Raw genomic sequence first — 62,006 nt, 5'->3', positions numbered from 1 at the left:
TTTCTTGGATGATTTTTCCCAAATTATCATATTATAAAAAAATATTAAGATTTCAATAACAACGTTTTATTAATATTAATGTTTTTGTTTATCTAATTATTAAGAAAATATAGAATAGTAGAAACATTTATATGAGTTTGGTTATTTATCATATCATAAAAACTCATTTTTTAGATTATCTTTTTCTTCTCTCTGGGACGGAAAATGAGTTTTGTTGATGCAGAGATTTACATCAATCAGAGGTACGTGATTGATAACATTAAAACCACTTAGAATGTGTGCATGATCCCAATGGATCAGCGATATATTGATATGATGACGAATATGCAAGAATTAATATAAAACACAAAAAACCAAAGGACTTTTTAAAGTTGTTCAGTTGCTTGTAATATAAGGCTTACGTTCACAGTTATATTATTGAATGTATTTGAAAGAGCAATTCGATTTATAAAGAGTTTGCAGTTTGTTTTCTGCGCGTGACTTATTTACTTATTTCTCATCCCTAAAAATAGATTACAACTAAGTTTATATAGTGTCAATTACACGATTGAGTTGGAGATAAACTCAATTTGACTAGGTGGAGAGTTACATGATCTTCGGCTTTGAATGATGATTTTATCTGCTCCATATTTCCTACACAACAAGTTTCAACAATGAGAGTAAAACCTTACAATGTATTTTATTATCTTTTTCAAAAACAACAATTAAGGTGGTATAGTAGCTCAACCATTTGAGCACATTTTATGGGGACATGATGAGCATAGGATACCAACAAATCTAAATGTTTAGTTTCTTCACTCTTTGTTTCAATATCATTTTGTAGAACAATTTGTTGTTGACCAATACACCAAAAATTAATTAAAAAAAAAAAAAAAAGAAAGAAGAAGAAAGAAGAAAATGGTTGACCAACCAGCTATAATAGGTTAGAGAGAGGACTATTTTTTTTTCCAACAATAAAAATAAATAAAATAAAAATTGTATAGTGTGTCTTTGAAAGTGCTTTTGTGAAAAGCATTTTCAATTAAGAAAACTTTTTTTAAACACTGAGAATTACTCTTTCTAAAAACAAATTGCGTAATGCTTCTCTAAGACATACTTCAAATGGTTTTTTTTTTTTTTTTTTTTTCTTAATATCATGTGTTTCTTAAAAAAATATTAAAATAAATATTCATTGTATTTGTAGTAAAAAATAACTTCTATTAGTTGCATCTCAACCCACAAATTAAATTTTTTTAATGATTTTTTAGTAACATTTATTGACTAATTGTTATTATTTTTTAGAGATTAAGATAACCCTTTTGACAAAAAAGATGCACTCTAAACTATGAGACTAAAACCCTCTAATTATAATCTTAAAAGAGCATTAATTATTAATTAAGCTTTTAATTCATATATTCAAATTTCTCTTTATGAAAGCAACTTTATACCTTTACCTAAAGAAATGTGCCACATTTTTTCAAATTACAAATTTTCTTTTTGATGTAAAAGGAATCTATCATCGTCTAGTAGAAGTTAGTGGAGATTCCAAAAATTTTAATTTAATTTATAAAAAAAAATGAAATACACTTTATACTATTCATGATTTAATTTGTTGCACCGAATTAGCTCCTTGATGTGAGTAAAATTAAAGTCTTCTATGACATTTTGGCATATAATACTATATTATAATATAATATAAGGTTTTTAAAAAGGAAAAGGAGGTGACAATTACATAAAGAATTATCATATCTTTATGCTTCATCAACCTCTAATCTCAAACGCTATTTTCTACACTTTTTCATAAATCCAATCTTTCTTTGCTGCTATTTTACCGTTGGTATTAGTCCCAACTACTAAATCATCCTTTGACGATCTCTTCTGTACCAACTACTAAATCATCTTTTGACGATCTCTTTTGTGCCGATGCTATTGTGGGGCATGTTGATGGCAATATCATCGACACTATTTTCCAATAAAACACTACCATTTTTTAAAATTTATTTTACTCTATAATAAGGCTAGGGTTTTCTGTCGTTTATTTTGTTTTCATTAAAATTTATAATTAACCATTGATTTTTTTTTTTGGGGGTTTTTAGTATATTGTACAACTTTTGTATATTTTTTTAGTTTCTAAAAAAAGTGACTCTTAATGAGATAGGTATGGATAAATTATTATTTGGTAATAGGAATAATTCTGGTGAAGAAAATTAATGAATATTTTCTCTTATCCATAAGGTACGGGCCCATAGTTTTAGGCCACCCCTCTCGCCCTACCCTAATAATATATAGATAGACTAATTTTTTTTTTTTTTTTTTTTTTCATCCAAACATAAATTGTTGATCTTAGGTTTGACTTATATGTGTGTAACTTCTAAAATAATAAGTCATGATTCGCATTGTTTTTGGATTCCACTTTTCAGAAGTGAATTATCGTAAACGGTAAATTTTTGTTAAAATTTAAACTATCAATTCACTTTCATCTATTGAAACGATCTAACTCAACTCGAGAGGAAGAATAGTTATTTTAATCATTTATATTTGAAAAATGTTATACTTACGATATCTTTTTAAAATTTCTCTCACAATCTTGATATATAGTTTATAATTGGTCCCTTGAAAAACCTCATCTAATAAATGCGACTGATCAATTGTGAGTTACACGTCGAGATTATAAGAAAAAATTTGTAAAAAGAGATTGTGGGTATATCATCGCTCACAAGTTTACTACAAATGAAATCCCATCAAAAATACAATTTTATTTGAAATAAATAAAAAAATTATTTAAATTTTATTAGATAAATATATATAATACGACAATAAAGATGATGTAATATACTCGACCAGCGACGTTCGAGGAATTTTCTACCATAGGACACGTAAGGGTGTTTCCTGACGAATTGAGGCAATAAGGCATTCTTGTTTCCTTAAAATATCTTGTCTCAAGTCCCACGTGCTCAGACAGGGTGTTAAATTTGTACAGCAATGAGTACAAATTTATTCCACAAAACAACAATCATGATTCATGTATCACATGAGATCTGCAAACTTTTCAGACCAATTAGGAGATCCAAGGCTCAGATCACATGGATACACTTGATGGTGGAGGCCCCTTATCGCTTCTATGAGGTCCACCACATTAGTATGTCTCATTGTTTAATGGTATATGGTTGGTAAGGGCTATTAAGTGCCTAGGCCCACCGCTATAATGGCAAGTGTTTACAACGCTCCGGAGTTGAAAAACAAGATATGGTCCTCATGAATTAGAGATTTATATGGTTCCGCGGAGGCGCGGGAGAGGGGGGATATATTCAGGAGTCTTAATTGACTGTAGGTTAGATTGATTCGATAATATTACAAAAACGATTTTATTGTTTGGGTTAATTTTGGATCGTCAAAATAGTTTAACAATCTATTTTACATATAAATTTAAATATTATTTTAAAGAAAAAAAGTAACAAAAATTTTTACAAACACGTCAAAATAAAAGAAACATAGTCAATCTTCCACCCAAAATTTATGTACAAAATGGACAAGATTAGAGTATTTAGACTGACCCAAACTGAAAATTTGGTTTAAAGAACTTGTATTTAGGTTCAAGAACACTATAATATGAACTCAATTTCCTTATGATACAATTTGACCAAGTCTAAGTCCTCGTACAGGGTCAAGAGGAAGAACAAAATTTTGTTTGTTGGTCAACTTACAATTCATGACCAGAAAGAAAAAAAATGATTCACATCTAATCGAGAACATTTGGTCATATGTTGGCCAACCATATAATACCAACAGTGTCGTGTTACAAAAGTATGAGTCAATAACTATCACGATCCATATTATTATTTTATATGAATTGGGATTTATTTTGATATATATTTTAGTTTAAAAAATATTATAATTTTATTTAGGTAAAAATCAAATGAGGGAATGACCTAATCACTTAGATCATAACAAAATTGTAAAATTTAAAAACCATGCATTAATTGAATACCAAAAATCATGTAAACAAGAGTGGGATTTATAGAATGACTTAATAATATTTTGGTAAATGATAAAACCATGAGTAATGGTACCTACTAATCACACATTTTGGGATATGAATTTTTTTAAATTCACGTTGTAAATCTAAATTTAGTTAGTGTTTTTTGTGGGCATTTATTAAAATAAAAAACACAAATTTCATTTATCGACATCTGACTATAGATAATCGACCTGAACTGATGATGTTAAACAAAAAATTTCAATCATAGTTTCTCAACTCATAATATTTTCAAGTTTTTTTATTTTTTCACAATTAGATAAAAAAAATGAAATAATAATTATTAACAATATTATGATTAACATCCAACTGTTAGCTTATCAGCCAACCAATAAACCTATAAACAATTCCTTAGAAACTCCTATTCATGAAACCATTGACTATCCCATTTGAGGGTGTCTTACACGCGCCAAAGAAAGAGAGTGGGAATGGAATGAAATCCAAAGCTAGGTTGTAAAATACAAAAAGAAAATAATAAAATAAAATCACTATCTATCTATAACGGTATAAAAATAATAATATAATTATAATAATAAAATATAGAATATAATTACCAACCTAACCGTTAATCTCATAGTTGCTGTCCGAATAGTTCCCATTGAAGTAAAGTTAGTTGAAGTGGCCAGCTTGAGTGAGAAAGTGGGCAACTCTGTCCAATTAGAGTATGACCATTGTTTACCCAAAAGTTTGGATTTTTATCATTCACTCCCTAAAAGATTTACTTGTTTCGTTGGAGCCCTCCCCCGCCCCAACACAAAGTTTCACAAAATATATAAACCCTTATAAACATTTGATTATTATTAGAATCTTTATAAAGTGAGATTTTAATTGATATGATGTGAGGTAGATGATATGAGTAAAAACATTACGAGGTGGCACCTATGGTACCATTTATATGGCGAAAAGCTATGTAATTCTATGACACTAGTGTGATTCAGATTTTTCTGATTCGACTAGTGTTTTAGTGCAGACCTTTCTGTGAGAATAAGATCGAGGAATAAAATTTCAGAGTATAAATCAAACCAATTGTAATTGTATTGTTTAAAAAATAAATGTACTTACACAACAGAGTCTAACTATAATTCCAAAGAGCCAAAGCTAAACCATTTCATTATGATGATGATCTTAATGATACCATCTTTTGCGGTGTTAACAATAAGTTAGGAATGCGCGTGGAAATAATCATAAAACTCTTATAGGGGGATCATATTACTTTTAAAAATTAGGGTTCTGGAATACGGTGATTTTTAGGGGGGTGGAAAGAATTCTCCCAAAAGACATTATATAAATCCAACAAAAGTTAAAAGGACACAAAGAGAGAGAAGAAAAAAAAAAAGAAAAGAAAAGAGGAAGTAAATTGATACAAGTAGAAGCAAAATCAGAGTCAGCCAATTCAAAGTAAAAACAAAAGAAACTAAACATAACATAAACTATTTATGTAAAAGCTTTAGCAACAAAACCATGATTATCAAACCATGTTGTTTTGTAAAGGAGAGGGAGGAGGCTAAAGCAAAGAAACAAAGGAAGAAACAAAGAAGCACAGAGAAAAAGAAGAAAGAGTCTTTTGGGTTGGCTGCAGCCAGGCTGTTCAAGGCTTTCCTTTTTGTGGAATTTCAGCTTTTGAAGGCTCTTGTTTAGCAGAATTGGAAAATTTTGAGACCATGAGGTAAATGATGAGTTTAATTTTTTATTTTTCTTATGAAGTTTCAATTTTTGTTGGTTATTTGTTTATGATGATGTTAGTTTTGTGGGGTGTTATTTTTGTGTTGTGGGTTTGGAGGAGATAACGTTTTTGTTCGGTTTTTTAGCAGATGAAAAGGTTGGTTTTTTAACAAGTTTTTGATATCTTGGGTCCTTTTTGTCTTCAAATTGTCAGAATTTAAATCCTTTAAAATTTGATTCTCAGAATAATTTATGTTTTCCTCCAAAATTAGAATTCTGGAACCGTACCACTTGTTTGGGTGATTTTGTTTTCTGATAGAACCTTGTTCTCAAAGTACAATTTCCCCGTACAGTTTAAGTGTATCAAGCTTGTCAAAGGACTTGTTTTCTATGTTTTTCTAGTAAACAAATGGGATTTCACTTCATGGGATTGTTAACTTGACTCTTGTGATTTGGAAGCTTCTGTTCTGTTTGTGTAGGTTGTTGATAAATTATTTTTTTGACCTCCAATTGTAAACCATATATAAACAACCAAGCTTGAGTTTGGCCTATGCTTTTGATTGTGTCATTTCAAGACATGGCGGATACGGTGTTCCATTTCGAAACGTTGAGTACGATTAGAAGATTCCTCTGTTTCTTATTACTTGTTTCCATGGAAGAGGGTTCTTTTGTTTTGTTCCTTGGTGGGGGGGTGGTGAGGATTAGCTTAGATCTGGGATTCGGCTTCCTTTATTGTTCAATCTTGTAGTTGAATTTCGATGAGTTACATGTGGGAAGCGGTTGTTGGTGTTTTTGTACTTGTTATAGCTTTGTATGCCTGCTTGCCGAGTAGACTTCTGGACATAAGAGCTCAGAAACAATGAGAAGCATGTGTTGTTTTGGTACTTTTTCATCTCTCTGGCAATAGCTATAGCATGTTAAGTTTTGGGGTTCTTAGGACATTAAACTGTTCCGATTATTTTGTTCTTTATGACATCTGTTAAGGTTAATGATTTTCATGGGTGCTTTGCTTGTGTGTGATTTACCAGATGATAGCAGATTGTGATTCCAACATTCACTGCGCATATATTCTTTTAGCTGCATACACTAACTGTTTTGTTTATTTTCATACCGGTCGAAAGAGTAATGCTGGAAATATGGGAAAGAAGGGAGGTTGGTTCGCAAAAAGAGGGTCTTTGTACCCCACCCAGGAGAAACTAGCCAAAGTAAGTGATCCTAATCTGGTGTGTGGTACGAAGCGGTTGAAAGGAAGAGTGAATCTTTTTTGCTAAATCTTCTCTAATTCTTGATCTACTGCAGGAATCAGATAAGAAAAGTACAAAAGAAAAGAAAAAGAAGGGCTAGGAAAACTAAGGCATGGAGAAACCAATTCTTTCATTCCCCTACAGAGAACCGAGTAGTATTGAGAAAATTTTGGGAGATGCTGAAGAGAGCATAGATTAGTATTTAGGCCTCCCCCCCCACCTGAGCAACCTAGAACACCACCTTTGTGCCTGCAAGAGTTGCTTCTCCGAGGGTTCCTTCCAAAGGATTTTCTCCAAGGGTTGCTTTCAAGGGCTGCCTCCCAAGGGCTCCTTCTCCAAGGGCTGCTTCGCCAAGAGCTGCTTCGCCTAGAATATTCAGCAGCGTAGGGAAAGACCAGAACCAACTCTAAGATACCGTCATGCTTGCGCTACTAAGATTCAAGCAGCCTATAGAGGTTATACGGTAGCTTTTACTTTCCCTTGTCACTGGATCATATCAAGTGCAATAATTTCTGGGCTGGTTAGATTTATGATAAATGTAACATATATGTGTGCTACTTCCTGAATATTCACGTACATACTTGTTGCTTGAGGAATCTGTTAATGAATCTCGATCAGATTGTTAATAAGTTTAGATCTTCAGGACAGCAGCATGCTCTGAATCGTTGGATAATGCCATCAATGCAATAACGTTGAACTTTTTTATACAGGCTAGGAGAAGCTTTAGAGCTCTGAAGGGTCTAGTGAGGCTGCAGGGAGTAGTGAGAGGACAGAATGTGAAGCGTCAAACAGCGAGTGCCATGAAATATATGCAGCTTTTGGTGAGGGGTTCAATCTCAGATTCAGTGAGGAGGATCCAAATGTTAGAAAAACAGCACTACGTCAAGCTCAATACAGGAATGATAAGGAAACAGAAAGTACCTTGGGCAAATGGACTCCAGCCAGGCAGTAAGTTCTCGATTCTGAGTTGGATTGCTTCCCTGATTTTCTACCTTTTAGCATACAATTTTTATTTTTTTTGAAAACATAGCATTGCCTCATTTGGCACCATTGTTTTCTAATTATGGGAAATTTATAGTGTTTTATGAATCCTAATTCGGTCAAGTATCAAAATCAATGGTGTACCAGCTAAGCAAACAAACACAGATAAGGTCAATGAGTTTTCCAAAAATTGTGTAGGAGAGGACTTGCACTCTATCCAATTGGTTTTTGTTAAGAAAATCTGCCTTATTGTTCAAGGATGATAATCTAATTTTCAATATTCTTGTGTTACATTAAGCTTAATAAATGAAGTAGAATGCTCAAAGCACAGCCAAGTATCAGATCTGTCACATCTATATCCCAGTTAATGCCGTTTGGCTTTCTGAGGCAGGATATTGTCAATGTCTTGAGGATTTGAGGGATGAATCAATTAGAGCTTAATAATCTTGGTTGGCTGTGTTGTTTGAAAATTCTTTTTGATGTTTATGTGATATATAAATCATAATTGTTGGAAATATTGAATAGTCTGAGGCAGGAAATGAAGACTGGGATGTAGTGTGCTAACCAAAGAAGAAATGGAGGTAGGATGCAGAGGAAGGTAGAGGCAGTCATCAAAAGAGAAAGAGCCATGGCCTATGCAAATTCCGCCAGGTACTTTTCATTGAACTTAGCCCAAACCAGCTTCAATTTTGTAAATTATGTTTGTCTCGTAGTCAATCAGCCTTTAGATCCATGCTGTCGTGGACTGTGCACTGTTTCATCTGATGGGCCTGTCCTTCATGTGGATGCCTCTTTGACTTGCTAAATCAATGATTTGTTTCATGGACTTCTCTGTTGATTCTCAATCTAGGTCTCAGATTCTAGCAACACCTTAGTAGCTAGTTTATTGTCATGCTGAGCTTAACGCTTCATTTATCCTTGTTTGTGGTTGTCTTTTTGCCACAGTTGTGGAAAACCCCTCCTAAATCAGCTCAAACATCTTGCCGGGGCATTCCCATGGTGGTGGAACTGGTTTAGAACGTCAACTTCCTCGGGCTAATCCATCCGAAAATCAAACCATGAAGAGTTTTCAACTACAACCACCAAGGCCAATGACTGATCAGCACCTAAAACCAAGCCCTCAGCCGCAATCAAGCAGTCACAATCGATATAGTTTCGGGTTTGACATGGATACTCCCACACCAAAATCACAAAATCAACCATACTCCCGGCTACAAGATATGCTCGAAGTCCTGCTTAGGTAAAGCCCCTCAAGGCAGCCCCGCTTGCAAAATATTCAAGAGCAAGAGGTAGTGGTGCTGCTTCTCCTTTCTATTGCCGTTAAAAGATGACGATAGTCTCACAAGCTGCCCCCTTTTCGGTTCCAAACTACAGACACCTACGGTTCAGCAAAAGCAAAAGCGAGAGCTAACAGCAATCCGAAGGAGAGGCTCCGGGACTCCAAGCAGTGAACAAAAAGAGGCTTTCATTTCCTTTGACACAAACGTTGGATCATTCAAGTGGAAGAAAGGTTCCTCTTCTCTAATGGCAAGGATTCTGCTCCCAAAAGGCCTAGATAAGAATCAGTCAATGCAATCTAAGGGGATTTGAGTGTGGATTCAACCGTTTCGATGCCTGCAACGGTTGGAAGGAAGCCGTTTAACCGATTTGTGTGATGATTTGTTTGTCATTTTTTCCCTTTTAACTTCGGTGTCATTTGATTGAGTGTATGTGATATGTTGAGTTACAAAAATTACTAATGTAAGATAATAAAGAACATAGGAGATGATATGCTTGTATGTAACAAGGATTTGGGCTTTCTTAAAATATATAACGTTATTTTTTCTGGATTTCTTTAATAATCTCAAGGGTCAGACTACATACTAGGATGTAAAGACCCCCGAGGGATTAGCCAAAAGCAAGACTGGATATGCTTCGAAAGCAAGGCCCTGCTACAAACTGGGATGTAAAGACCCTATGAATGGTTCAATGGGGATTAACAGTTTCGTTACAAAGGAGACTAGATGAGACCAATTTGGGTTTACTTTGAGACTAGATGTGACCAATTCGGGTTGATAAAGGATTAGGCTAGTTTAGTTACTTTATAAGTGAAAATATGCTTCTTAGTATATAACTAGTGTAAGCCATCCGTCCAATATAGTGTCACACTAAAGACACAACATTACTCAAAGTTTTGTGTTCAAGTCTCACAAAATAGTCAATTATCACATTTATGACTTACCTAGTCGTGATTATAGAGTATTTAATAGACCCTGAAGATTGTTGAGGTGTGTGAATTGACTTGAACATTATTTCACCAATATAAAAAATTCTTCAAAGAATTAGAATAATTGTAGAGCTGGGCAAAAAAGCCTAGGCCCAAAAATCAGTCCCAGGACCCATCCCCAGCTAGGCTTGGTTAATTTAAAAAACCCTTGACAAATAATCAAAAACCTCAAATTATGAAATATATAATAAAATTTGGGGTTAAAAAAATTATACAATCAGGGAATAAACTAAAAATTTTTAAGCCCATAGGACCGGTCCTAAATAGGCCAGGCCTAGGATTGGGCCCAAAGTGGGAGGGTCCTAATGGGTCCAGATGGGACAGGTCCTAGTTGGGCCCAGGATTCGGACCTTCGGGCCCAAATTTTGGCCACCTCTAGATGAAAGGTAAGACAGCCAGAATACTAATTTTTCTTTAATGCTTGCCTAAGACATTCTAGTTGGTCTCTAAAACAAAAAACTGCATGTACATTGCATTAGCCAAAATTTTAATTCACAGGGCATATTTTCTTGTATTTTTATAATATTATATACTATTATGATAATTTTATGCATGTTAGTATCATTTGTGTATTTTTGTATTGTTATATATAATAATCTATTCGTGCATGCCAGCTGATTCAGGGACGACTTAGGATTTAATGTTAGAGTGGACAAATTTAGATTAAATAATATAAAATCTTAATCAAATAATGTTTGAGGGCTAAGAAATATCTATTTACCCTTTTAGTTTTAATTCTTACTTGACTTATAAAAAAGATAATATAAAAAATATTTGATTATATAAATACTTTCTTTTTAAACAATATAACCTATTTGTTTAATAATCAATAGAAAAAATTAGTTGTTTTTAGATCAGTGGGTTCAATTTGTAAAAATAAATAGAAAACTAAAAAAAAGAGAGAGAGAAAAAAAAAAAAAAATAATAATATATAAATTTTTTTCAGCGGGGTCAACAACCCACATCGCCATAACATGAGTTCTTGCATTAATTGATTTACAAATTTTTGGAGATCAAGAGTTGGTAAAAGATCATTGATGTAACGAGAAATATAATTGAACCTAACCAATTATTTAAAAACATAAACAATTCAATCTAAATTAATCTTCATCATTATTCCATAGAAATTCAATTATTAAAGTATTAAAAACACTCTAATATAATTCATACAATGAATTTGAATAATATAACTTATATCTCAATATAAGAAAACCAAGCATATCTTATCCAAAAAAAAAAAAAAAAAAAAAAAAAAAAAAAAAAAAAAAAAATCAATCAATCAACAAAACTAATTATATAAGAAACTTAAAACAATTCAATCAAAACTATTTTCACACCTTATTCACAATATATAATTACCCCAAGTATTTAAACAGATCTCACTATAATTATCATCAATGAAAATAATCTATAAACTTCGTATCTGAATATAAGAAAATAAAGTGACTTCATATCTCAAAAAAGAAAAGAAAAAAACCAAACCAATATTAAGAAACTTAAATCTTAATCAAAATATTTTTTTTTTCGGTGGAAAGCCTCGAGATGGCCCCACACTCGAAGGTATGTGATAATTCTAATTCGGGCTTGGGTAAATACCCTGGCCACAAGTCTGTCCAATGAAATTCAAAACCCTAACATTGTAGGTAAAGTTTGCCAAAGGTATCCAGTTGTCCTAAGCATCCAAGCTAGTTTGGTCTTGTCGAAAGAAAATAAGTAATACCCCCATATCAAAATTGACTTTCATGTGAAATATTTTGTTTTAGAGTTAGAAATAGTGAATAACAAGAAAGAAATTTTTTTTTTTTTTTTTTCCAAAAAATGAAAGAAAAAGTAGTTAAGGATTCATTGTAACTTCAAAAGTATTTCGGTATATGATAATAGTAATTCAAGGGGCATTTTTTATTCGGAAAGGATACAGCCACCGAAGGTAGTGCACCGAATTCATACACCGAATGACGTGGTAAAATTCTGATGTTGATTAATTTTAACTTAATTTAATCAACGGTCAGGATTTTATCACGTCATTCGGTATATGAATCGGTGCACTACTTGGTAATGTAGCATTACACTTTTTATTTGCAAAAGGTTTTCAAAACCTAAAGCACGGCCTAGCCCACTCAGGGCCACCCCTGAATTCTAGAGAAATATTTATTTGTTTTTTCATAAATGATTGATTGTTGTCTAACATTAATTATCTTGTGATATAAAGATAGGGATATTATCATAAGGTACCTTAAGGTTTGTGTTTATATCATGTGAAGAATAGCTTTGGCAATTTTTATCAAAGATATCCCTTAGGGGGCTTTTGGTTCAGAGAATGTTGGATTACTAGAAAGTTAGATTACCTTGAAGATTATTAGGAATCTTTAGGAAAATGTGTTTGGTTAATTGGTGGGTATGATATATTAATATGTTTGGTCGGGAGGAATAAATTGCTGGGTATGTTATTTAAATTACTGAATTGTCCTCTAATTAAATATTATTATTATATTATTTTTTAATATTGATTATTATTTGGATTATTATAATCATTTAAAAACTTAGCAAAAACAACCCCATAATAAAAGTTTGAAAAATCAACAAAGCACCCCCACCAACCCAGCCACTGCCAGTTGCTGGTAACCACCGTAGGCTGTCGGCAGCCGGCAACCTAATTGCGCACGGAAGGCAGGAAATAGATATCTAGCTGAAAATGGCTAGACGTGATAGATTTGGCTGTTAACGGCCATAGACGTTGCCGTTAATGGCCATCGATTTGGTCATTGACAGCCAAATTAGATTTGGCCATCAGCGGCAAGATCTGGCTGGAAATTTCCATATTGGAGCACGGTGGTCATTTTCGACCTTCCGTGTGTTGTTCCAACGGCGGTTGGCCGCGGCGGTGGTTACCGGCAGCATGCGGCAGTAGGTGGGTGAGGGTGGCGGCGGTAGTGGACTGTAATTTGTTTTGAATTCAAGGGTAATTTTTTTTTCAAAAAGTTAATTAATTGGGGTGAAATAGTAAAAGCCATATTCATGTAAGTAAATTTAAAAATAAGAGCATTATTATCTTAAAATTTTATTAATAAGAGATAAAATTATAAAAAAAAAAAAAAAAAGATTACATTAATAATCTTAGAATACCTAAGAAAATAAAGGTAATCAAATTATCTCCAATATTACCGACAGTAATTACTATTGGTATTTAAAGATTATCGAAATTTTATATTACTTGACAACCAGACGTAATAATAAAAAAATATAATCTCACATTACTGCCAACTAAATGCCCCTTTAAAGGTTAAAGCTAGCAATGTGATCTTACATAGATCTTAAATGTCATGGTTAGATTAGGGTTTTTGCTAATTAATTTGCATGAAGTTATATATTTTTATGTAATAATGATACCACTTAAAAAAAATTCTCTTTTCTTTAATAGTAATTATCCACGTGTTATAGATATCCTACATAATTAAAAATAATGATACGCGGAGTGAATCAGACATGATTCGAATTCTTAATTAGAGTATATTAATTATTTAAGAGAGTAACGTTATTTTCAGTAATATAACAAAGNATGATTCACATCTAATCGAGAACATTATGGTCATATGTTGGCCAAACCAATATAATACCAACAAGTGTCGTGTTACAAAAGTATCGAGTCAATAACATTATCACGATGACCAATATTATTATTTCTATAATGAATTGGGATTTATTTTTTGATATATATATTTTTAGTTTAAAAAATATTATAATATTTTATTTAGGTAAAAATCAAATGAGGAAATGATCCTAATCACTTAGATCATAATACAAAATTGTAAAAATTTAAAAACCATGCATTAATTGAATTACTAAAAATCATGTAAACAAGAGTTGGCATTTATAGAATGACTTAATAATATTTTTGGCCTAAATAATAAAACCATGAGTAATCGTACCTACTAATCACACATTTTGTGATATGAATTTTTTTAAATTCACGTTGTAAATCTAATATTTAATTAGTGTCTTTTGTGGGCTTTTATTAAAATTAAAAACACAAATTTCATTCACCTACATTTGACTATTAGATAATCAACCTGAACTGATGATGTTAAAACAAAAAATTTCAATCATACTTTCTCTTAACTCATAATCTTTTAAAGATGTTTTTTATTTTTTCACAATTAGATAAAAAAAATTGAAATAATTAATTATTACAATATTATGATATAACATCCAACTGTTAGCTTATCAGCCAACCAATAAACCTATAAACAATTTCTTAGAAACTCCTATTCATGAAACACATTGACTATTCCCATTTGAGGGTGTCTTACACGCGCCAAAGAAAGAGAGTGGGAATGGAATGAAATCCAAAGCTTAGGTTGTAAAATACAAAAGAAATAATAATAAAATAAAATCACTATCTATATTCTATAACGGATATAAAAATAATAATATTAATTATAATAATAAAATATAGAATATAATTACCCAACCTAACCGCTTAATCTCATAGTTGCTGTCCGAATAGTCTTCCCATTGAAGTAAAGTTAGTTGAAGTTGGCCAGCTTGAGTGAGAAAGTAGGCAACTCTGTCTTAATTATGAGTATGACCATTGTCTACCCAAAAGTTTGGATTTTTATAATTCACCTCCCTAAAAGATTTACTTCGTTTCGTTGGAGCCCTCCCCCGCCCCAACACAAAGTTTCACAAAATATTATAAACCCTTATAAACATTTGATTTAATTATTAGAAATCTTTATAAAGTTGAGATTTTAATTGATATGATTGTTGAGGTAGATGATGTAGTAAATAACATTACGAGGTGGCACCTATGGTACCTATTTATATGGCGAAAAGCTATGTAATTCTATGACACTAGTGTTGATTCAGATTTTTCTGATTCGACTAGTGTTTTAGTGCATGACCTTTCTGTGAGAATTAAGATCGAGGAAATAAAATTTTCAGAGTATTAACTCAAACCAATTGTTAAATTGTATTGTTTAAAAAATAAATGTACTTTTACATAACAACGAGTCTACCCTATAATTCCAAAGAGCCAAAGCTAACCCATTTCATTATGAATTGATGATCTTTAATGATACCATCTTTTCTGCGGTGTTAACATATAAGTTAGGATATGCGCGTGGAAATAATCATAAACCTCTTATTAGGGGGATCATATTACTTTTTAAAAATTATGGGTTCTGGAATACGGTGATTTTTTAGGGGGGTGGAAAGAATTCTCCCAAAAGACATTATTATAAATCCAACAAAAGTTAAAAGGACACAAAGAGAGAGAAGAAAAAAAAAAGAAAAGAAAAGATGGAAGTAAATTGATACAAGTAAGAAGCAAAATCAGAGTCAGAAGCCAATTCAAAGTAAAACAAAAACAAAGAAACCATTAACATAACATAAACTATTTGTTATGTAAAAGCTTTAGCATACAAAACCATAGAATTATCAAACCATGTTGTTTTGTAAAGGAGAGGGAGGAGGCTAAAGCAAAGAAACAAAGGAAGAAACAAAGAAGCACAGAGAAAAAGAAGGAAAGAGTCTTCTTTTGTTGGCTGGCTGCAGCCAGGCTGTTCAAGGCTTTCCTTTTTGTGGGAATTTCAGCTTTTTGAAGGCTCTTGTTTAGCAGAATTGGAAAATTTTGAGACTCATGAGGTAAATGATGAGTTTAATTTTTTATTTTTTCTTTATGAAGTTTCAATTTTTTGTTGGTTATTTTGTTTATGATGATGTTAGCTTTTGTGGGGTGTTTTGATTTTTGTGTTGTGGGTTTGGAGGAGATAACGTTTTTGTTCTGGTTTTTTAGCAGATGAAAAGGTTGGTTTTTTAACAAGTTTTTGATATCTTGGGTCCTTTTTGTCTTCAAATTGTCAGAATTTAAATCCTTTAAAATTTGATTCTCAGAACAATTTACTGTTTTCCTCCAAAATTAGAATTCTGGAACAGTACCACTTGTTTTGGGTGATTTTGTTTTCTGATAGAACCTTTTGTTCTCAAAGTACAATTTCCCTGTACAGTTTAAGTGTATCAAGCTTGTCAAAGGACTTGTTTTTCTATGTTTTCTTCCAGTAAACAAATGGGAATTTCACTTTCATGGGATTGTTTAACTTGACTCTTGTGATTTGGAAGCTTCTGTTCTGTTTGTGTAGTTTTGTTGATAAATTATTTTTTTGACCTCCAATTGTAAACCATATATAAACAACCAAGCTTGAGTTTGGCCTTATGCTTTTGATTGTGTCATTTCAAGACATGGCGGATACGGTTGTTCCATTTCGCAAACGTTGAGTACGATTAGAAGATTCCTCTGTTCTCTTCTTATCCTTTGTTTCCATGGAAGAGGGTTTTCTTTTGTTTTGTTCTCTGTGGTGGTGAGGGTGGTTGAGGATTAGCTTAGATCTGGGATTCGGCTTCCTTTTATTGTTCAATCTTGTAGTTGAATTTCGATGAGTTACATGTGGGAAGCGGTTGTTGGTGTTTTTGTATCTTGTTCATAGCTTTGTATGCCTGCTTGCCGAGTAAGACTTCTTGGACATAAGAGCTTCAGAAACAATGAGAAGCATGTGGTGTTTTGGTACTTTTTCATCTCTCTGGCTAATTAGCTATAGCATGTTAAGTTTTGGGGTTCTTAGGACATTAAACTTGTTCCGATTATTTTGTTCTTTATGACATCTGTTAAGGTTAATATGATTTTCATGGGTGCTTCTGCTTGTATGTGATTTACCAGATGATAGCAGATTGTGATTCCAAACATTCACATGCTGCATATTATTCTTTTAGCTGCATACACTTAACTGTTTTGTTTATTTTCATATGCAGGTCGAAAGAGTAATGCTGGAAATATGGGAAAGAAAGGGAGTTGGTTTTCCGCAATCAAGAGGGTCTTTGTACCCCACTCCAAGGAGAAACTAGCCAATGTAAGTGATCCTAATTCTGGTGTGTGTTACGAAGCGGTGAAAGGAAGAGTGAATCTTTTTTGCTAAATCTTCTCTATCTTGATCTTACTGCAGGAATCGATAAGAAAAGACACAAAGAAAAGAAAAAAAGAGGGCTAGGAAAACTAAGGCATGGAGAAACCCATTCTTTCATTCCCCTTTCAGAGAACCGAGTAGGATTGAGAAAATTTTGGGAGATGCTGAAAGAGAGCATAGATTAGTATTTAGGCCTCCCCACCCCACCTGAGCAACCTAGAACACCACCTTTTGTGCGCAAGAGTTGCTTCTCCGAGGGTTCCTTCTCAAAGGATTTCTTCTCCAGGGTTGCTTCTCCAAGGGCTGCCTCCCCAAGGGCTCCTTCTCCAAGGGCTGCTTCGCAAGAGCTGCTTCGCTAGAATTATTCAGCAGCGTAGGGAAAGACCAGAACCAACTCTAAGATACCGTCATGCTTGCGCTACTAAGATTCAAGAGCTATAGAGGTTATACGGTAAGCTTCTACTTTCCCTTGTCCATGGATCATATCAAGTGCAATAATTTCTGGGCTGGTTAGATTTATGATAAATGAACTATATGTGTGCTACATTTCTGAATATTCCCAGTACATACTTGTGCTTGAGGAATCTGTTAATGAATCTCGATCAGATTGTTAATAAGTTTAGATCTAGGACAGCAGCATGCTCTGAATCTGTTGGACTAATGCATCAAATGCAATAACGTTGAACTTTTTTATACAGGCTAGGAGAAGCTTTAGAGCTCTGAAGGGTTAGTGAGGCTGCAGGGAGTAGTGAGAGGACAGAATGTGAAGCGTCAAACAGCGAGTGTGCCATGAAATATATGCAGCTTTTGGTGAGGTTCAATTCAGATTCAGTCGAGGAGGATCCAAATGTTAGAAAACCAAGCACTACGTCAAGCTCAATACAGGAAGATAAGGAAACAGAAAGTACCTTGGGCAAATGGACCTTCAGCCAGGCAGTAAGTTTCGATTCTGAGTGGATTGCTTCCCTGATTTACCTTTTAAGCAGCTACAATTTTTTATTTTTTTTGAAAAACATAGCATTGCCTCATTTGGCACCATTGTTTCTAATTATGGGAAATTTTATAGTGTTTTATGAATCCTCAATTCGGTCAAGGTATCAAAATCAATGGTGTACCAGCTAAGCAAACAAACACAGATAAGGTCAATGAGTTTTCCAAAAATTGTTGGAGAGGACTTGCACTATCCAATTGGTTTTGTTTAAGAAAATCTGCCTTATTGTTCAAGGATGATAATCTAATTTTCAATATTTGGTTACATTAAGCTTAATAAATGAAGTAGAATGCTCAAAGACAGCCAAGTATCATGATCTGTCACATCTATATCCCAGTTAATCGGTGTGCTTTCTGAGGCACGGATATTGTCAATGTCTTGAGGATTTGAGGGATGAATCAATTAGAGCTTAATAATCTTGGTGGCTTGTTGTTTGAAAATCTTTTTGATGTTTATGCGATATTAAGTATCATTAATTGTTGGAAATATTTGATAGTCTGAGGCAGGAAATGAAGCTGGGATGCTAGTGTGCTAACCAAAGAAGAAATGGAGGTAAGGATGCAGAGGAAGGTAGAGGCAGTCATCAAAAGAGAAAGAGCCATGGCCTATGCAAATTCCCGCCAGGTACTTTTCATTGAACTTTAGCCCAAACCAGCTTCAATTTGTAAATTAGTTTTGTCTCGTAGTCAATCAGCCTTTAGATCCATGCTGTCGTGGACTGTGCACTGTTTCATCTGATTGGGCCTGTCCTTCAGTGGATGCCTCTTTGACTTGCTAAATCAATGATTTGTCTCATGGACTTCTCATTTGTATTCTCAATTAGGTCTCAGATTCTAGGCCTAACACCTTAGTAGCTAGTTTATTGTCATGCTGAGCTTAACGCTTCATTTATCTTGTTTTGTGGTTGTCTTTTTGCCAACGTTGTGGAAAACCCTCCTAAATCAGCTCAAACATCTGCCGGGGCATTCCCATGGTGGTGGAAACTGGTTAGAACGTCAATTCCTCGGGCTAATCCATCCGAAAATCAAACCATGAGAGTTTTCAACTTACACCACCAAGGCAATGACTGATCAGCACCTAAACCAAGCCCTCAGCCGCAATCAAGCAGTCACAATCATATAGTTTGGGTGACATGGATACTCCCACACCAAAATCTACAAAATCAACCATACTCCCGGCTACAAGATATGCTCGAAGTCCTGCTTTAGGTAAAGCCCCTCAAGGCAGCCAGCTTGTCAAAATATTCAAGAGCAAGAGGTAGTGGTGCTGCTTCTCTTTCTACTTGCCGTTAAAAGTGACGATAGTCTCACAGCTGCCACCCTTTTCGGTTCCAAACTACATGACACCTACGGTTCAGCAAAAGCAAAAGCGAGGCTAACAGCAATCCGAAGGAGAGGCTTCCGGGGAACTCCAAGCAGTGAATCACAAAGAAGGCTTCATTTCCTTGACACCAAACGTTGGATCATTCAAGTGGAAGAAAGGTTCCTTCTTCTCTAATGGCAAGGATTCTAGCTCCAAAGGCCTTAGATAAGAATCAGTCATGCAATCTATAGGGATTTGAGTGTGGATTCAACCGTTTCGAGCCTGCAACGGTTGGAAGGAAGCCGTTTAAACCGATTTGTGTGATGATTTGTTTGTCATTTTTTTTTCCTTTAACTTCATGGTGTTCATTTGATTGAGTGTATGTGATATGTTGAGTTACAAAAATTACTAATGTAAGATAATAAAGAAACATAGGAGATGATATGCTTTGTATGTAACAGGTTGGGCTTTCTTAAAAATATCATAACAGTATTTTTTTCTGGATTTCTTTAATAATCTCAAGGGTCGATACAATTACTAGGATGTAAAGACCCCGAGGGATTAGCCAAAAGCAAGATGGATATGCTTCGAAAGCAGGCCATGCTCAATACTGGGATGTAAAGACCCTATGAATGGTTCAAGGGATTAACAGTTTCGTTACAAAGGAGACTAGATGAGACCAATTTGGGTTTACTTTGAGACTAGATGTGACCATATGGGTTTGATAAGGATTAGGCTAGTTTAGTTACTTTATAAGTGAAAATAGCTTCTGATTAATACTAGTTGTAATGCATCCGTCCAATATAGTGTCACACACTAAAGACAAAACATTACTCAAAATTTTGTGTTCAAGTCTCACAAAATAGTCAATTACACATTTATGACTTACCTAGTCGTTAGATTATAGAGTATAATAGACCCTGAAGATTAGTTGAGGTATGTGTAAATGATTGAACATTATTTTCACCAATATAAACAATTCTTCAAAGAATTAGAATAATTGTAGGTGGGCAAAAAAGCCTAGGCCCAAAATCAGTCCCAGGACCCATCCCGCCTAGGCTTGGTTAATTTAAAAAACCCTGACAAATAATAAAAACCCCCTATAATATAATAAATAATAAATTTAGGGTTAAAAAAAATCAGGGAATAAACTAAAAATTTTTAAGCCCTAGGACCGGTCCTAAATAGGCCAGGCCTAGGTGGGGCCCAAGTGGGACGGGTCCTAATTGGGTCCAGATTGGGACAGGTCCTAGTTGGGCCCAGGCTTCGGACCTTCGGGCCCAACTTTGGCCACCTCTAGATGAAAGCTAAGACGCCAGAATACTAATTTTTCTTTAAGCTGCCTAAGACATTCTAGTTGGTCTCTAAAACAAAAAATGGCATGTCACATTGGCATTAGCCAAATTTTAATTCACAGGGCATATTTCTTTCTTGTATTTTATTAATATTTCATGATATTATTATATAAATTTTATTGCATGTTGTTCATATGTGTATTTTTATGTATATAAATAATCATATTCGTGCATGCCAGCTGATTCAGGGACGCCTAGGATTTAATGTTAGAGTGGACAAATTTAGATTAAATAATATAAAAACTTTTAATCAAAATAATGTTTGAGGGGCAAGAAATATTCTATTTACCCTTTTTAGTTTAACTCCTACTTGACTTATTAAAAAAGATATATAAAAAAATATTGATTAATAAAATACTTATCTTTTAACAAATAAACCTATTTGTTTAATAATCAATAGAAAAATGTTTGTTTTTTGTCAGTGGGTTCAATTTGTAAAATAAATTAGAAAACTAAAAAAAGAGAGAGAGAAAAAAAAAAAAAAAATATATATATATAATTTATTTTTTTCAGCGGGGTCAACAACCCCCACTCGCCCATACAATGAGTTCTTGCATTAATTGATTTACAAATTTTTGGAGATCAAGGTTGGTAAAGATCATTGATGTAACGAGAAATATAATTGAACCTAACCATTATTTAAAAAACATAAAAACTTCAATCTAAATTAATCTTCATCATTTATTCCATAGAATTCAATTATTAAAGTATTTAACACAGCTCAATATAATCCATATCAATGAATTTGAAATAATAACTTTATATCTCAAATATAAGAAAACCAAGCATATTCTTATCTCAAAAAAAAAAAAAAAAAAAAAAAAAAAAAAAAAAAAAAAAAAAAATCAATCAATCAACAAACAATTATATAAGAAACTAAAACAATTCAATCAAAACTAATTTTCACCCACCTTATTCCACAAATATAAATTACCCCAAGTTATTAAACAATCTCAATAATTATCATCATGAAATATAATCTAATAACTTCTATCTGAATATAAGAAAATAAAGTACTTATATCTCAAAAAAGAAAGAAAAAAAAAACCTAAACCAATTATATAGAAACTTAAATCATTACTCAAAATTTTTTTTTTTCCGGGTGAGAAAGCCTCGAGATGTCCCCAACTCGAAGGTATGTGATAATTTCTATTCGGCTTGGGTAAATACCCTGGCCACAAGTTGCTTCCATGAAATTCAAAACTCCTAACATTAGAGTAAAGTTTGCCCAATGGTAGTCCAGTTGTCCTAAGCATCCAAGCTAGTTTGTTGGTTGTCGAAAGAAAATAAGTAATACCCCCAATCAAAGAATTCATGTGGAAAGATTTTGTTTTAGAGTTAGAAATAGTGAATAACAGAAATAGAATTTTTTTTTTTTTTTTTTTCCAAAAAATGAAAGAAAAGTAGTTAAGGATTCATTGTAACTTCAAAAGTATTTCGGTATATTGATAATAGTAATTTCAAGGGGCATTTTTTTTGGAAAGGATACAGCACCGAAGGTAGTGCACCGAATTCATACACCGAATGACGTGTAAAATTCTGACTGTGTAATTTTACTAATATAATCACGGTCAGGATTTTATCACGTCATTCGGTATATAATTCGGTGCACTACTTCGGTATTGTAGCATTCACTTTTTTATTTGCAAAAGGTTTTACAAAACCTAAAGCACGGCCTAGCCCACTCTATGGCCACCCCTGAATTCTAGAGAATATTATTTGTTTTTCATAATGATTGATTGTTGTCTAACATTAATTATCTTGTGATATAAAGATAGGGATATTATCATAAGGTACCTTAAGGTTTGGTGTTTATATCATGTGAAGAATAGCTTTGGCAATTTTTATCAAAGATATCCCTAGGGGGCTTTGGTTCAAGAATGTTGGATTACTAGAAAGTTAGATTACCTTACAGATTATTAGAATCTTTAGGAAAATGTGTTTGGTTAATGTGGTGGTATGATAATTAATATGTTTGGTCGGGAGGAATAAATGCTGGGTATGTTATTTAAATTACTGAATTGTCCTCTAATTAAATATTATTATTATATTATTTTTAAATTGATTATTATTTGGATTATATATCATTTAAAAACTTAGCAAAAACAACCCCATAATAAAAGTTTGAAAATCAACAAAGCACCCCCACCAACCCAGCCACTGCCAGTTGCTGGTAACCACCGTAGGCTGTCGGCAGCCGGCAACCTAATTGCGCACGGAAGGCAGGAAATAGATATCTAGCTGAAATGGCTAGACGTGATAGATTGTGGCTGTTAACGCCAAGACGTTGCCGTTAATGGCCATCGATTTGGTCTTGATAGCCAAATTAGATTTGGCCATCAGCGGCAAGATCTGGCTGGAAATTTCCATATTGGAGCACGGTGGTCATTTTCGACCTTCCGTGTGTGTTCCAACGGCGGTTGGCCGCGGCGGTGGTACGCAGCCATGCGGCGGTAGGTGGGGGGGTGGCGGCGGTAGTGGCTGTAATTTGTTTTGAATTCAAGGGTAATTTTTTTTTCAAAAAGTTATTAATTGGGTGAAATAGTAAAAGCCATATTCATGTAAGTAAATTCAAAAATAAGAGCATATTATCTTAAAATTTTATTAATAAGGATAAATTATAAAAAAAAAAAAAAAAAGATTACATAATAATCTTAGAATACCTAGAAAATAAGGTAATCAAATTATCTCCAATATTACCGACATAATTACTATGGTATTTAAAATTACGAAATTTTATATTACTTGACAACCAACTAATACAAAAAAAATATAATCTCAACATTACTGCCAACTAATGCCCCTTTTAAAGGTTAAAGCTAGCAATGTGGTACTTACATAGATCTTAAATGTCATGGTTAGATTAGGGTTTTTGCTAATTAATTTGCATGAAGTATATATTTTTATGTAATAATGAGACACTTAAAAAAATTCTCTTTCTTTAATAGTAATTATCCACTTGTTATAGATATCCTACTAATTAAAAATAATGATACGCGGAGTGAATCAGACATGATTCGAATTCTTATTAGAGATATTAAATTATTTAAGAGAGAACGTTATTTTCAGTAATATAACAAAGCTTTTGAAAGTAATTAGCTGTCTTGTCGCTTGCATGTTTGTTCACTCATTTTTTTTTTTTTTTTCGAAAAATGATTTCAAAACGTTTTAACCAAACACTATGTAGCTAATTAACCACCTAATTAACAATTCATACTGCTTTTGCGTAAGAAAATTAAGACCTAAAGTATGAAATTAAACCAAATAAGTTCTTTCTTGTAAAGGCTTCAGCTCATGCAATGGAACCAAAATATACGGAAATGAGTCGTACAGTAACTTAATAATTAAATTAGAGAAAAAAAAAAAAAACGATTTTTATGAATTAAATTGGCACAATATATCTACTTAATTAACGATCACCAAGAAAATTTTGATCAATACTGATTTTCTAGCTTTTTCGTTTTTGCTTTTTTCTTTTTTGTAAGTCAAGGTGAGGTTGAATATGTTTTTGGATTGGCGTGCTGTCGTACTCCTGCGTGTAAAATATACTGCACGTTTTAAGATGTTGAAAAGAAATGAGATAATTAATCTCTCTTGAGAAGGATAGTGAGTACGCACATATAACAAGATGAACATTTTTAACATGTTTATGAACACATGTGATCTGTTTAATTTTTTGATAATATGCGTTCAATCTATTCCCATAAAATCAAATTACAACTTATGAATTATGGAAAAATTGTATCATAGATGAGTAATAGTTGTATCATAAACTAATATTTTTTTTTAATTATCGAGAGTGTCCGGACTAGCTTTTGTGCATCTTAACTAATCTTCCATGGTCTTGGAACTGTCAGCCAAGTAAAAACTTTAATGGCTACCCCTATTAGTGCCTAAGGAGACATGACCATAGAAACTCATGGAATCTCCTTTTACTCTTTTACTATCAAGTTATCCTATGGTGGTTAATTAGTACTTATGTTTTCAATGGTGAGATGTTAAGTATCGATGGAATTAAGCATATATGAGGGTTAACCCACACCTAAACAAAAATACTTATAATGAATCAGTCTTAATTAACATAATACCATTAGAATTAAATATTCATGTTATGTTTAAATCAACTCAAATCTTGTATCGGTATGATGTTTTCTAGCATGACATTTAAACTAAAACCTCTAATTCTAAATACCGAATATTATTTTTTCTTTTCTAAATATGGATAATATTTTCTTTACCGTTGGATCATGATTCAAGGATCGTTCAACCACCAATAACGTTATCGAGTAACATAACCTAATTTATAAACAGAGAAGAGAGCAAAGAAGAACTTGCACATCCATCATGTGTAGCTTTCAATTTATTCCTTCACTTGCAACTTTTCCAAAAATGACCACAAATACTCCAAGCTTTTCCAAGTTTTTCATGGCTTCCACCCAGCTCTATTCTGGTTCTAAGTGAGTTCATCTTTGGTTTATATACATACATACATACATACATACATACATACATACTATATATATTTGTGAAACTTATTCCATGCAAGTATTTAATATTTGAACACCTAAAATTATATTATTTTAAAAGTGCTTGAACGTTACATGAAAACTATATCCTTAAGGTTTGTGTTTATATCATGTGAAGAATAACTTTGGCAATTTTTATCAAAGATATCCCTTAAAAATGTGATCTTAAATTTTATGGTTAGATTAGGGTTTTTGCTAATTAATTTGCATGAAGTGATATAGTTTTATGTAGTAATGATGCTACTATAAAAAATTTCTTTTTTCTTTAGCAGTAACTATCCACATAATATAAATATCCTACATAATTAAAAATANTGAGTGACGGCGACCGACAACTGTGGTACTGCCGAACTAGGAATGGGAATGACTGACGAGTGACGAACTGACGAACTGACGAAGTGACGATTAATCGAAGAGGGAGACACCGAGACAGGGAGTTGAACTTTAGGCACGAAGAAGACTGATGACTGATGAGAGATTGAGAGGCAGGAGAGATTTGAGTTACTGAGAGTCTGAGAGATGAGATGCGGCCGCGATCTGAGACTGAGAGATCAGAGATGAGATGAGAGTGAGACTGTGAGAGGGAGGCGTGGGCATGAATGCGTGATAAAAACTTAGGGATTCAAATTCATTAGTTAACTGAATAGTGAATAGTGACCAGCAAATACGGGTGCTCGCGGGTGCCCGCGGGTTCACCCGTATAACCCGTGATTTATTGGACCGGGTACGGGTACGAGTCACAAAAAATGGGTTTAATATATTGGACCCGTACCCTATATTTTTTACTCGGGTACGGGTTGACCCGCGGGTCCAGACCCGTTTTGCCAGGTCTACTGGCAGACTACTTTTATTTTATGAATGTTTGTTGTATATCCTTGTATCGTTGGCTTCTTCTAAGCTTGGGTTAGCCCACGTTATTACAAACGGTTAGGAGTTTTTTTTTCACTGGTTTTGGGGGGTTTTAAATTAGACTGGTTTTGAAGTGTTTAGAAACCCCCATTTGCCAGATTTTTAATAGGCTGGTTTTGACTGGTTAAAAACCTCCCAAAACCAGTGTAGTGTATTTTTGAGGGGTTTATAGAACACCCCAAATCGGAGTATTTTGACTGGTTTAAAACTTTTATCCCAAAAAAACCCCTTTCCACTCCCTTTGCTGCACATAAATCTGTCGTTGCTGTTCACTTCTCTCTAGCACACAAATCTCTCAAATCTGTCGCTACTGTTCACTTCTCTCTAGCAAACAAATCTCTTGCTGCTGCACACGAAGTGAGTGAATGGTTTTAATTTGCTGCACACAAATCCCTTTGCTGCACACAACTCGTTTGGGTTTGTATTAGATTCTCCTCACTATCAGCAAATTAGGTGTCAACCAAGAGAATAATTACACAAGATAAGGTGATTTCCCATCTGGGTTCTCGCTTCTTTTATGGATTTGTCAATGTATTTGCATGATTGATCATTCGTCACTTTTGCTTTAAACTCTTGAATGTGATTGTCATGATTGGATTTTGATGCCTGTTTATGAGTTGATTCTTTATTTCACTAGCTTTTCTCTGATGCTTTATGTTGGAATATGTAATCTCACTAGCTCCTGAGATAATAAGAGGAGATGGTCATGGTAGTGTTGTTGATTGGTGGACGTCTGGTATTTTCTTGTATGAATTACTGCTTGGTAGGACTCCATTTAAAGGTAGTGGAAACCATCTGAATATAAAAATTTTCACTTATATAGCATAAGTTCAAAATATTTGAGAAAATTTTGATATATATTTTATACTTGTTGTAATGTCGATTTGCTTCAGCTGAGTCAGTAGTTTGAGCAAAGAGTTTCATCTTAGGAGTAGTTGATATTGTATATGGCCAGTTTCCACTCGAACGATTGAACATTGATCTCCAGTAACCCTGCAAATTTGTTTATTGTCAAGATCACAACAATATATGCAAATGACAGAGATGAACTCGTTCTAAGAACTTACAGTTTTAACTTTATGGGCATTTATATAAATTTATCATTTAAAAAAAACTGTCAGAACCGTTGGAAAATAAACTCCCAAGCACAGGTTGGGTGTTTTAAAAACCTCTACTAAAAACCCCTCAAAACCGCTATGGTAGTTTACCCTCAAAACCGCTACGATGGTTTACCCTCATAACCGCTACCCTAAAACTCCCAAGCAGAAGGGTCCGTTTCGGAGTTTTATGGTAGAGGTTATAAGTGTAAATCATCGGTTTTGAGGATAAATCACCATAACGGTTTTGAAGAGTTTTTAATAATGGTTTTTAAAACATCTAATCTATGCTTGAGAGTTTATTTTCCAGCAACAGTCTTTTAAAATAATAAATTTACATATATGCCCATAAAAATACCCCAACTTCAACTAGTACTTGGGAGTTTTGTTTTTTCAATTATAAGGTAAGAATTTTTTATTTGTTTTCTACTTATTAGTATTTTATAACTTATTAAATGTGATAAAGTCACTTTATCTTTCTCCTTCATTCTTTACAGCATCTAGGTTGATCGAAAAGTTGTAGCTTCACTTCTCCAAGAAAGCACTAGAAATGAGATTTTAATAATTTTTTTTTTTATGATTGTTTAAAATTATTTCATATTTAATATGGTTGGAGACATGCATAATATAGTTAAATTTTTTTTTTTTTGNCGTCGACAAGCGAGGAGGGTTGGCATTACTATCCACCGCTGCTAAGTTTTTGTACTTGTTATTTTGATATATCTAAAGAATTATATTTTGTATGTAAAGAAAAATTTGGGCCCAACTATTTTCATATGCTAATTATGTATGTTTTCATAGTATATGTTATACAATATACTATTAGAAAGAAGTCATTACAACCATACACAAAAATATATTGGTTTATATTATTTATAACTGATATATTTATATGATTATCAATCAAAAATTGCCCATAAGTGGCACAAGAACCAAAAGTTGTATGTACAAAATTATTAAAAATATCATTATGAACCAAACTATAAGTTCTAATTAACTTCATTTAAAAATGTCAAGTATCTAAACATGAAGTTTTAAACGTTTGAAGTGTGAATTTTATATTACAAAATGTTCGTGAGAAAATAGAAAGAATCAGATTGGGTTTTTTTCTTTTTTTTTTAATCTAATATAGTTTTGATTAATTTTATAGAGTTAGCAACTTTTTCCCACCCAAGTAATGGGTTAATACCACTTTTCCACCCAGAGATTTTTTTAAACACTATTTTGCTACCCAAATTTACATTCCAATGGCGAATATAGAGCAAACTCATTCTAGGTTATTGGGGCTTTTGAAGAGGGGAGGCCTATGAGTTTTTTCGTGGTGGAAAGTTAGATTTTGGTGATTGAGATTGATCGGAATTTGACTTAGGAGGGGCGGCTACACAAACCATAATCGCTTGATTACCAGTGATTGGCGGGATCGACAGGAATAGGGTTTGAGGGGTTTTGGTGAGTGATGATCGGGGAAAAGAATGGTAGTGGTGTGGGGTCGCAATGATGCCAGAATCAGAAACAAAATATAAATTTGGGTAGTAAAATAGTATTTTAAAAGTTTGTAGGTGGAAAAGTGTCATTAAGTCATTAGTTGGGTAGGAAAAAGTTGTTTACTCAATTTTAGAAGGATGAGATACATGGATGTTGTTATTACATATTTGTGTTATATATTATATAAAACATCTATATGAAAGTTTTTGGATTCAAATTGCTTAATCCAAGATTCGTTGCTTTCCATATACTTTTTCAATAACCTACAAAACTTGCTCATGAACAAGATATATTTCACTGATAATTGTCGGGGCCTAAAATCATGAGGCCTTATTGGGCCCAAACAGGAATGCTCAACTACATCGGCCCAAGCATGGTGATCCAATTTCGGTAAGATCAGCACCAGAGCTCGTGACTTGGGCTAAACTGCGACCTCTAGATCCAGCTTTCTTCTAAAATGGGTAACTCCAGTAGCCCTCCTAATGCCAGGCCTTCCAGACCAAGATAAGTAGCATTCTTCCTATTTTATTTTATCCTAATTCGCCCAAGATTCCGTATCTTAGGCAGATTAGGACTCCTATTACTATTAAGTCAAGTGAATTAGGATCTTTCCTATTCACGAGACATTTACATTTAAGGATTTAGAGTCCTATCAGGATATAAATACCCATCAACTACTACATAAATAGAGGTCACTCCCCTGTACATGCATTCAGCCTCAATATCACCAACCAACACCCAAGCTCTTACTCCTAAGAGCTATTTTACTACATCATGGTTCTAGTCTCTGACTTGACCTCTGGTAACCTTTCCTTCCCTTATCCTCACTAAATTGCTTCATTCCGTCTTACTGAATTGAGCGTCGGAGTGCCTACGATAGACACCACACCGGTGTCCAAGTAAGCTCCACGCTTGTTTGCTCTTTGTGCAGGTATAGCGAATTGCCAGTGGCCTCAACCTCACGGGATCAAACCATATTTCTGCAACTGTAGACTTTAGCATCTGCAGTTTGATGCCTACCATGGGACCTCTGCTAACCGACATCCATTCAGAATCCTACTCTACAAAGAGTCACACAATGGCTAAAAACACGGATACTGCCTCGACAGATCTCGCAGCCAAGGTTGAGGCTCTTTCGACACTAATGCAACAACAAGCCGACAAAGTCACAACTCTGGAAGCCGAGAATAACAACATTCAAGTAGAAAATCAAAGCCTACGAGAAAAGGTAAACTAGTTTTACTCTCTTGATTTCCCATTCAATCAGATACTCGAGAACCGCTCCCACGTCTCGGTAAACCCCATGCAACCACTAATGACCCCAGATCCTAGAAACTCGACTTTTGACCCTCAGTCTTCTCAGCTCCAATCATCCATGATGGATGGACTGGTACCTACCACCATTGGTACAACAAGCTTAGCCATGCAAACACACACTCTATCAGCTAATCCCTCAATTACCCTTGACCAGATCAACGCAACTATCTCAAGCCACCGACCACAAGACATCACTAACCTTGACCAATCCCTTGGCTTCGATGATCCACTATACATCCAAGACCCCTCTAGCTCGGCTCACCCTCACAGGTTGACTAGCCAATCCATCCAGATATCGTTCGGTTCGGCTCATCCTAACGGGTCGAATGGTACCTAAACCACACCTTTAATCATCCATGCTGGTAGAAGTACCCGAATAGTAACACTTGGGATGACTCACCCTGAAGGTATGAATGGAGTCCAAAAAACACAAGATAACCACCAAGCCTACCACAATGACTTAGCTCGCCCTACCAGACCGAATGAGAGAAAAACACAACACCAAACCATAAACCTAGACCTTTTGTCTACAGTCTCCCCTCTTGAGCAGATGTTAGCAAAGAAGCTGGCTAACATGGAAGGTATGATGAGACGCATACTAGGAGTACCTATCCCAGCCAAGAAGAGCCTTCCTCATAGTTATGCCGACTCACCCTTTATAGACTCCATAGCCTTAGTCGAGATGCCTTAGAAATTTTTTATCCCAAATATAAAACCATACGACAGAACGACCGATCCAGATGATCACATAGCTTCATACAAATAGAGGATGTTTACCATTTCCATACCTCGGGACCTTAGAGAAGCATGTATGTGCAAGAGCTTCGGTTCCAGTTTATCAGGCCCAACCCTTCAATGGTACACCAACCACCCTAACAACTTCATATGCTCATTCGCCCAGCTCACCGATGTATTCTTGAGTAGTTTGCAAGCAACAAAAAGTTAGAGAAGTTGTCGTCTGACTTATACAAGATTTATCAAAAAAGAGGAGAGTCATTGCGTGAGTATGTCAGTCAGTTCAATAAAGAAAAGATATCAATCCCACCCTGCCATCCTAAAACGGTGGTAGATGCTTTCAGAAAGGGATTGCTTCCCGACGAGGAACTCTACAAAGACCTCACCAAGCTGGGTTACAATTCAATGGAGGACGTCTTGGCCTAAGCGATCATCCAGATAAGGTGGAAAAAAAATGAGGTACACTAGAGAAGGCATACATCCTACAATGAACGCCAACAAAATCATAGTGAGAGGTGCTAGATGCATGATAGTATGAAGCGAACAACTCGGCTCCAACACGGAATTCCAATAAAAACAATCGAAAACCGTATGACCGGCCGCCAGCCCAACCTGCATATAAACCTTCTAGCTCTTCTTCGTTCGTGGTTCATGAGTACAACCTTAATGTCGAGCCAGCACAAGTGGTTTCCATAATGAAGGGGATGGGCTTAGTAGTTAAATGGCCACCCAAGCTAAGACCAGATGCCAAGAGAGAAACCACCTATTGGTGTGAATTCCACCATGACCATGGACATAATACAGCCGATTGCATAGCTCTGAGATTGGAAGTTACGGCCTTACTTGAGAGAGGACATCTTCATGACTTATTGACCGACAAAGGTAAAAGCACAATAAAGAATAAAGACGAGAAGAATTGATCCTCACCTTCGCCTGACCCAAAGTCGAAAATATTCTGCAACATGATATCAGGCAGTTCAGAAGTTCAAAGATAAACGGAGTGAGCTACTCCTTGGCAAAGAAGCATGCCTAAGCAAGCTATCATCTGGAAGCCCACTTTTCCTATCCATCCACATATAAGCCTCCTCAGCAAGTCATCTAGTTCGAAAATTATGAGTTAGCCACCCTAACAGCCCTACACCATTATGCCCTGGTTATCTCGCTGCAAATAGCAAATATTTTGGTACGAAGAGTGTTTAGATAGAGGATCTTTCACCAACATTCTCTTCTTAAAGGCGGTTAAGACAATGGGCCTAGACGAATCAGATATCAATAGGCATCCTACCATCCTGGTCAAGTTCAACTCTAAGCAAAAGTATACTATTGGAGAGATAATATTGCCTGTCTTCACAAGCGACGTAAATTGACAGACCATCTTCCTTGTGATGGATTGCCCCTCACCTTACAACGTCAATCTAGGCAGGCCAGGGATCCATGACATGAAAGTTGTCCCTTTAACCTTCCACCAGACAATCAGATTCCCTACTAAATAAGAAGTAAGAGAGATCAAGGGTGACCCGAGGTCCTTTAGACAATGTTACAAAAATGTCTTCAAAGGAAAGCCCAACACATTATAACAACTACAGACAAGTCTGACTCGCCCAACGAAGTCAGTCCAACCCTCCATAGAAGAGCTAGATAAAGTATAGATTGACCCCGACCAGAAGACTCAGATGAGATCGAGGTTGAGTCCCAAAATCAGAGAGCGACTGATCAATTTCCTGTAACAGAATTGAGACTGCTTCGCTTGGTCTCATGTAGATATGACAGGGATCAGTCCTGACGCAATCATGCATCAACTCCAGGTCGACCCCGACTGTCACCCAGTAAGACAAAAAAGGAGAAAGTTTGCCCTAGAGCGAAACCGAGTGATCAACGAAGAAGTAGAAAAACTCATGAACAATGGGCTCATTTGGGAAGTCCACTACCTTGACTGACTAGCTAACACGGTGGTCATCCAAAAGAAGAATAGGAAATGGCGAGTCTACATAAACTTCACGGACTTGAATAGAGCCTGCCCCAAGGACTTCTTCCCTCTGTCACACATCGATATACTGGTCGACGCTACAGCCGGTCAGGAGTTGCTTAGTTTCATGGACGCCTTCTCAAGGTACAATCAAATACTCATGCATTCGGACGACCAAGAGAAAACTTCATTCATCACAGAGAGAGGCACTTAATGTTACAAAGTGATGTCGTTTGGACTAAAAAATGTTGTGGCTACCTATCAACGGCTTATCAATAAGATGTTCGCAGAGCACCTAAGGACTACCATGAAAGTATATATCGACGACATGCTCGTCAAGTTACTTCTAGATGAGCAGCAGCTAGACCACCTTAGTCAGTCATTTGCAGTTTTGAGGAAGTATAACATGAAGCTCAACCCAGCCAAGTGCTCATTCTGGATCTCCTTTGGTAAGTTCCTAGGATATATTGTGACTCAACGCAGGATAGAAGCTAACCCTGATCAAATCTGAGTCGTCGTAAACTTCCCATCACCGACATGCCTTAAAGACATTCAACGTCTCTTTGGAAGAGTGGCTACACTAAGCAGATTCATCTCTCGGTCGATAGACAAGTGTCAACCCTTTTTCACAGTACTTCGAAAATCAAATCAGTTTGAATGGACTCCGGCTTGCGAAGAAGCTCTACAGCAACTCAAAATGTACTTGACTTCTCCACCTTTACTTTCTAAACCACTAACTGAAGAAAAATTGTATACATATCTGGAAGTCTCGGAGTCGGCAGTTTCAGCCGTCCTAATTAGAGAAGACAATGGAAAGAAGCTGTCGGTCTATTATGTGAGCAAGTCCCTCCTTGACGTCGAGTCCTGGTATAGTCAGTTGGAGAAGCTGGCCCCTAACACTCATTCGAGTCTCCTTTGGTAAGTTCCTAGGATATATGGTGACTCAATGCGAGATAGAAGCTAACCCTGATCAAATTCGAGTCGTCCTAAACTTCCCATCACCGACATGCCTTAAAGACATTCAACGTCTCTTTGGAAGAGTGGCTACACTAAGCAGATTCATCTCTCGGTTGGCAGACAAATGTCAACCCTTTTTCATAGTACTTTGAAAATCAAATCAATTTGAATGGACCCCGGCCTGCAAAGAAGATCTGCAGTAACTCAAAAGGTATTTGACTTCTCCATCTTTACTTTCTAAACTACTAGCTGGAGAAACATTATATACATACCTGAAAGTCTCGGAGTCGGTAGTTTCAGCCGTCCTGATTAGAGAAGACAATGGGAAGAAGTTATTGGTCTATTATGTGAGCAAGTCGCTCCTTGACGTCGAGTCCTGGTACAGTCAGTTGGAGAAGTTGGCCCCTAACACTCATTCGAGTCTCCTTTGGTAAGTTCTTAAGATATATGGTGACTCAACGCGGGATAGAAGCTAACCCTGATCAAATCCGAGTCGTCCTAAACTTCCCATCACCGACATGCCTTAAAGACATTCAACGTATATTTGGAAGAGTGGCTACACTAAGCAAATTCATCTCTCGGTCAGCAGACAAGTGTCAACCTTTTTTCACAGTACTTCGAAAATCAAATCAGTTTGAATGGACCCTAGCCTGCGAAGAAGCTCTACAACAACTCAAAAGGTATTTAACTTCTCCACCTTTACTTTTTAAACAACTAACTAGAGAAAAATTGTATACATACCTGACAGTCTCGGAGTCGGCAGTTTCAGCCGTCCTGATTAGAGAAGACAATGGGAAGAAGTTGTCGATCTATTATGTGAGCAAGTCGCTCCTTGACGTCGAGTCCTGGTACAGTCAATTGGAGAAGCTGGCCCCTAACACTCATTCACGCCTTTAGGAAGCTTCGGTCATATTTTCAGTGTCATTCCATAATTGTGCTCACTATATATCTGCTCAAGAAGATTATGCATAAGCCCGAGCCTTTGGGGCGACTTACTTAATGGACGGTCGAACTAAGTGAGTTTGATGTCTCATTCTAATCGCACACAACCGTAAAGTCCCAAGTGTTAGCGGATTTCATAGTAGACTTCACCCTTAGCACCTCCACTCAAGTAGAAAAAGAGCTATTATGCCTATCAAGTGAGACGCGTTTGAAGTAGACACTCTCGGTCAACAGATTTAGCAATGTCTACGGTAGTGGCTTAGGAATCTTGCTAATTACTCTAGATAGGAACATCATCCAACGAGCCATCCGATGCAGCTTCAAATGCATAAATAATAAGGCCGAGTATGAGGCTTTGATAGTTGGTATCTCACTGGCGAAGGAAATAGGGGTAACAAGGTTGGAAGTTAAGTCTGATTCTCAGCTAATAGTCAATCAACTTCAAGGGACCTACTAGGCTAGAGACTCGAAGATGACAGCCTACCTAAACCTAGTGAAAGAGCTGTAGTCTGCCTTTGACGAATTCACTATCACTCAAGTACCAAGAATAGAAAATACACATGCTAATGCACTCACCAATCTCAGCACTTCAAGGTACATTTGACTCTTCCATCCCACTTCTTTTCCTCCAATGGCCAACCAACTAGAAAGAGCCTCTATCCGAGGCAGTACTAGTCCCCAAAGAACCTTCAAAGGTCATGAACATCGAGCCAACTGAATCTTGGATAACTCTAATCTTAAAGTACTTAGAGAAAGATGAGCTCCCCGCAAATAAGAATGAAGCACGCCGTCTGAGGGCTAAGGTTGCCCAATTCACAATCTATGAAGGAAAGCTTCTGAAGAAGTCATTCTCCGGCCCATACCTCAAATGCATAACCCCAAAAGAAGCCCAATATGTACTAGCAAAGCTTCATGAAGGCGAATGTGGAAACCATGCTGGGGGACGCGGACTAGCACACCGAGTGATCACCTTTGATTTTTTTTTTTTTTTTTTTTTGGCCCACTATGCGCTCGAACTTAGTCGCATATGTCAAGAAATGTGACAATTGCCAAAGATTAGCTAACGTCTCACACCTTCCCCCCGAACGACTCAACTTCGTCCTGACACCTTGGTCATTCATGAAATGGAGAATGGACATAGTGGGTAACCTTCCAACCGCACCTGGGCAGCGAGTGTACATGTTGGTTGTGACATACTACTTTACAAAGTGGATAGAGGCAAAAGCATTTGCCCAAGTACGAGACTGAGAGGTAAAAGGCTTCATCTGGAAGAATGTAATATGTCGGTTTGGGATTTCAAAGGAGATAGTCACAAACAACGGGTCCCAATTCATCAGCTCTAGCTTTAGAGATTTCTATAAAACATGAGGAATCAAGCTCAGCTCCCCGAAATCCCTAGTCGAACGGTCAGACTGAGTCATCCAATAAGACGATCATAGAAACTATGAAGAAGTCTCCTTTAAAAATTAAAAGGAGCATGGGCAGATGAACTACCAAGGGTATTATGGTCTTACAGAACAACTGCCCGCTTATCCACAAGCGAAACTCTTTTCTCCCTAGGATATGGGTCAGAGGTAGTTATCCCAGCAGAAGTGTCAGTCTCGTCTCCCAGGCTTCAATGGATGAACGACAAATCAAACAGCCACAACTTAGACACCATTGATGAGCTGCGTGGACAAGCACAGATTAGAAACGCAATCTACCAGTAGCGGGTCACCCGACATTACAACCGCAACGTCCGAGTGAGGTCATTCAAAAAAGGCAACTGGGTCCCCCGAAAAGTCTTTCAAAACATGGGGGAGATAAATGCTGACAAGCTCGATCCTACTTGGGAAGGCCCGTACAAGATCACCCAGTCAGTCGGCAAAGACGCTTACAAACTTCAATCATCGGAGAGCAAGGACATCAGCCACAATTGAAACGCCATTAATCTCAAACGGTATCACTTCTAACAAACCATATCTTAGCTTGCTTCTTGTAGCTTCTTTTCGTTTGTTTTTTGTTTTTTCAAAGGGATGAGTAGGCATATCCACCTCCTTCAACGGCAGTCTGCCCCAAAGCCTTGAATCAATAAAAAGAACTATTCAAAGAAAATTATGTTCAATTATTTTGCTACAAAGTTTCAGCTACACAGTCGACTAGCCCCACATCATCGGGGTAGATTTTTTCAACTACACAGTCGATCACACCGACCAGCCCTACATCATTAGGGCATAGTTTTTCAACCACACAGTGGGTCACACCAACTGGTCCCACACCTCACCGGGGTACATGCTTTCAACTACAGAGTCAGTCACACCGATTGAGGCCACATAGCCCTCAAATGTTTTCAACTACAAAGTCGGTCACACCGATTCTGCCACATAATCCTCGAATATTTTCAACTACAAAGTCGATCATGTCGACTAGGTCACATAGCCCTCGAAGGTTTTCAACTACATAGTCGGTCACGCCGATTGGGCCACATAGCCCTCGAATGCTTTTAACTTCAAAATTGGTCACGCCGACTCAGTTTACTTGTGATACAAGTTTCACCTATTAAAATATACTCAAATATTTAGAAAATTTGCCAGCTAAATAACTCATAGTCATTCAGTCTGAGTGACTGAATGAGTTAGTTTGTCACTACAACCAAGTATTTAGCAGCATCAAACCACAATCAGTCTATCGTGCCGAGAGCCTCCGGGGGACAAAAAATGAATAGTCATTTGGCCAGTTTAACAGACTTATAGCTTCAACAAAATATCATGTTTTACTAAGGCCTCATAGGGCTGGTTCAAGTACTAAAGTGCAGGCATTCAACATCAGAAACATAAATTCGTTCAAACAAAAAACAAATACATTCAAGGAACAGCATGTTCCAAGTCATCTTCCGGAGTCGGTTGCCCTATGGTCGGCTCGACCTCTTTTCCCTTGCTAGTCGAAGCTTCAATCGCCTAGTCATTCTGAGGAAGATTCTCGATTTACTCAGTAAGCAACCCTTCCAAGTCTCCAACGAAGTTGTCCATCGTGTCCTTGCGCTCGGACTCAACCCGATCTTCCTCTGCCCCACCATCTCCACTGGCTGACTTTGCCTCGATCTCTTCCCACATTTAATATCCTCATCTGGATTCTAGTGGGAAATGTTGCTCGCTTTGTACTCCTTCATCAGTTCAGCACGAGCCTTGATCATGGCGTTGGTTGCTATCGATCGGCATCGCTTCCTGAGGGCGACTGACTCCTTATCTTTCTCAACTAGTATCCCTTTCGGCCAACGCCTTTTCCTTCTCCACTAATGTCTTTTTCAACTCCCCTAATTCCAGCTCGACCTGTCGTAGCTTGGCAGCACTCTCTTTCGAAGATTTTAAGGCCGAAGCCTCCCGAGTGTGGAGGCTAATGTTAGACTTTATTAAGTCTTGAATATTCGCGTCCTGGGCAACCACAGGCTTCTTCAGATACAAACACCCAATCAGAGCCTAAAAAAAAAAAAACCAAACATTCAGAAAAAGTTTCTCTTCAGGAACAAAGTGTTTGAAGATAAAAACTACCTGCAACTACTGAGCCACAACCCATTTAGCAGCCACACTCATCCCCATCTGATCCAACCGGTTCTCATCAATGGGTAGCATGAAAGAGTCAGCTAACTTCCCCATCCCGGCTGCATCAGAGTAAATAAAAGCAGTCATCAGGAGCATGACAATTATCTTCTTAGTATCCTCATTGATATGGACGCTCTTCGACAATAGGCAGAGCAGCTGGGGGGACTGACTCAGTTCGTTCCATCTGGACATTTTCACTCGGCCTGGCCGCCAACTCTCTCTTCCTCTTAGCTCATCGCTAGGCAATCGTCTTGCTCGCACTCGGGATGTCGACGTTAATACTCTTCATCAATCTCTCTACAAGAGCAAACTCTCCAGGAGTTAGAGAATGAAATAACAAATGTCTGAAGCAGATGTGATTGCAATAGCGTGTCAACAAAACATTCTACGTTTGCTTCAATGAAGGGAAATGTGTACCTCTTTGTATTACAGCGACCCCACTCCAAAGATGACTTGCCCTAAGGTTCGCCTCTTGTAAGAGCACGCTCCAATCTCTCTGTTTCAGCGGTATAGCAAGCAATTCCTGGGTTGGCAAGTCCAAGCTGTCTCCACTCTACCCAGCCTTGCTGAATTTCGAATCTGCAAAAGAACAAAAGATAAGGCTCAGTACTCAAAGCAAAAAACAAGTAAAAGTTACTAACCAGTCGTCCTCCATGTTAAAGGTATGTTGCCCTACCCTTTCTCCAAAAACCGCATCACCCTTGTCGAAGAAGAACTTTCCCTTCCAATTCTTGTCACTCGACCACAGGAATGTCACCAAGTGGACTCGGTCATGCCTTTGTGTGACTGAGTATCTACCCTTATCGGTGTCTTGCTCCTTCAAGTAGTAAGAGTAGAGGAACTCAAGCTGGCCGAATCCCACTCGATGCATAGTGCAAAGAAGTTCCAGCACTATCAACAGCTTCTAGCCATTCGACATAATCTGAATCAGCATTATCATGAAGTGGTTTAGCACTTCCTAAACTAGGCGAGGAATTGGCAACCTCAACCTATCATAGAAGTAGATATCGTACACTGATCCATCCTAAAACATCCCAGTTGACTCGCTCGTGTTCTCTCTAAAGACGTATCTCGTCGAGTCAGGGATATGATACATGGTCATTATCCTCCATTTCGTCATCCGGAGTAAGCTCTAAGGGATAGTCCTATGGCAAGATCCCTCCACCCAGTAGGCTGGTTGCATCCCTCGTAATCCCGCTTGTAGAAGGCTCGCCCTTAAGATTGTTGTCTAGCTCTTCATCGTTATCTTCCCCACTCTCCCCTTGCCCGTCAAAGTCCTCGCCACTCCACTCGGCGACAATCGATTTGGTCCTGGTTACACTCAACCCTTTAGGAATACCCACGGGCACGTTACCTTCCTCCGGAAACACCACCATAGTAGGGGCATTCTCATGCTCTCCTCTCCTCTCCATCTCTCCCTGACTGTCCTCACTCGACTCCGAACTCAACATCGCACACTCAAACGACAAACTTTTTTTACTACAATCGACTCGATCAGACAAAACGACTGGATGATCAAATAAAATTTTGTCTAAGGATAAAACTACACCTTACCCCCAAAAAAAGTTTCCACTCAGCTTGGTCAGGCACCCCGGGCATACAAAATGGTGATAGTGAATAAATCAGCTACTCCTTCTCCTACAAACCAAACTCAATATTCCCAGAAATTTCCCCAGTAACGCCTACGCTTCTAAACACAAATTCTTCAAAGCTTTTTCTCCCAAAATTTCGAAAGACTAACCAAAATCGTCCCAAGAAACTAAGCCTATCCTTGGAACCTAGCCAGATCTAAGGATATCCTTCACACCTCCAGGAATTCCACAGAGTTCCAAAAGAAATCAAAAGGAAAAGTTGATACTTCAAACCACCTAAGGAAGAACGATCCTAAGAACTTGCCTAAACTGACTCTAAAGTAGATGAAAAGGAAAAGCAAAGGAAAGAAGTCAAATTTTGTGGAAGAAAAGAGAATTACCATGAACAAATGCTGAAAAACTCATGGAAAAGCTTCGACGATGACCGAAGAAAAGTTTTTGAAAAAAGTGGAGAACGAAGAGAAGGCGAAGATGAACAGTCACCGTCACCGACGAGTGTCTTCTCCTTTTAATCACCCAACCTACCAAGACAACACACGGTAGCAGCCAATTGGCTATGACTCTTTGATTTCCCACTTAAAAGAAAGAAAGAATCATGATCGTACATGTGTAATACAATAGGACTGCCTCAGGAACCCTAATGTCTCGTCTCCCGCTCAAAACACAGATAAATTTACAATATACGTGTCCCGCTCTCCTAACGCCACCCCATTGCGCTTAGATGAAGCTCAACTCAACCAAGCAAGCCAACTTATCTCCCAATCCGAGAAGTAAATAAGACCTTTTTAGAGCAAAGTATGCACATGCATTAGGCTTGACAAGCCGAATAAGCTAATTCCCTATCATTCGGTTCAATTCAGCTGACCAAACAAACTTAACTTCGAGGGATGTTTCTTACATCCAACTGCTCGGCTCAGTAGACCAAGCGGACGCGGCTACTAGTACAACGCCACGCATTCGAGCATTCGGCTCGACCACCCGAGTAAACTCAGTTACACAAGTTTACAATAATATAGTCAACCATCTCCTCATAGATTCCTCCAAGATAAGACATCTCACTCAACCAATAAGGATACTCGACCGACCCGACAGACCGCCTCTCTGTCCGGTTAGCTTCCATCAGACCATCTACTCTCCAAGCTAAAGACTCTTTAGTCTTTAGCTTGGAGAGTAGGGGGCTAACTATGGGGGCCTAACATCATACGAGGCCTTATCAAGCCCAAACAAGAATGATCCACTACATCGGCCCAAGCATGGTGATCCAATTTTGGTTGGATCAACACCAGCGCTCGTGACTTGGGCCAAATCGCAACCTCTAGATCCAGCTTTCTTCCAGAATGGGCAACTCCAGCGGCCCTCCTAATGTCAGGCCTTCCAGACCAAGGTAAGTAGCATTCTTCCTGTTTTACTTTATCCTAATTCGCCCAAGATTCTATATCTTAGGCAAATTAAGACTCCTGTTACTATTAAATCAAGTGAATTAGGATCTTTCCTATTCACGAGACCTTTACCTTTAAGGATTCTAAGTCCTATCAGGATACAAAAACCCATCAACTACTATATATACAGAGGTCATTCCCCTACATTTGCATGCAATCTCAATATCATTGACCAACACCCAACTCTTACTCCTAAGAGCTATCCTACTATGTTGTGGTTCTAGTCTCCGACTTGACCTCTGGTAACCCTTTCTTCCCTTACCCTCACTAAATTGCCTCATTCAGCCTTACTGATTTGAGTGTCGGAATGCCTACAGCAGATACCACACTGGTGTCCAAGTAAGCTTCATGCTTGTTTGCTTTTTGTGTAGGTACAACGAATTGCCAGTGGCCTCAACCTTACAAGATCATACCCTATTTCCACATCGTAGGCTTTAGCATCTACAATAATGATAATAACATGAGACGACTTATTAAGCATCAAATTAATCAATTAAAATGTCATAACAAGGAGAATGTTCATTAAGGGGGGCACATTTTAAAAAGCATTAACGACTTTTCTCACCCAAATAATGGTTTAACGACACTTCTCACCCTCATACTTTTAAAATACCATTTTACTATCTAAATTTATATTTCAGCGGTGAACAAAGAGCAAACTCGGTCCAAACTGTTGGGATTTTTAAAGAGAGGAGGCCGATGTGTCTTTTGATGGTGAAAGGTTTGATTTTGGTGGTTGAAATTGATCGGAATTTGAATTTGGAGGGTGGCTATGGAAATCATAATTGTTTGATTGTCGGTGATTGGCGGGGTCAGTGTGAGTAGGGTTTGAGGGGCTTTAGTGAGTGATGATTAAGGAAGAAAATGGTGGTGGTGTGGGGTTGTAACTATGCCGGAATCAAAACGGAATATAAATTTAGATAGTAAAGTGATATTTTAAAAGTCTATGGATAGAAAGATGTCAGTAAGCCATTATTGGGTGGGAAAAATTGTTTATTCTTTAAAAAAAAAAAAAAAATTTATACACACATGTGCATTGTACTCGACCATAACTTTTCCTGTTGAATTTTGTTAGCAAATCTTTAATACGTCCAACATGTTTTACAATTCATTATATAATTGTACATTTTTGTTAAGGCTTTTCTTACAATATTAAATACATGAAAATCAATATAAAAGTGTTGTAAAGTGAATGAGTTTTATTTCACCAAACTATCATACTCTTGCATCGGGCCAATCTTCATTCTCGTCAAATTCAGACGAGTGGGCTTATAAAACAAGAGACTAGTAAAAGATTGGAAAACAATAAAGATTTGCAAAAAACAAAATTTTACAAATTTTTTCTCATAATTTTGAAGTGAAAATTCACAATTAATATATACATGACTTTCTACTTGTAAACGAATAAACATATATGCCATGCCCATATCTCTTTAGTCCACCTCCTATATTTTACATTACATATTTATCCTACTAAAATTCCTCTAAAATTTATATATATTATTGACACCACACTAGGAATTTTTCCCTAGAAAAAAGGTGTAGTAAGTAAAGTAATCATATGGCTTTAAATACGTGACGTAGGGATTATCATCTCATAAAAAAAATATTTCTTTAGCCAATACAAAAAATCCCATCAAGTATGTAAGACAAACAACCAACCAGAAGGTGCAGGGAGGTTAGGTACTGAATGATGAATGAGTTATGATTTTAATTTAAAGCTAAAGTACACAAGTAGATGAAATTGACAACCATAACACAATAAATCAAAATCCATTTTTAAAACTTCAAAAATTCATCAACTCTTTCCTCTAAATCCTAATAATTTGTATTTTGTAATATACATATTAGTCATTAGATTAGCTAGTATGACGACCCAAAGGAGATGCAAAGTTAAGTCTTTCGACAGGCCTTTCAAATGGGTTAAGTTAAATGAAACTTTCAGACCCATAATGTAATCATGGACGTAGTCACAATTCACACCCATACTTACGGGTTAAATTAAAAAAAAAAAAAAAAATTATATATTACAGAATTTATAATTTTAATTCCAGTTAAATTGGTATTGATCCCACACAAATTTGTATTAATTAACACTTTTTTACATTTTTACTCTTCTTTATTTCTACTATACTTTTCTTCCTTTAATTTGATTACTCAATAAAGGTTTGTATTAATTAACACTTTTTTACATTTTTTCTCTTCTTTATTTCCACTTAATACTTTTCTTCCTTTAATTGCGTTACGTTACTTAAGAAAGACTATTCCTTTAAAGATTACGAGGTAAGATGATGCTAATTTTTTTTTGCTTAAAAATATTTTCTTTTAATTTTCTTAATTGATGAAAGATCATGAATTATGAGTTTTAATTAAGTTTAATAAATGAGTTTGAAATTTGAAGATTAAATTCTTCGATTTTGACATAAATTTTGATTTAATCTTGGTTATGTTGAGGTATAGATTAATTGATCGTTGTTTTAAATTGGGTTTGATAAATTTTAGTTAGTTATTAAGTTAATTTTAAATAGGTTTAAAGAATTGATAAAACCTTAAGTTGTAACGAGGATTTGATTTAATTTTGATATATATGTTAATTGTTTGATATTTAGAATTGAATTTAATGAGTTTTCATATGTTTATAAGTTAAATTTTATTGAGTTAGTATAAATTGTTTAAAAAGCCTAAATTATAAGATTTGAGCCTTTAATTGATGTTTTGACCCTCAAACTAAAAATATAAACCAATGTTTTGACTACAATAACTAAAAATCCCATGTTTCTCTCTTTTGGATGCTAAGTGTTAAAGAAAAGAAAATAAAGGTATGTAAAACAGCCACTCTAACAGAAATAAGCGTTCGGCCATTCTTCAAGAAGAGGTACACGGTCAGTTACTCTCTTTGTGGGTTGGACCACCGTTACTTACAGAGACACTGTGATATTACGATCAGAAAGAAGCACGAGATCGAACGACATTTCATCAAATACGCTCATGCACATCCAGAAATTAAGAACTGTATGTGATTAAGCAGCCGAAACAAGGAAAAATAACTGCAAAATTTCTCATCTTAGACATGTTATATCCACCTGACCACATTTGCATGCTACAACAGCCAAAGCACAAAATAAGAAAGAAGCAATTGAAATATATATAGGTAGCCACCTGAAAATATGATGTTGAACTACTATGTTAAACCAATATGTTAAACCAAGCAAATTAAACCCATTTCAGGTTTTGTATATTTTGAGCCGGGTATTACTGATACTGTGATACACAGAAAAACCAAACGAAGTGAGTGGGTTTCTGCTATAATTAGCTATTTTTTTGAAGGTGGTGAGGCAGGCACATAGATAAATTTCTTCCCCATGTTGAGTTCTATATATTCTCTTCTTGGATAATAACTACACAGAGTAATAAGTTTGTATATTTTGAGCGGGGCATTACTTACTGTGATACACAGAAAAAAAAACGAAGGAAGTGGGCTTCTGCTATAATTGGCTATTTTTTTAAGGCGGTGAGGCAGGCACATAGATAAATTTTTCCCCATGTTGAGATCATATATTCTCTTCTTGCATAAGAACTACAGAGAGAAGAAAGGGAAAGGGAATACAAAACAAAAGAGAAACAAAAAAAAAAAAAAAAAAAATTCTACGATTATGACATTACATATTGTTATCATGATCAGCAGAAGAAGCCAAAGTTGCCATTATCGAAGTTGAGAGCATAACTGAGGGGATCATAGTGAAATTTGAACCTTTCTTCTGCTCTTCCCTTCTTTTGTCTCTTAATCTCAGCGCGGACCCTCCTAAACAAGCTCCTAAACTTCCTCTTCCCACACATAACCACAACATTTGGATCGAAGCAAAACCCTAAAACACCCATTTCGGTCTGCTTCTTCGAATTCAAATAATCAGAAGATATGCAGAAAGGAAATGACGAAAACAAAGTGAGAGTGAGTGGGGCGTGATGAGTTAAATAGAGGAGAAGCGGAGTTTGGGTATTGTTTGTAGCTTGGAGTGCAAGGATAAAAAGGGCCTGTGGTGTGGTTTTTGGGGTTTTTGCAGCTCTCAAGGCCGAGTACGGGACTGAGCATGGCAGTAACCGAGGCAAAGGAAAACTGCTCACTCTGTCTTTATCTCTCTCACACTCTCTCTCTCTCTCTCTCTCTCTCACACAAAATATACATAGTATTTCATACCAGATGTTTTATTATGTATACGTATGTATATAAATTTTGAGTTCTATGAAAATAAAGTCTAGTTATAATTTGATAGTGTAATTATTTTGTTATAATAAAATATTTATAACCCCACAGTTGTCACAAATGAAGTGTAAATTGACTATGAGTAGGTTGTAAGATTTAAATACTACTTGCTTTGGGATATTAATCTAATAATTACAGCTGATTTTTCTCTTCGTTTATAAATGGTGTATTATCACTTAAAAAGCATTTATATTTCAGATATTATTTATTATTTAAGAGACATTTTTTTATCACTCAAAATGACATTTTTATTAATTTTTTTTTTATTTTTATGTAGACTTTCAAATAAAAATACCAGTCAAATAATGATAATACGCTTTATAAATATACAGAGGTTACATTTTACATTGAAAGTATTTTGGTTTGGCGTATAATACCTGTATTTACATTTCTTACGATGCAGTGATTGATTAGAAGGATGGGTTAGCTTTTTGAGCTTTGATGGACAGATGATTAGATTTGGTTAGTGTAGTCAATCATCTTTTTCAAATTCATAATTATTTCTTTTAACTTTATTGCTTCTATGTTCTTTGCAAACTCATCTCTGTTATATTTGTTTGTCTCTTTTCCATTTCAAGCTATTGTTCTTTCAACTTTTTCGCTCAGTCTCCCGAGGATTTGAGACGTTAATGCAATCGGCGAGGGGGACCTCAGTCGTCAAGGTTTCTAGGCTTCTAGGAGGGCTAAAATTCCCAGATTTTAAATGAAGAGAGAGACAGAGATTCATAAATCGGGAGGGCAAAGGCGTTGAGGAATGCAGAGATTATGTTGGAGCTCGATCTACGAGCCCGCTGGGCCTTTGGCCCATTTCCCACCGCAAATTCGTGTTCCTTCTTGATATGTTACTTTCCATTTTGGATTTTATTCTCCTTTTACATAAATACCCTTTTTACTCTTATTTCTCCCCCAATCCCTCAACTAATTACACACTAATTATAAGTCTTACAATGGCATTAAAGTATGTGTGATTGCTAATAATTTAGCAATAATAAGAAGAAAAAACATCCACAATTTGAAGCATTAAATGTTTCTGACATTATTGTCATGTTCATATTTTATTTTAAGACTGCAAATAATTAATTACTCTTAAAACAAAAGCTGAAGTTTCCAGCAGCATTTTTTGGCGTTTTCGTTATGCTTTTATAACAAAGCTGTAGTTTCTGTGGCCACCGCACAATTCATAAAAGTTCACACGAGGTGAAAGTGCCGCCTCCCCATTCGTTCCCACGCTCATTCTGAACTTACCTCTGTCAAAAATTAATTACGCCATTGAACTAGCTACAAATTTTATAAAATGAAATTGACATGTCTTTAGTTTTAGATAAACAAAGATTCTAGTGCTTTAACTTTTTGTTTGTTTAAAGAGGAAGAAGAAGAGGAGATGGGGTGAAATGGGATTTTGAAAGAGGGTGTTGGACAGAATGTGATTTCAAGAATCAAGAAGGAAGGTCAAGTAGTTTTCGATGAAATTAATGCAAAAGGGGCAAAAAGGGAAAGTTGAAATGCAACCCAGAAAGCACGCTGCAACTGGTATGGGTATGAGGAGGACCCGTCGCTTTAGGGGAGAAGAGAAGGGAAACAAAAAGACATCAAACTCCTTTATTCATGAATTTAGGGTTTTGAATACAAATGGTAAAAACCGACTTTTGATTTCATTGCTTTTGGCAGAGTAGTTGACGATTGACAAGGCAGTAAAAGCAATTTGGCTACAAACCTATGCTGCCCTATTGATATTTCACCTTCGCTTTGGGTTATGGGCGGCATCAACCACATCATAACTTTCTCTACATTTCCTTTCCTTTACAGGTTTGGCTTGTTTGACTTCTTGGGATGTGTTTTTAGGCAACAGTAGCAAAAAAGTTGTTTTTTTGATGAAAATAACAGAAATATTTTTCATCAAATTATTAGAAATAAAAAATTAGAAATATTTCTGTTATTTTCATCAAAAAAAACAACTTTTTTGCTACTGTTGCCTAAAAACACATCCCAAGAAGTCAAACAAACCAAACGTATAAAGGAAAGCAAATATGGAGAAGAGACGCACATAAATATCAAAATGGTCTTTTGGGTTTCCTTATTTTTCGTATAAAAACATTATCAAACAACATATTTTCTTTGTTTTATATGATAAAATTAAAATATTTTTATTTTTCTAATTTCTTAAGATATTTTATCATTGTTATATATAGATTATAATTTGGAGTAAACGACTTTTTCCCACCCAAGGTTTGCTTTATTGATACTTTTCCATCCAAAAAGTTTGAAAATACCACTTTTTTACCCAAAATTTATATTATGTTAATACCCAAAATACACTTCACTTTCTCAGTCAGCATTCGACGAGTTATCAGGAGTGGAGGCCGGTGGATCGAACTGTGGTAATCGATTAAATATTTGCTGTCGGAATCAGCCATAAATCAATTAAGAATAGGAAACTCTAGCTTTGCAATGGTCGACAATCGATGAGAAGTCAGATGTCGGAGTGAGAGAGATTTTATAGAGAGAAGACCGAAGGTTCAAACAGTGATAACGGAGATAATTTTAACTATCATAATCGGCTTTGGATAGTAATGAAATATTAACTTTGGGTGGAAAATGGTATTTTAAAACTTTTTGGGTGAAAAAGTACCATTAAGGCAAACCTTGGGTGGGAAAAAGTCATTTACTCGTTAATTTGATTTGGAAGATGCGATCTATAATGTAATGTGTACATAAGTTGGGATTTAATTGATTGTTCAGAAAAAAATGGATCGCTCATAACATCATTTTTGGGTCAAACTCAAACGCCCATTAAAAAGTCTGTGGGCTTAAAAGATTGTTTAACAGTATGGCCATATGGGCTTCAGTGTATCTAAACTATAAACCTCATTCGCCAAGGTAAAAGACTAATTTGATCTCATTTGTTATTTTATTTTAAAAAAAATGAGGCTTCAAAAAGTTCGCTGACAAATTTGAGCATTTTATTGACCATGTAGATCATGTTCAACATACCATACTCTACGATACTTATTTTAGATTGTATTATATTGCATTACATTAAACGATACTAAGCTCAGTCGTGTGTAGTATATGGTAAATTTTAATTATAAATTTATTTCTTGAATAAATTTTAATAAACCATACAAAAATTAATAAACAAAATGTAAATTTATTTATACAATGTGTATGTCGGCAGCATGGTCCTTGCAATAATCTGAAAATGTATCTAAGAACACAATTGACATTTCGAATGAGTTACGTGGACCAATCAAGTTATGTTCTTCACTTAATGCGGACTTATGCCTCCGCTTTAGTCAACTATATAAAAAGGTTATGAAACATTTGTTCGTATTAATTTTTAAATTATCTTTACTTTTACAAAAATAAATTTAATAAAGATAAGAGGACAAAGGCAACTATTTTTTAAATGGTAAAAATGTGCATTTTTTTTAACATAAAGATATCAAATTTAAAAAAAAAAAAAAACAAAGTTGCCATTAGTAGCATTGGTCGATTGCCGTTCCTAGAAGTGCATCCAAGAACACTGTCAATGCCATTACACTCACCTCTACCAAAGACATTACAAAACTTTATGCGACTGTCAATACTATTGTATAATCACTCGTGAGAATTGAGACCACTGTGTCTTCGTGATAACCTAAGGGTGCATTTTGTTGGAGGTAATATTGGAGTACTGAGGTAATGTCATATTATATTACTTAATTACCATGTATGGTTGTCAAGTATTATAAAATTTCGATAATTTTAAAAAACCAATAGTAGTTATTGTTAGTAATATTAGAGATAATTTGAATATCTCTATTTTCGTAGGTATTATAAGATTACTTGGCAATCTTATTTTTGTTACAATTTTACCTCTTATTAATAAAATTTTTGAACAATAATACCATTGTTTTAAAATTAATTTACATTAATCTACCATTACAATTTTACCCTTATTTAATTAAGTTTTTCGACAATAATACCCTTATATTTAAAACAAATTGCAGACCACCACCGCCGCCACTCAGTCACCACCGTCGACAGTTGGTCAACCACTGTCAAAAGTCATCGGGAGTCTCCAATATGGCCGTTTCTAGCCATATTAATGGTCGTAGATTTGGCTAGATCTATTCTAGCCATTTCCAACCAGATCAATGGATCTGGCCGTTAAACTAACTCCTAGCGATTTCCAGTGAATTTCGACGACTCCCGACGGCAAAAGGTGGCGGCTGGTGGTGGTGGCTGGCAGCCGGTAGTGGCTTGGGGTGGGTGGAATTGATTTTGTTACAAATTAAAGTTTTATATAAGCTAGAGTGTCTTAGCTAAATCTGAAATGTTGGGAGTTAAATGAAATTATTCAAAAATTAATAATAAAAATAATGTTATATTAATATTTAAAAAATAAGGGTAATTTAGTAACACACATCCACCAATTTATTTCACCTAACCAAATATATTTTCCTAAAGATTCCCAATAATATTCAAGATAATCAAACTTTCAATTAATTTAACATTCCCAATAATCTAACATCTCTTAAACTAAAGACACCTTAAAAGTTTACTAAGTTATGTGATTTGTCAGAAAGGTAAAATGTAGCTGTCATGTAATAATAGAAAAATAATATTAAATATACAGGTATCTCTTATAAGAATATACGGGCAAAGTGATTGATAATAATTAAAATACAAACAAATCTTACCAAAATTTATATATAAATTGACGTGACAAAAAATAAATATAAAAAATCAAACTCATTATATTTACTATTTTGTTCATTTCCTACCGCATACTTTATATAGAAATCTTTGTAAGATTTCTTTATACCTTTAGCATTTCTCATAAATAAAATGATTTATTTATTAAAAATAAATAATGTATCAAATGAATAATAATGTCATTACAGGATCTTTGGAAGAGAAAAGTATTCCATACAATATGTCACAGTACAACCAATCAATAATAAAATGTCATATTAGCGTGTGTTTTTTATTTTATATATTTTAAAGAATTTTTTTTTAACAATGTTTTGTTTATAATTTAATCATATAATTAAGTCATACAAACATATAAAAATTATATAAAATTTATGTAAAATAACTATTTTATTATTTGTTTATATCACTTAGTTATAACATTGAACTTTTTTTTTTTTTTTTTTCCTTTTCTTTTGAATAAGAAGACTTTATAGGAGTAGTAGTAAACCTGATTGGCTCACGTTGAAATGTAAATAAAGGCACTAAAATGTAAGAGTTCATACCAAATAAACTAAGTAATCTGAGTGCTGTAAGTGTCCTTTCCATTCTTTGTGATCTGTTTGAAAAGGTTTAACATTCGTTATACCTTTGTTCTTTGGCAAAAAAACTGCCATCGAATTAAAATTAAAGCTTCTCTAAAACTTTATTGTTAATATTTTTATAATAGCTTGAGCGTTGTAGAGCTCACAGTGGGTCACACCGACAAAAAAACCATTTATGGATTATGTTTTTGAAACTGTTTTGTGTGATGCAGACCTGTGAAGTGGAAAAAAGCAGATGAGAGTTGAGAGTACAGTGGAAATTGGAAAAGGGAGAAAAACCAAACAGTACCAGCAGTTTGGTAAATTTTTTTAGCCCCCTATAGTTTTATGTGGATTCAATGTTTCTTCTATGCTTTCTTCGAACCCTTACTTTTAGGAGTGTTCGGTTCTGGGTATTCTATATTTTTTGAAGGAACCAGAACCGGCAGTTCTTTGAAATTTAGTTTCGATTCCTTGGTACCCAGAATCTGAACCTATAACAACGGTTCCAGTTTCTGTTCTGGGTATCCTGTAAAATTATATTACCCCCCAAAAATTTTTAAATGGTGTAAAAACTCTTAAAAACTTACAAATACCCCCCCATCTAGCACTTGTTAATAAAAATAAAATTACAAATTCAAAATTTAAAATTACAAACTCCATTACTTTGTAAAGGTAGATTCTCAAAAGTCAAACCAATTTACTTTAAATGTTATAAAATATAAATATAAATGTATTCACATTACTTTTTATACAAAAGTTTTTATTAACCCCCCGAATCTTTAATTTTATTTTATATTAGTCTCGGTTCCCAGTTTCGGTTCCTAACTATAGGAACTGGAACCGAAACTGCACAATAATGGTTCCAAAAATTTGGAACTGGAACCTACTCGTTGACGACCAGTTCCAAGTAGGAACCAGAACCAAACCCTGGGTATTTGTCGATTCCGGTTCCAATCAGTTCTTTTGAACACCCCAACTTATTTTGAATGGAGTGCTGACATAAATCTATTAAAATAAAAAGATAATTAAAAAACTTAAATGGAAAATGAAAGTTTTGCAACGTATTACCTAATAAATTTATGTATGAATTAATTGTTATAAATATTAAACAATAAACTTGCCCCCAGGTAGTAGTGGATCCAGAAATTTCTGTTAGGGTGGACTAAAATAAAAACTAATTGCATATTAATATTTTTATTAGAGTGGGCCAAAATCCAGAAATTGTATATATAGTAAAACCTCTCTATAGTAATATTCTATATAGGAATAAACTCTACATAGTCATCAAAAATTATAGTCTCAATCTGGGATAGTTATAAATAAGAATAAACCTACATTGTGATAAGTTATAATTTTTCAAATTCCTGCCTTAAGGAAAGTTGCCTCTACATAATAATAATTATCTGTATATTACAAAAAAATATATGTTATGTAAAATTAAAGGTATAAAATGAAATAAAATATTTATTTAAAATTGTTTGGGACAATGATTTATGCTTTAGAGTTGTTATCACATCTTTTACCTTACGAGTACGTAATAGCTTGTTAGCATGTATACTTTCTTGTTGAAGACAAAATATTTTTAGTTTCTCAAGTATGTTTAGAGCTTCATGACACAAGATTTTTTGTATTTTCGTACTATTATCTTTAGGATTATTTCCTTTCTTTTCTTGTCTAATTGCAACAATGATTTCTCCTTTGGTTAAAGCATACACGATTCGTTGCTTTTTGGATAATCGAAGAAATCATTAATATCCATTCGATTAGTGTAATGAAGTTGTTGAATCTGATCACTCAATTCTATAGTAACTCTTTTATTCTTCTTATTCACTTCATTTGTAACTTATAATTCATTGATATTAGTAGTCCTAATTTTGTAACGCTTAAAACCATTGACAATTGTCTGTGACTTCACATCAATTGACCATGCATCAACTACATTTATATTTCTATCAATGACACTTATTTTTGTTGGTTCTAAGAAATCATTTTTTATCAATTTCAAAAGTTGGCAATTGAAGCGTTGAATTAAAATCCCGATATTACTAAAATATGAATTGAAATCCTAATACTTTACTACTAAAACATAAATTATAAAATAAGAAATCAAAATTATGATTTTTGTAACTACATCTCCATTAAGTTATAACCTTCTTATAATAATAAAATTAGTTAGTCCCACCATTATGACTATAGAGAGATTTTATTGTATTAGTATTTTTTTTTTAAATTAAGGGTGAGCCATGGTTAGATCCGCTTCTATCCTAAGGGGTTAGCATGACGATTAAAGAGTTTATTTCCTTTTTTGAGTTCCTGGATTTAAACTTTGGGGTCACATTCTATAATAATATTGTAGCTTATCTAGTTTTTTAGACAGGAGTTGGTAAACTTCTAAAATTAATCGAGATGCGTGGAAGGTTACTAAAAAAAAAAAAAAAAAAAAAAGGGAAAAAATATCAAACAATCAAATGTCTGGGATTTATCATTAATTAATAATAACGGGACATTAATTCAACAATTACTCAATTAGGGTAAACCAAAAGAATTTTTTAAAGATTTGCAGAAAATCCCTTTCCTTCTTCGAAACGCTACCGTAAAGTCTCTCTAAAATCACTCCACGACACTGTGCTCGTGCATCGATTTGCTGTACTTTCTCTCTCTAAAACCCTATGAACAGTACAGCACTTTAACGGGGATCGGCCATTCACAACTGGTAGGGCTCTTCACTCTCTCTATGTTTTCTCTCTCTTTACGATTATAGAATTTTGTTTTTTAGTTCTTTCTTTTGTACATTTTTTATTTTCTGGCTTTACTCACTGACAAGTTGTAGTTTATCAGAATGCTTGGGCTATTTTCTGTTTTCAATGCGTTTTAAGAAACTGGTAGTTTCGTTTTTGTGAAATAGTGTATCTATTTTGAATTTTTGGAGCGACGACCGGTTTCGATGGGAGTGAATTTTGGGAGAATTTGAGTGTTTTCTTTCGGTTGTGAATATGGTGGTTTGATTCATATTGGGAATGAATTATTCTTGTTAACTTATGTATGATAGTTGCATGTGAGTAACAGCACTTCCAAGCCTGTAATTTATGAATGGCTTAATTTATACTTCAATAGTTAATATGTTTCTTTGCTTATTTTGGGCGAAGATGGCTAGCTTATTTCTTTTTTATAATTTTTTTGTAATATCATTCTAATTTTATTTTTTGGTGTGTGGTACCTAATTTGTTTGGGTTTGACTGCCACCTTGCTATTGCTTTTATGAATTGGTAAGTTCCTTTTTCGTTTTTGAAATATGTATTGAGTTACAAACTTTGTTGGCCAGCATTGCAACTGCAGGTCTAATTGATTATCTGATTTACTTTCATTCAGAGTGAAAGTAAAAGGGAGTACTGATTTTGATTATTCTTTTGATGACTGGATAAAAGGATCATGAATTCTCGAGTTGCAATGGTTAGGTTTGGTACTATTTGATGCAAATGCAAGATCTATTCATCTTGTTTAGGTTTAAAATCATTGACCTACAGTGTAATGGTGTTTAAGTGTATCCCTAAGATGGATAAAGTCCATAAATTACCCAGTTTTCCAACACTTAGGAGCAATTGTTACGGGGAAAATTGTTGTTTCCATGGTTGCATGACAAATTTGGAAAGCTGTTAAGTACTTGTTGTTATGTCGGTTACTCTTAGACTAGCTTGTGGTAAAAGGAAAATGGTTGGCTGATATTATAGTGAATTGTGCTGGTGGATCATCTGGACAGTGGCTGTCCAAAGAATTTGAACATATTGGGGATGTAAAGAGGTTGAAATATTGTTTAAGGTTTGAAATTGTAAAGTCTTAGTTTAGATGATTAGTGCTGGTTGTGGACTATTCTGTATATGCAGTGAATTAAAGATGAGGGAGAATGGAGTGGAAGAAAATGGAGAGGATAGTCAACAAAAATTGAAGTGTATCAAATTCCCATTAATGAATTCTTAAATTTAGACAAACATTCTTACAGCTTTTTGGTTCATCTAATTAAATTCTTATAAGTTTTGGTTCATCTAAATTCGTAATCATAAGTTTAAATGTAAGACGCTTAAAATGGTAAGCCAAGATAGGGCTACATATGAAAGGTTAAATTAGACAAGTCCTTAGACTAAGCTAAAAATCTGTTGACGGATTGAAGATGTTCAAACAAATCTTGATTTTATCAAATTTCGTGGTAGGGAGACAATGACCTTGCCTAAACCCACTTAAACAAAAGGTTCAGCCTTTTTTGAAGGAAGAAGAAAGTAAACCTTGTAGAGTAGGAAGGTTGCCTATCAAACGATTGGCTTGATGAAACTCACCCCGTATTCCATGTGAGTCACTAGGCCAGATTGGGAAATCATCTGTTCTATGCAAAGTAAGTTTTGAAGAATAATTTGTTTCGCACATATCGTGTATTTCTCCATTATCATCATAATCACATGCTATATATAATGTATATTTATTTCTATTCTAGTTAAGAGAACCAAATTCCACCAGAGCTTGAATGATCCCTTTGGGGGCCCATGCAGAAGTTCCTCTGAGTGAATCTTGAGTCTAAAACCTTCTTCAGTATTGTTTTGAAATTCATATTCCATTGATCTTTTTTTCTGGCTACTTTACATTTAAGGGTAAAAAATGTAGATAATTTTGCAGTAATTGCTTAGAATACACAAAAAACTAAGGTAGATCCCCATTTCATCTATACTAGACTGAAGTGGACCCAAGCAGACCCCACATCAGTGCAAATTGCATTTCTTATTTTTGCTCACTTCTAAGCATGCTTTTACTTAAGCTTCTCATTATACTTAACAGGGTGGGCTTTTGATTTGGTTTCCAGTGTAACTAGTTTCCCTCTTAGAGTTTTAGATGAGTTGCTTGATACATGCATTTTTCATCGACATTTTGAATTTGCTTGGCCAAACTTTTTTAGTACAAATTTGAACTGCTTGTTAATTTTCTATTTGGAAGGATTCACGAGTGCCCATGAGGTTGATATTTTAGCACATGGATCATCTTTTGTTATTTAATTTGTTCAACAAGGTGAATCTCTTCTTGTAAATGGATAAATTTTCTGATTAATTTCAAGACATTGCCTTGACCATGTAAATTGAATTGAGATATGTTTGCATCTGAGGATTTGATTGCATTACTGATTCTCTGTTTATGCTGCCTCTTGAGTTATTAGTAATGTTTTTCAATTTCAGGTCAGTTCTCCTTGTAGGGATTCTCTTTTTGATTTGGTTGAAGAAAAGGAAAATCACTATTGAACTTTGATGGCTGCAATGGATCCTATAGACATCAGTTCATCTGATAGTGATATGGAGATAGGCGAAGCTAGGCAATCAGAAACATTGCATAGGCAATCAAGCAATTTGAGAATTCTTCCCCCATGGGGAACCAATCATAGCATAAAGTCAGGGAGTACAGGTTAGATTGCCTTTTACAAATTGAGGACTCCCCAGAATTAAAATTGAAAGATAAATGTATTATTAATAGCGCAGATAAAAAAAATGCAGGTTATGGTGGGCAATCTCGAACGGCTCTTTCTCAAGAAAGGGCTAATGCTTCAGATGCAAGCACTTCAAATGCAAATAATCATTCACAGACAAAAGTGCAGATGCTTCCTGGTTCTAGGGAAGACAATCAAGGTTCAAACCGACGTGCGGGCCGAGCAGAGGATTCTAATTATTTTTCTGGGAATGGGAATGTGGGTCAGCTTCAAACTGTTAATTCTCGGATTGCTAATATTTCCTCTGCAGATTTTGAAAAAATTTCATCCCAGCAGGCTTTGAAGAGGACTCTTCCTGCATTTTCTCAGCCATGTGCACCAAGTACAAAATCAAAATATTTAGTGGAAAATGTGAGCAGCAGTCAGATTCATGATGCATATGGAAATTCTTATAATTTAGCTGGACCAGGTGCAACCAATGGTGAGGGCTATATGAGAGACTATTATTTGAAGGGCAAAGACGATGACATTATGATGTATGAGAATAATGGGAATAGGGTTCTACCTTCTTCTTTGATGCATGGAAAGAATTTTTCCTCGGCACAATTTGGTGGTCCAAGTGACTCAGTCTACCGTTCAGGTCTCACCGAAGAAAGAGCTGTTGGAAGTGATGAAAGATTGATTTATGAAGCAGCAGTAGAGGTATAATAAATACACAATTTTATTATGCCCATTATATAGATAACTGTGGAAATACTAGTATAATAGCAGTATTTGGTTGCCGCTATGCACATAATGACAAATAATTTCATTTATTTTTGATGTTGTTGGCATATTTTTATCTTTCATGTCAATATTTGTGGGAATCTATGAGAGTTGGTAAAGATATGACTAAAGAAATAATAGTTTTAATTTATTTGGGGACTGCAGTAGGCAGATCCTGCTGCTCACAAATATCGAACATTTGTCCTTACAACGTTATAGGACCATTTATTTTTATTACCATAACCAATGACTTTTACAAGTCTCAGGATATGTTCACTGTATTCTCATGGATACCTTAATTCTAGGTAGTACTAGGATTATTGACTTTTTTTGCTCGCCTGTTTCTTTTATGAATCTGATTACTGGTTAGGGACTAATTTGGATTCTTTGGACAAAAGCCTGGGTTAACGTTCAGACTTCAACCCTTAATAAGTTAGGCTGAAATGAGACCTAATTGACCATAAATGAATCGACTGTTTGTTTCCGCTTTTACTTTTTGTTGCTTCTTTTGTTTGCTTCCCATGTACTTGGGTTGTGCTCCCTTGCGTTCATCTAATGTTAATTAATCAGCCTCATTATAATTTTTAGGGTCAGTCTTGATACTGTATGCCAATTGAACTTGAAAGAATTCTTCTAGCTAGGGCCTAGTGTTGGCTGGGTGATTCCTTTATCACTATTTAGCTTTCTGTGTCTCTTTTTGGTCTTCATCTCTCTTCTCTTGGCCATAAGAGGCATTATTTATGTGCTTCCTCTTCTCCCTTTAGTATTCGCTAGATGAATCAGGTTTCTCCTAATACCACCATAATCATTGGTCTTTTTTGCTCTTGATAAAGCCAACAATATTCAAGTTTCTAGTCTATTCTTTTGTTGTGAACATTTAGTCCTATTCCTCCTTTTATAGTTTCCTTGTGTGGCAATATCAAGAATCATTCTTATATCCACATGTAAAGATCTATTTAGGAGTGTCATTGTTAAATATCAAATTAATTTTTGTTCTATTACAAAATCAATCCGTTTTTATTGCTTAAGAAGTCCTCTTGTGGCAATAATTGGCGAGTTCGTACCTTTAAATTTATATGTTTTGAGCTTCGTATTCTGTTTTTCAGTTTAGGATCAAACTTTGGTCTCTGGTTATGTTTTCTTTGATTATATGTTTTCCTTGTGTTATAGCTGGTAAGGTCCTTTTGTTGCTTTATTTTGATTATTATTTTTAGGAGCTAATTTTTATATTTAAAAATAGTGTAATTGTTGAGGTAGAGCAGTGTAATTATGCTAATTTTTCATTTTAACTTTGGTGGTGTCTTAGGTGACCCTGAGCTTTGATTTTATGTCAAAATGGCTGTCTTATTTTTTCCAAGGTCTTTGGAAAATAAATTCTGGAACAGTTCTTATTTTTGTTCTCTATAGTTTAGAATTTGGTGGACTAACAACAAAACTTCACTAGCACCAGATTCTGTGCTACAACTTTAGGGAAGTGCCACCCTGCAGTCCTTTTTATTTTATATTGTTTCTATTTTTGAATTTTTGAGTATGGAAAGCAGATGAATTTGGCCCTGCACTTGAACATCTTAAGCTGTTGATAAATCAATTAATGTTTGAAATAGTGGAAAGTTCAAATTAGGTGCACCTTGGTTTGTGCAGGAACTTAATCAGCCAAAAGTTGAAGCTACTCTACCTGATGGTCTTTTGTCTGTCTCTCTCCTAAGACATCAGGTCTAATCTTATCCTTTGATTATTAGAATCAGTTTTTTTATATATGTGTATTACGTAGTTTTGTCTAAATTATTTTATTAACAGAGGATTGCATTGGCGTGGATGCTTCAGAAGGAAACAAGAAGTCTGCATTGTTTAGGTGGAATTTTAGCTGATGACCAGGTTACCTTTTTCAAGCTTAATTGATTATTGATCTGTCTTCATGGTGATACTTTTTTGGGACATCACTAAAAATTTGTGCCCAGACTGATTATGCTTTTATTTAACAGGGCCTTGGTAAAACCATCTCAATAATTGCCCTTATACAAATGCAGAAGTTTTTGCAATCAAAGTCAAAAACAACATCCAATCACAAACCTGAAGCGTTGAATTTGGATGATGATGATAATGATGGTGCTGTTTCAGAAAAGGCCAAGCAGACCGAAGAATCTGATGAAATTAAACCAGTCCCAGAAGCAAGCACCTCTACTCGTGCATTCAGTCGTCGGAGGCCAGCTGCTGGTACATTGGTTGTGTGTCCAGCTACTGTTCTCCGACAGTGGGCCAGGGAGCTGGATGATAAAGTTTCAGATGAGGCCAAACTTTCTGTCCTCATCTACCATGGAGGCAGTAGGACCAAGGATCCTGTTGAGCTAGCCAATTATGATGTGGTTCTGACGACATATTCTATTGTTACTAATGAAGTTCCAAAACAACCTTTAGTTGATGAAGATGAGGGTGAAGAAAACAATGGGGACGTGTATGGAGTATCATCCGTATTTTCAATCAATAAGAAGAGAAAAAAGATATCTAATGTTAGCAAGAAGGGAAAGAAGGGTACAAAAGAAAATGGTTCTTCCATTGATTGTGGTTGGGGTACACTTGCCAAAGTAGCTTGGTTTAGGGTGGTACTAGATGAAGCTCAAACAATAAAGAATCACCGCACTCAAGTTGCTCGAGCCTGCTGCAGCCTTCGAGCCAAAAGAAGGTGGTGCTTATCTGGAACACCAATACAGAATGCAATTGATGATTTGTACAGCTACTTCAGGTTTTTAAGATATGATCCATATGCTGCATATAAGTCTTTCTACAATACCATAAAGATTCCAATATCAAGAAATTCACTTCATGGTTACATGAAGCTTCAAGTTGTGCTGAAGGCTATAATGCTGCGCCGTACAAAAGGTGACTATTTTCATTGTGTGTGCATGTGTGTATCTATACATAATTGTGTATACATATTGTAAGTTTTTAGATATTTTTGAGGGATTGGAGGATGGGAATTATTGCTTTTGTTCATGCCATGAATTACAACATTCTGTGTGTTTTTCTGGGATTCATGCAGTTGTTCAGATTTCTTTAGCATCTCTATATTTTTTTCCTTAGAGAATTCAGTTTGTTTTCAGAATTTTGTCCAATGGCTGATAACTATTAATTTGGATTAGGATTGTTAGACCCTAAATACTGTTATTAGACTTTTTACCTATTAGCTTAAACTTTTAGATTAATTTGTAATTTAACCAGGTGTTAAAATCAAGTTGACCTAGTGGTCCTGTGCTCAAAGTCTTTTTCGCCCTTCATGCTTGCAAAATCCTTTTTCTCCTTCTTCCTATTTATTATGTCCTGGTAATATCTGAAATTGCCAAGAATACAAATATCAGTCAAGTAATATAAGAAAACTTTAGACTAGCTGTGTGATTTTTAGTTAATACCTTCAAGCTTGAAATAAATGTTTTCGTCTGTGTAGTTGATAAGAATATAAACATCGCAAGTCTTAGTTTTTATTATTTGTTGGAGCCTAGTTAATGAGGACCTGGAAGATGTTGAATTTTTATGCTAAAGAAAGGAGGTATATGAGGTCAATGGAATATATCCTACAGATGCTTGGGGACTGTCAAAATGAAATGATATCAGTGCCTGATTGAAGAGCCCACGTTGGTAGAATATTGGGTTTTTTGGCTTTAAGGAGCTAAAAGTGAGACATTAAATTTTTATATGAACACAATTGCATTTTCTCAGATTTTGTAGGCAGAATACTGTGCTTTTGGATATGCAAGTTCTATATTTAAGCTTCTTATAAATGCTTCAAATATTCATGGAGTACCTTTCGTGTTAATGAGTAATTGAGTTATAGGATGGTTTTAATGAGAAGTTCACGTTGGTTGTCAAATTGGCTTAAGGTTTAAAGTATTTGTTGCAATGTCAATGTCATTGGGTTTGATTGTTGCTCCTTCACCATTAATTGGTTTCAATATACATATTGTTTTCTGTAATGATGAAAATGAGCTGGAAATAGTCCTTCACAATTGTCTGGAACTGTATGAATCTTATACTTGAATTTGTAATCCTGGTTCTAATTGTAACCATTGACATGCAAATAAATTTTGAGTTTGAGGAAACAGGTGTGGATTGAGTTGGAGGAATTGAATGAAATACATTTCATACCTTTGGCTATTGGGTTGGCATGATTCTATGTGACACTTCTTTGGTCTTATGGGTTTTATGCTTGACTGTCAACTTCACTGTGTTTCCTAGGAATAAGCAAAATCAACATGGCATATTGTTTTATCATGCATGTCATGCTGAGAGAATATTGGGTGTTTGTCATGTGGAGCGAAGTCATGAAAAAATGTTTCAGGCCGTGGTCAAGAGGTCTTTCAATGTGGAGAATGTCAATGTGAGAGTATAATTAAGTTATAATTGAGTGAATAGTTGAAGTTTTTAGAGAAATGATAGCCCTTTTGATAGGGGACTGGGAACATAGAACCAAAATAGAGGAAGCGAGAAATGGGAGAAACTTAGAAGAAATAGAAAATAGGAGAAAATCGGAAGAATCAAGCAAGAAACAGTGGGGGAGAAACAGAGAAATGAGGAGAAAGCCGGTATTATTCATCATTTGTATTTAAAGTGTAAAAACAATAATAAACTAGGCCTTCATGTATTGGAGGTCAAGACACTAAATAGGTAACTGCAACACCTAATAGGAACATTGATCAACCTGAATAAGGAATTACACTCCTTTCAGACTAAAAAATAACATAAAGTAGGAAAAAATATATGAAATAAAATAATGTTAAAAACCTAAAATATCTAGTTTGTCCTAAATCACCTTGCCTTGACATTTTGTACACTGTGGTTTTCATTATTTATGTCATTTTTTACATTGTTTGGTTTTTTTATGTTTGGTACAGTAAGTTGGCTTATCATTATACCTAGTGTCAAGCCCTTTGAAATTCTAAACATCAGGACTCAAA

At 35.2% G+C, this 62,006-nt stretch overlaps 1 protein-coding gene and 2 pseudogenes across 1 annotated transcript; all 3 read left to right on the top strand.

Moving 5' to 3' along the window:
- The first annotated feature begins 6,813 nt into the window (after positions 1-6,813).
- On the top strand, positions 6,814-9,557 carry LOC116118433 (annotated as a pseudogene).
- A 5,887-nt stretch (positions 9,558-15,444) lies between these two features.
- Positions 15,445-19,894, top strand: LOC116118432 (annotated as a pseudogene).
- A 33,504-nt stretch (positions 19,895-53,398) lies between these two features.
- Positions 53,399-59,937, top strand: LOC116118429 (helicase-like transcription factor CHR28; the record flags this gene model as incomplete). The annotated part of the gene is made up of 7 exons (XM_031404419.1): positions 53,399-53,550; positions 56,051-56,273; positions 56,348-56,553; positions 56,632-56,997; positions 58,702-58,773; positions 58,858-58,935; positions 59,043-59,937. Coding segments are annotated over exons 2-7 (1,771 nt in total), but the record flags the coding sequence as incomplete, so codon positions are not given.
- Positions 59,938-62,006: the final 2,069 nt, after the last annotated feature.

This window comes from Pistacia vera, unplaced genomic scaffold, assembly GCF_008641045.1.
Source record: "Pistacia vera cultivar Batoury unplaced genomic scaffold, PisVer_v2 Contig843, whole genome shotgun sequence".
NCBI lineage: Eukaryota > Viridiplantae > Streptophyta > Magnoliopsida > Sapindales > Anacardiaceae > Pistacia > Pistacia vera.
The sequence above is the reverse complement of the archived record's forward strand: the minus strand, read 5'-3'. Positions and strand labels throughout refer to the sequence as shown.